The 60,887-nt window shown below is 34.2% G+C and overlaps 3 protein-coding genes across 3 annotated transcripts; all 3 read left to right on the top strand.

The window, feature by feature from the left end:
- The first annotated feature begins 11,438 nt into the window (after positions 1–11,438).
- On the top strand, positions 11,439–15,823 carry LOC133313686 (GCN5-related N-acetyltransferase 9). The gene is made up of 6 exons (XM_061515088.1): positions 11,439–11,706; positions 11,859–11,930; positions 13,216–13,303; positions 14,291–14,423; positions 14,897–14,935; positions 15,567–15,823. The coding sequence occupies exons 1-6, from the start codon at positions 11,514–11,516 to the stop codon at positions 15,645–15,647; spliced, it is 606 nt and encodes a 201-aa protein (XP_061371072.1). The 5' UTR covers positions 11,439–11,513; the 3' UTR covers positions 15,648–15,823.
- Positions 15,824–30,020: 14,197 nt separating this feature from the next.
- LOC133313618 (threonine--tRNA ligase, chloroplastic/mitochondrial 2) lies at positions 30,021–37,639 on the top strand. Its single transcript, XM_061515018.1, has 8 exons — positions 30,021–30,359; positions 31,706–31,852; positions 31,997–32,144; positions 33,913–34,166; positions 34,275–34,652; positions 35,005–35,313; positions 36,309–36,509; positions 37,002–37,639. Exons 1-8 carry the CDS (start codon positions 30,087–30,089, stop codon positions 37,263–37,265), a joined length of 1,974 nt encoding a protein of 657 aa, XP_061371002.1. The 5' UTR covers positions 30,021–30,086; the 3' UTR covers positions 37,266–37,639.
- Positions 37,640–48,532: 10,893 nt separating this feature from the next.
- Positions 48,533–60,422, top strand: LOC133313637 (rho GDP-dissociation inhibitor 1-like). The gene is made up of 8 exons (XM_061515036.1): positions 48,533–48,856; positions 48,926–49,120; positions 49,619–49,759; positions 58,226–58,420; positions 58,522–58,591; positions 59,394–59,621; positions 59,705–59,829; positions 60,351–60,422. Exons 1-8 carry the CDS (start codon positions 48,533–48,535, stop codon positions 60,420–60,422), a joined length of 1,350 nt encoding a protein of 449 aa, XP_061371020.1.
- Positions 60,423–60,887: the final 465 nt, after the last annotated feature.

The following is a 60,887-nucleotide window of genomic DNA, read 5'->3' as shown; positions in this document are numbered from 1 at the left end:
CTGCTCCAAAGTGCAAGCCCTCAACATGTCCTCCAAGGTCTGGATGGTCCGCTCAGTCTGAGGAAGATAAGTTGTACTCAATCTCAACTGAGTACCAAAAGCTCCCTACAGCGCCTCCCAGAATCGAGATGTGAACTTCGGGTCCCTATCACTGATGATACTCTCGGGCACCCCGTGAAGCCTCACGATCTCGCGAACATAAAGCCTGGCCAACTGTTCAGTAGTGAAGCTCACCTTTACTGGAAGAAAATGGGCAGACTTGGTCAATATGTCCACAATGACCCAGATGGAGTCACAACCCGCCTAAGTCTTCGGTAAACCCACCACGAAGTCCATGGAAATGTTATCCCACTTCTATTGCGGAATCTCAAGAGGTTGAAGCTTACCAGACGGCTTCTGGTGTTCTATCTTCACCTTCTGGCAAATCAAGCACTTGGACACATACACAGCTATGTCCTTCTTCATGCCCGGCCACCAAAAATTTCTCTTCAAGTTCTGATACATCTTTGTAGCACCAGGGTGGACAGTAAATTGGCTCTTGTGGGCCTCTATTATCACCTCCTCAATTAAAGGACCTCGAGGAACTACAATCCTCTTTTGAAAAGTCAACAAACCATCCTCATTCCAAGACATGCCGTCCTGGTTCTTCACATAGTCAAGGCACTCTTTTTGCACCTGCACCTCTTTAATCTTCTCCATGAGTTCATTTTCAACTTGTACAGTTTCCATTTCGAGAAGTGCACCCCCAAACAACGAGGTCACCGTCAGATCTCGAAACTGCTCAATAATATCATAGTCTCCCATCGTCAAACTGGATAGACTCATAGATTTCCGACTCAAAGCATCAGCTACCACATTGGCCTTTCCAGGATGGTACTTCAACTCAAAGTCGTAGTCCTTCAGATACTCCATCCATCTCCACTGTCTCTTGTTCAGTTCCTTTTGATCAAACAAATACTTCAGACTCTTGTGGTCACTGAACACGGCAAACTTCATACCAAACAGGTAATGCCTCCAAATCTTGAAAGTAAAAACAATAGCAGCCAACTCCAAATCATGAGTCGGGTAGTTCTCCTCATGAGGCTTCAACTGCCTCGAAGCATAGGCATTCACTTTGCCCAACTGCATCAGCACACAGCCCAGCCCCTTGCCGGAGGCGTCAGTGTAAAGCTCAATCTCCTCAGCAGGATCAGGAAGGACCAACACAGGTGTAGTCGTCAGTCTCTCCTTCAATTCCTGGAAGCACTCCTCACACTCGTGAGTCCATACAAACAGAGTCTCCTTCCGGGTAAGGCGAGTCAATGGTAGAACCATCATGGAGAATCCCTTAATGAACATCCGGTAGTAAGCTGCCAAACTCAAGAAGCTCTTAACTTCAGTAACTGTCTTGGGCCTCTCCCAATCTAGCACGGCCTCAATCTTGTTTGGGTCAACTGCAACTCCCTCTGCAGAAATCACATGCCCAAGGAACTTTATAGACTTGAGCCAGAATTCGTATTTCGAAGGCTTAGCATAAAGCTTTTTCTCCTTCAGCACTTGCAACACAATTCTCAAGTGCTCCGCATGCTCCTCCTCCGTCTTGGAGTAAATCAAGATTTTGTCAATGAAGACGATCACAAACTGATCCAAATATTGCTGAAAAATCTGGTTCATGTAATCCATGAACACTGCGGGTTCATTGGTGAGTCCAAACGGGATCACCAAATACTCATAGTGACCGTATCTCGAACGAAACACAGTCTTGGGGACATCCTCCGGCTTAACCCGAATCTGATGGTATTCGGATCGGAGATCAATCTTCGAGTACACACAAGCACCCTTAAGTTGATCCAACAGATCATCAATACGTGGAAGATACTTTTTCTTGATTGTCACCTTACTCAGCTGTCTGTAGGCGATGCACAATCGCATAGTCCCATCTTTCTTTTTCACAAAGATAATCGGTGCTCCCATGTAGACACACTCGGTCGAATGAAGTCTTTCACCGAAAGATCCTCAATGTGCTTCTTCAGCTCCGCCAACTCAGGTGGCGACATCCGATATGGAGCTAATGAAATAAGCTCCACACCAGGCAACAAATCTACGGAGAACTCTATCTTCCGCTGTGGCGGAAACTCAGGAATCTCCTCAGAAAACACCTCGAGGAATTCCTTCACCACAGGAATGCCCGCGATATCCTTCTGTGTCCCACTCACCAAACCTCCCAACATGGCATATCAGGATGCCCATGCTCTCAAGGCTCTCCTAGCCTACAACACTGAAATATAAGGCGAGGAACTGGCTGTGGAATCACACGGAGACATCACCATGCGCTTGGCGCAACAGTCAATCATCACACAATTCTTAGACAACCAATCCATGCCCAAGATGATCTCCAAGTTAGCCATCAGTAATCCTATCAGATCCACCGAAAACTCACAGCCATCCCACTGAAACACGACATCTCGATGTACAGTGGAGGTATCACACTTTTCTTCGGTGGCGGTAGTCACCCGCAACGGTGGACAAAGCACAGCACTGGGCAACTCAAGCCCCACAGCAATCAGGGTGGCAATGAAAGAATGTGTAGCCCCAGAATCAAACAAGACATCAACATCAGATCCACCAATGGAAACAGTACCTCTGACAAGATTCGGAGCTCGGTCCGACTGTTGCCTATCCAAGGTGTAAACACGACCGGTGGCAGGTGGCACTGCAGATGCCGCTGTAGGTGAAAGGGGAACCATCTGAAGTGAAACTGTCGGAACCGCTGCAGCTCTCGCGGTAGAAGACGGACAATCCCTAGAATAGTGGCCCGCCTGGCCACACTGAAAGCAAATCAACTGACCGGTAGCACACGGCCCCACATGGAATTTCTCACATCCCGAGCATCTAGGAGTAGGAGGTCTAACTGAACTCCCCTGCGTAGAAGTCCTCTTAAACTGACTAGGCGCTTGCTAGCAGCCAACTGTTTTCCCTTTCCCTTACCAGCAAACTTCCTGTCATTCCAGGAAGTGGAACTACCAGTTCCCTTAACCTCCGCAACTTTGGTCCTCTTGGCCTTACTCACAATGCAGACATCCTCGATGTCCCGACACTGCTGTACCAGTGTCCCAAAGTCTCTCGATGCAGCTCCAGCAATGTGATCAGCTATCTCCTCATTAAGTCCTCTACGAAACTTAGCAGCCAAGAACGTCGGAGTAGGCCACCAGCAAGACAAGCCCTCATCTCCTACAACATGACCCTCATCATGGTCATGTTCACCAGACGATTCTCTTCCAACACATCCTCGATGGCTTTCCTGTTCGCCTCTCTGACGGCGTCCAGCATAGCCTGGTTTTCCATTCTCATGGCCTCCTGGTCGGCTAGTCGAGCCACCTGCATCTCAGCCAATGCAGCCAGGACAGGTTCAGGTTGATCCTCGTTCGTCTCTCGGTTTCTCCTTGGCATTACCATGACTCTGCACGAGTTACACAAAGAATGAGTTGATCAGGCCCACGCAATGTGATCATACATGCATCATCATAGCAAAACCCAACAGAGAAAACACACAAGACAAGACACACAGCAAAACATCCTAAGTTATTGCAATACATATAGGCTTTTCCCTAGAAAGTGCTCTGATATCATAAAATGTAACACCCCGCATATACCCGATTTGTTAACATGTCATCGTATTAAGCGTTGCTTAATTAAAATGCGGAATAAACTTTTTCTTTTCAATTATGATGTCATTATCAATTACCAAATTCATTACTTAATCCTTTTTCAAAATAATGCATGTATGTAAATTGCAACAAAGCTAAATACACTGAATAACCTCATTACATAAATAAGTGTGTATCTAAGTCACGAAACTACAACACGTAGTCCGGACCATAATCCTGATACAATTATACAACTTCAATACTAAAGTAGTAAAACATAGACAATCAATGTGGCATGGACAACCCCCATGCTCACCAAATAAGGCAACAAGCTCAACAGAGTCTCAAATTAAATAACATGATAATAATGTAAAGCATGTCAGCATCCAAGCATATCAGTATAAACAGCAATTATCTAACTCAGCTCCGCCCTCTTGTCGCCCGAGGTCTCAACCCTCGAGTTACCTGAACCTGAAAATATGCTCCAAACATGGGGTGAAATCTCTAAACAGAAATCTCAGTAAGACAAGGGGTCCTCAAGAATTTCTCCACCCCAAGCTCATTTACATGTGCAATATAAGTTCAAAAGCAGTAATATACTATAAGTTCCAAAATCAGTGCAATGCAGCAGAATAATCATGTCATGTGTGTCAACTATTCTACTGGCCAGAGAAATACAGATTTTACATACGTCTATTACCTACAATCAGTGCAAGTCACTACTTGCACCCACCCACATAATCACCCTATGGTATGTCTCCTACATACACAAGCTTACTGTCTAGGTGGAACAACACATGCATATTATAAGCACTTGCACATAATAGCTCAACAACATTTCAAATATAAATACATGAAAACACATATGCATATAAACCATCCCTCCATAGGGTATGGTGGAACCAACAATGGCTAAACCGAGAACACGAAAGCTTACCTCGCAAGCTAACTATCCAACCAAGAGTCCAACCAAGTCCAAGGTCCACAAACAGCACTCTCACAGTCTGTTTATCCCAACAATCATATCAACAATCATAATCTACAAGCATATGACATAAAGACAACATTTTCCTTTTACGTTTCATGCCATTTGGCTTCTCACAAAGCCATAAGCCCTTAATCACTTTGATTCTGACTTAGTTAGTTATTACAGAGGTTCAACTTAACCAATCATGGGTCCATAAACCCACAATACAGTTTTGTCTGAACAGAACCGTCATTGTCTCGAAATTCCAAGAATATCCGGATATTTGTCGGGGCCATATCCAGATATCCATATCCAAATATCCATATCCAAATATCATATCCGGATATCTCCAACCCTATATCCGGATATTTCGCGACAGAATGAAGTTTCTGCATTTTGCGTGATATCACTCCCAAGGTTCCATTTTTAGTCCATTTCAACGTCCAAGCATGCATTTTTATAGACATTTACGTTCATATACATGTTGGGTACCTAAATAACTCATTAAACATGCCAAGACTCCACTTTTAACCCAAGAAACTTATGATCAAAGGTGGTGAAGCTTACGCAAAGGTTCAAAACAGAAAAGGAATGCTCTTGGAGCTCTCAATGCAGCTCCCAAGGTTCTGACTTCAATATGCACGAAATTGGCACACCAAGAAGGGTCCTTTCTCTTCAAAGATCACTCCTTGAAGCTCAAAATACCATGACTATGGCTTTCACAAAGAGAACCTACAACTCAGCCCCTACTACCTCACCAAACAGAACCTAAACTCAAAAAACAAATGCTTTTCTCCTACTCATGTCTCAACCACACTCAACCATGGTGATTTGATGAAGAAACAATGGAGAAAGGTGGTCACTTTGGGGTTTTTATTTGGAGGAATGAAGGTGGCAAGGTGGCTGATAGGAGCTTCAGCAAATGGGTCACGTGGGATTAGAGTATGGTTTAGGGTTTTGGGCCAAAATGAGTATATATAGCCCGTTTAAGTTTAAACACACAGTATTAGGACTAATAGCCACGCTTAGCATTTTAATCTCAATCTTAGGATTCTGAACCTAGCCATTTTTCTACGATTTGTCATATTTTTATTTTATTTTTCGCAGTACTTTTCCGGTACGCGCTTTTACATAGCCAATATCAGTTCTGATACCAGTTCTCATTATTTTAACTTGAAACTTGACACATTAGTCCCATATATTATTCTAGTGACATATACATACTTTTCATAATTTTTCGGGATACTTCATCAGTACGCATTTATATCGTGAGGCAGAACCGGTATCTGCAGTTTTCGTTAGAAAAGCGACTCTCCACATTATTAACCACTTACCATAATTATTTAAACCTTCTAATAATTATTAGGGTCAATTATGGAATTATCTCATTAATCTTATAATTAATTACTTAAATTCCTAAATTAACGGTTCGAGTTCTTACATTCATCATCTTACTTACCAATTTAACTTCATATGTCTCATTTACAACAACAAGTCCCCAAATGCCTCAAGGTACCAAATATGGCTATGGACAAGTCCCATGCTCACCAAAATAACAATATAAACAAGAGGCATAAAATATACATTAACTACAAAAGACTTAGAACCTAGTCATGAACACCCAAAAGCATCGCAATATCAACATGCAATATGTTTATAACCTAAGTCCAAAATGCTAAACACTATGTTATGTGCATCAAATGTAATCCTCCAAAATGCTATGTTGTCTATATGCACACCATGATCAACTCCTCCACTAAGCAGGCCTCTTGCCCGAAGATCCTCCATTCTCACTATAACCTGAAATGATATCCCCAAACGCGGGGTGAGATATACAAATATATCTCAGTAAACCAAGGGTACTAGAGGATCACTCCATCCCATGGCTCACTCAATGTGCATACAATGATCATCATATAAAATGCATAACATACAAAATCACATCACACACTGGGCTCACATCCAAGAACATCCCCACAAGGATTTCGTTCAAAGACCCCATCATATAACTCCCGGGAAGCTTCCTGGTGCCTCTCCCATGGATGAGACGACCCCGTGACAAAACCCAACTGGAACTCCTCAAGAGACCTATCCAGCGAAAGTCCCACTTTTGGATCATCCTGGTACCGCTCCCAGAGTCGGCCCCACGGCAAACTCGACCGGAATCCCCCAAAGGGATATCTCTAGCGGAAGTCCAAACCACACACATCTACTGGTTAGAGATCACAGATATGTCACACAACATGCTCCAAGCATGTCACACTATCAAAGCAATAATGCATGAACATACCATTTGACACAATGTCAAAGAGCACACAATCCAACCACCACCTTCCACTAGGTGTGGCGGAACACACAAGGGGATAAACCCCAGTACCAAGAGTTTACCTTAACTCCACATGTAATGCTCTCCCACGTAAGCTCCAAGCTTAATCCGCCTCTATCGAGTCCGTGCGAGGTAACCTATATTGATCAAATAATCATGATCATCAACACTTGCATAAAATCAATCAATTTCACAATAATAATAACAAACATAACCACTTAGGCCTAAAGGCTATTTTTCATTACTTCAACCATCTCAATCATTTTAATCCTTGAACTAACTCACCATTTAACCATTCATGCACTAAGGCATCAACCATTGATTATACCATATTTTCACATCGTTTTCCTCATTTTCTCCTATGGTCTGAATTCCTCATGGAGGTATACTCCAAGATTTTTAATTCAATTCAACACTTACTCTCATCACATAATCCTATAATTACTTCATACCAATGCTCCACAACTCAACCACACCATCATCCAACCTATCAATTCCACAAAGTATTGAAATCTCATCACAAAATTTCCTAAGTTACAAATTTACAAATCACCATAATTTTTATTGACATGTGTTAGGTGTGCCATTGTTTTCTCGAATCCACCTTTCATGCTATCAGAGATTGTGATGGGGCGCTGCAGGTGTGGAAGTTTGTAGTGAAGCAAGAAGCGTGGGCAGACTTCATTTCCCTAGACTTGCATCAGTGGATGATAACAAACATCTCTAATGATCGGTCTTGGTCTGCCTTGTCACATTGGTTATTGTTCTTTGGGATTATCTCCTGGTTCATTTGGCATGCTAGGAATAGGATATTCTTTCAGGGGGACGACAGAGATTGCTTACAACACTTATAGAGCGGCTCTGAGATATGGAGAAGAGGCTATTTGGACAACAAACGTATTGGAAGAAGCTATTCTTGAGCCTAGTCTGAAGAGGGAGAGACTTGTATCTTGAGTTTTCCCTCTGGAACCCTAGGTTAAACTAAATGTGGATGGTTCTTGTATCAACAATGGGGAGGCTTCTGCGTGTAGAGCAGTAATTAGAAACTCATATGGCAGGTGGCTAGTAGGCTTCTGCAAGAATCTTGGCAGTGGTACTATTCTAATGGCTGAGTTGTGGTGTTGTCTTCTCGGGCTTGAGATTGCTTGGAATGAGGGCTCTTGTTTGGCTTGAAGGAGATTCCCTAGTAGCTCAGCAGCTACTTAAAGATGGGTGCAACCCCCGTCACCCGGCTTCTATTTTGGTCCAGCGAATAAAGAAGATGCTGGCATAGGATTAGAGGATAATGATCTCCCACATTCATATGGACGGAAACGAAGTTGCAGATTGGATGACTTCTTTTGCTTACATGTATAAATGGTCCTTGCAGAAGTTTGCCTCACCTCCTTTAGGTTGTTGTGAAAGGCGAAGCAGGGACTCTATTGGAGTAGCTTGGCCGAGACTTTGCAAGTAATTTTTTCTTGTCTTTCTTTTCCTATAGTTTTTCCAAAAAAAAAAAAAAAAGTAAAATAAAATATTGTCACTAGTTGTTGCAACAAGTAAAAACAAATTTTAATGAAATAAAGGAAGAGAGAGAAATTTGAAGAAGTAAAATAAAATATTGTCTTTAATTGTTGCAGCAATATGAGAATAATAAATCCCTTAAAAAAATATCATTTTTTTATACTTTCGGAGGTAAATTGATGTCAACCATACTTGAGACCTAATATGAATCTTATCTTTCAACGACCAAAATATCAGCATTTATGTAAAAGAAAAATATTGACCCAAAAACATCTCTGTTTGCAAATAGATGTTAGAGCTAACACAAAATTTCATCCCTACACAGTTTGATGGTAAACACATTAGTATCTGATAGTGCAAAAAGTATACTTCGGGCTACAATTGTCAGTTATATTAATCCTTAAGCATCAGATACATTAATCTCTGAAAAGGATTAATATGACAAATATTTGTGATTGTTTTAAAGGGAAATTTATTCCCTAGTCCCCTTCTCTCTCTTCCCCCTTCCTCTCTCTCTTCTCTCTCCTCCTTCCCCTCTCTCAAGGGGTGCATTGGTCCCGGATTACATTATATTCACTCGTTTTAAAGATTCGAGTAGAGTTTTTGTACAATGCGTTTGCCACCAAATTTCTTAAAAACGGATTTGAAAATTTAGATCTTATTATATTGTGACAAAATTAAAGTCATGTTATGAATATTAACCTAACATAAAGAAGGGCTAGGGGTGAAAGTGGGCTGGGCTGGGACATGCTTTGCCCCGAAAAGCCCAAGCCTACGTCAAAAAATTTTAATTTGGCCTGACTCAAGCCTAGTATGAGTCTAACTGTTAGCCTGGTTTGACCCGTTTATAAAAAAATAAATGACCTGGCTTGGCCCGTTAGTCTGTTAATTTTTAACTTCCAAGTAGAACGACAAATCAACTTTACAAAGTACTCAAATTATGTTGCTACACCAAAAATCATAATTTCAACGTCCAAACAGAATCATGAATCATAACAAAACTCATACAATATGCATTTAAGTCATTTTCAAAAGCATATCAAAAGCAAAATGCCTAAACTAAATAACATATATTTCATCAGATTTAACAAACAAATCCATACTATGTAAATTAGAATAACTACATGAATCCAACAAACACATCATAATGCTTGTAGTAAGTACAACCTCACCCAAAAATCTTTTAATATATTCATATACACAATCTAACATGTTGAGATGTTGATTCCTCCTATATAAGAAATAAAGTAAGATTTCTATTAAAATATAATCGAATATAATTAAGTTATAAATAATTGCAATTGATTAGATTTATATCTTTTATTTTTTCTTCAAGGCATACTTACTCTATTTTATTTTATTTAAAATAAATAGTACAATATAGGCCGACCTGTAGGTTTATAGGCCCGACCTTTTGAAAGTGGGCCTACGACCTTTTTATTAAACAAACTTTTTTAAAGCCCAAGTCCGACCTATTATACAAAATATACTAGGTCGGTTTGGCCTGATGTAGGTCGAGCCGTAGGCCCTTGTAGACTGGCCCAACCCAGTTTCACGCCTGAGAAAGGCTAATCGACTCTTTTGTTGTAAGGGAGTATTTGTCTGCTATTGAAGAGACAACATATATAAGGGCATGTCACTTGTAAAAAAAAATAGCAGCTCAGTTTTTTATGGCTTTGTAGAAGAAAAAACACTATCCTATAACAACAGAGTCAATTAGCCCCATAAAAAAATATCAATAGTGCGTAAAAAATAAACTCATGTTATTATCATACTATAATTAAAATTAACATTAACATTAAAGGTTTTAGCTGATCTTTGAAAGATTTGGGATTAAATCTTACATCTACCCAAATGTAACGTATGATCCTGTATTGTAAAGTAAGTTATAATCTGTTTTAATGAGTTTTTTTCCCCTCTAAAAATTTATTTTGAAAAAATATATTTCTTACTCTAAATAAATGTTTGGATGTCAATTTTTTTTTAAAATGTCAAAAAAGTTAAAATCCTATATTTTTAAAGTTAAAATTTCAGGCTTATAAAAAAAATTAAAAGTCAAATTATTTTTTCGAAATTTAAATTTGACCTAATTTGGCCACACCCTCCATTACCACTATCGCCACCATATCTTGCTTTAATAAAGACTATTATTATTTCACCAAAAAAAAAGACTATTATTATTATTAGCCACGTTATATTTAAATTTTTTGTTTACAAACTCTTACAAACTACATTATTTTCTCCCGGGAGAACACTATTCACACTATCTTCTCCCGGAAAAATATAGTGTAATTTGCATAAATTTGAAAAAAAATTTGTAAACGAATCTTTCCCCTATTATTATTATTATTATTATTATAATCACAACCCCAAAATTTATTTTCATGGTTTGCTTTCAGATATTTTTTTAATAACTTTATAAAGATTTACTTTTTTTAATTAAAAGCGTTATTCAATATAACATTCAAATGCAAAATCATTTTAGCTTTTAAAAAAATTATAATAAAATATAGTGCATTAAAATTATTTTTAAATAAATAAATAAAACTAAGAAATATGATATTTTATCTTTTATTTTCAGGCCTACTCTATTTATTTATATTTAATATCATTATATCATAAATTCAATTAACATTCATCTTTTCTCTTTCCTCTTACGATTCTGATCTTTGAAATAAAAAGAGGTAGAATAGACATAAAAAAATAAGAAAAAGTATTTCTTCGATCAATGGAGATAAAGTTATCTTCAGAGTCCAAAACGATGTCGTTTTGATATTGTAAGATTAAAAAATTATAATAATAAAGATTAATATAGCCCTGCAATAAATTAAAATTACAAAAACACCTTGATAACTTTATCTCCGTTGACTGAAAAAATATTTTACCCAAAAAAATATAGGCATAATATCCTATCTATAAAACAAAAAAAATTTATTTTAAAAGTATTTTCCGTTCAAATTAATAAATAAATAAAACAAAAACATTGCGTAACCATTTCCTTTTTCCGGTATCTTTTTTAAATTTTGCCTCGGCCATGGCGATCCAGGTGCTTCCCTTTTGATTTGGAACTTCTCTGCAGTTGGAGTGAGAGATGGCGGAGAGAAGCAAAGGGAGTGTGAGTTTAGAAGGAGAGAGTGTGATATTGGTCCCATACATGGAATCCCATGTTCCCAAATATCATAGTTGGATGCAAAACCCTTCACTCCTTGAAGCCACTGGCTCTGAACCCCTCACCGTTGAACAAGAGTACCACATGCAACTCTCTTGGTCCCAAGATCCTAACAGTTCTCTACTTAACTTTCTCTATATTTCAAAGATTCACACTTTATTATTTTATTTCATTTTATATTTGAAAATTGAATATGGTTATCTATCTTTATAAGCATTTTCACTAATTCTAGTGTGTGTACTGAGGAGTTATGTGTGATTTTTTCAGAGGAGACGTTTATTGTATTGGATAAGGACTTAGTTGTTGGAGATTTCTTACATGGGCAACCCCATGTTGAAGGTCAGTGGCCTTTTCTACCTCACAAGACAGAATTTTCTGTTTCTGACTTTTGTGCACTCTTTATTTATTTATTTATTATTATTATTATTTTTTTAAATTCTCATAAGGAAAAGAATAAGGTCTTACCTTTATAGCTTTTTGGGATAATGATGTTTCTCACAATTAAATTTCCAAAGTTTATATTCTAATTTTTATCGCTCAATTGGATGATACTTTATTCTGTCATTTCTTTTTTGTGTAGTTCAGATTTTGTAAACTAGATTTTGCTTTGCATATATAGAGCAGAGGTAACAGAGGATTCACTGTTTGTGGTCATTTGTATGTTTATAAATGGCTATTCTGTTGGTTTTGTTAAAATATGATTAACGGATGAAACTGGCTGTTCAGGTCTATTTTACTTTCATTAATGGATATGAGTCTTAATAGCAGTGGTTGGACATTCCCCCCCTTTATTTTTGGTTTCAACTTTTATATTCTTTTTCATAAAAATGTATCCAGTGAATGTATTATTTGTGCAAGATTTCAGTGATATGACCATACGGTGAACATTTTTTAGAAAAGTTAGAATCACTTGTCTTCTGTAGGAAGCCCTTCAAAATTTTGTTTTGAAGTTCATTGTGTGTATGATTGGTGGCCTTTAACTTGTCTCTTGGAATTCTTCTAGAACTTACTGAGTTACCTTTACTATTCAATCATATTTCATTTTGTTGTCAAACCATAATGATTCCCATTGAATATTATCTATTGTGGATTTGTGGTATATATTTGGGAGAGGTAGAATTGTTTCTGATTATTCTACTTGTTCTGATTCTTGTACACTCTTGATGGTTGGTGACGATTGTAAGTGATAGGATTTAACTCACCTATCTGGAAAATATGAGCAACAATGCTCCCTACTTTGGAGAAACACTCCTCAGCCCGTTTCTACCCCGGTAGAAATAAAAATGTAAGTTCTGCCTAAAAACCTCAAGTGACACTACCACTACTCATATAAAGCAACATAGTAACTGATTATGCCATACTCTTTCTCCTTAACCAAAATCAAGCACTACAATGCCAAAACTAACTCATTCCAGCTCAGCACCCTCCTTTCTCTCTCTTGCCTTAGCTCTTTGTTGATACACTAAAATTGGGCCAGACCATTTATCTGTTTTGGGCTTCAAGCCTTCTGAAGTTGCTTTCCTATCAGGAAGCTATTTATTTAAGTAGGCTTATGCGAATGTGGGTTATTTTCAAGCTGTCAAATGATTTGGTAAGATTGGAGACTAATATATGCTATTTGCAGCAATGGTTGGTGATGTAAATATATTCATGAATGAGTTGGATAATCCTCACATGGCAGAGATTGAAATAATGATAGCTGAACCAATGAGGTACCTACTTTGACTTTCATGTCATAAACTAGTTGTTGAATGGTTCATGTATTGCCATTGTCATAACTTGTTTACCTGTTGTGTTTTTTTATAGATCATTTATCTTATAGCAACTGAATTTCCTTCATGTTGAATAACGAGGAAACATGAGACATATGATGAAATCTAGGTCTCTATTATATACACTGAATGTAATAATTTACCTATGTGGGACCTCAGCTGAGTATCCTAATTACAAGATATTATTAGCATATTTACAATATTTACTTATTTTCCAACACTTTCTTTGTTAAAAAGAAAATTGAATGGATGAGGTTGCAGCTGTGCAGTTGTTGGGGAGAGAATTAGAAATTAGGACCAGAGCCAATTAAAGTAAGTTGAGATTGTATAGGAGCACTATCTATTTATAATCTTTGGTCAATGACTTAATAGATACCCAAACAAAAGTCTGAGGTGGAAAGAACAGGAAAATATAGATGAAAATTATTTGAGTACAGTCCTTTTTGAATCAGGTAGAGTACAACATTTAGTTCCTTGATCTCTCTGTTCATGTGAACCTTGTGTTCTGTTTGTAAATTTGAATCTCCAAAACATCTAAAGAAATGCTTAAAATTTGCATTTGTTCTCAATTAGATGTAAGCTTTTCTCTCTTTTTCTTGCTTACGTCTACCCTTTTTTTTACTGGTGCAATTAGGTGTTACCATTGCAATTTTAAATGACACTTCAATTCTTTCATTTTCCCTGTGATGAATTGAGTATATAAAACATTTCAGACCGTGAACAAACTTTTCAAATGTTTGTATTGTTTTGTGTACTCTAGCATCCTTGCTCTAACTTTTAGTTCACATGATTATGCAAGCGCCATGGATAAAAGCCTTTCCTGGGTCTGCATCTAAATGTCAAAGGTTTTGGATTGATTTGGTCCTTGATAGCAAGTACTAAATATCCTCATTCTCACTTTTTATCACTTCGTCTTTGCTAGCATAGCCGGGGAAAAGGACTTGGAAAGGAGTCTGTTCTGATGATGATTGCCTTTGCTATTGAGAAGTTAAGGATCAATATATTTCGCGTTAAAATTGGAGAGTCAAATGGAGCATCCCTTAATCTGTTCAAAAAATTGGTTTGTCTGCTGCTTCTCTAGCTTTCCTTTCATATTAAAGGCATGATGTGTCTTACCACTCTGCATTCAACTTATTCTGAGTTATTGTCACACCATGTTGTGCTTTTGTCGACAAAATTTTGTTATTGGATACCGTTCAAGGGACATATGCGTTGCATTTGAGTCTGCATGTCAAAGATAATATGATAATCTTCCTCTTAAGTATTACCTATCTCACGCTTTCGTTTCAAAGGCTTTGACCTAAAATCATTGAATTAATCACATTATTGTATGTTATTGTAAAAAAATAAATAAATTATACTCACCTTACTTTTCTATGAAACATTTTGTTATAAGAACATTCATTTTAGAAACATGCCCATTTCATAGATTGATTTCATGTACTCTAGTATTAAGAATGTCTCTCTCTCTCTCTCTAGCTTCAAATGGTTATTCATTCTCTAAAATTGACTTAGCTAATGGATTTGGTGTAGGGGTTTGTGCAAACTTCATATAGCAACATCTTCAAAGAGGTGAGCATATTTAATTTCAAGGGACGCCCTAACGTTGGCTAAAGTACATATGCTTTGTTCTCATTTTGTAGGAAGTACAAGCAAGTTATTATTATAAATTGAACCAAGGAATCTAACTTTCCTTTTCCCAAATCAATCCTAGTCTCAGTTATTTTGGCTAAACTACATATGCTTTGTATTCATTTAGTAGGATGTACAAGCTAAGTGATTAGTGGACATTGATCTCAGGGATGTACGTTATTTCCTTTTATCAAATTTTTTAGCTCAAATTTTTTAGCTCATCTTATGTACTCTGGAACATTGATCTGTTGTAACTTTAGAATTTATTCATTTATAAATGATCAAATTAAGTCAAAATAGACAATGCAGTGGTTGAAGAAAGTTCTCAGAAGCAAGATGCTGCTTATATGTTCACTAATTTGTTTTAACCATTATTCAGAACATCATAAACGAATGGAAACCTTTAGTTCATGTATGTTATGAGCTGTAAATCAGATTTTTCTTCCTTCTACGTTCATACAAAGGAGTTGAAAAAATTTCACACGTTTCTGATCATGGTTTTGAGCCACTGTATTTTTTTCTCTTCTCTAGACACTGTTATTTAATTCCTCGTTCCTCATTTCTTTAATAGGTGACTTTGGAGTTGCAAATAACACCGCCCAAGAATGAGGAGATGCTTGGTGTGATGGGTACTGTAATCAAACATACATAAACCTAAGCAACATCTCACTTCATGTTATTTATTGGTAATAGAATGATCTCTTTTTGTTGGTGTTCGTTGTTTTATGATGTAAGGTTTCGAGTTGTCTTAACCATACAAGATTCTGACATTGTTCATCTAACATCTATTGCCTCTTTTTAGTGTAAGAACTTGAAATTAAACTTAATGGATGATATCTGTAATACTTCTTTCTCCATTTCCCATTTTACCTTTTTTAATCTTTATTAATGAGACAAACTATTAGGGAGGTTCTTGAAACAAAGCAAATAGGAGGTTGTAGGGACAACCGAGGAACATGCCTTTGTAGGAGAAATAGTAGAGCACTTAAAGCATGCTATTGGGAAACCAAGACTATGGAGGGTTTTTATCCTTTGGAGTATGGAGTGTTTACTTAGGCTTTGTTTGGGAGTTTGGAGGAGAAGAGAAAGAAAGGAATTCAATGGAGAGGGAGGGGAAAGAAGGGAAGGAAAATGAAGGGTATTTCCTTCCCTTATTTGAGAGTTAAAACCCCTCAAGTTGAGGAACTTTAATTTTAAGAACAAGAAGGGTTTGGGTGTGTTTTGTGAAAATTTTCAAATCTTTCCCCTCATTTTTTTTAAACTCACCAACAAGGGAAAGAATTAATAAAATTCTTCTCTTCCTTTCCTTTTTCTCTTAAAACTAACTCCAAAACAAGCTTTTAGGGTCACGGTTTTGCTAGGGTTCTAAAATGTGACTTTTGATTCCATGGGAATCCCAAGTCTCTGGGAAGAGTGTGAGATAAATAGCAATTATCAAGGATTTAAATGATTGTGGTTAATAAATAGGTATCATTGTAAACGTGCCTTGGAAATGTTTTCCTATGATAACTTCACAAAAAAAAGTTTACGTGTTTTTAGTAATAATTGGCCATTTTCTAATTATTTTCTATTGATAATTTAGGAATGAAGGTCTTTTTATTAGTAAATTTGTATAATCACTCAGAAATAAAATTCTTGGCACCTAGAATTTTTCTCCTTTACAATGTTTATTAGAAAAAAAACTTACTTAAAAGTATGAAAAGAGAACTTTGTAAATATGTATGTCAAATTTATTAAAAGACATAGCACATATTATTTTATATTTGGGCTTTATTTTTCTCATATGGAACAAAAATCATTATATATACTAAGGGAATAAACAACATTGGAAAGTTTGATGATGTGTCACTTCCTCTTTCAATTTCACCAATGTGTTCACACTTGAGAGATGTTTGAAAAGTTTCTTCTTTTTGTAATTTTTTTTAATCAAAAATTAATATTAAATAAACAATAATAAAATAAATCAAAATTCGAAATTAAAGAATTAGTGGGAGACATGTAATTAATGCCCCACTATCATTTCTACATTAGAATTGTAAGGTTTTTAATTGAAAATTATTGGAAGATAAAAAGTCTATTAATGATATTGAAAATTATACTAACTAAACAAAATTTTTTAGTTCCTCCCCTCTCTCAATTATTCTTATAAATACCAGATTTTCAAAATGGCATCTTTATTTTTCCCTCACAACACCTTTCTCAACTCTGATTCTTCACCCAAACCCATCATTTCCTTTCCCCTCATCCACTCTCATTCTATTTCTCATTTTCTTGAACATTAGTCACGGATCCCCGTTACCTCTTTACAGTCAAAGAGGAAGCAAGATGAGATCTTTAGCGAAAAAGGGATCAGACTGAAAAATTACTTGAAACAACTCCAGCAATACCCTTTGAGAACAAAGGTCTCTCTTCTTCATTTATTACTCCATCTATCTCATTTTTAATTTCCCTTTACATGGCTTGCTTTCCTTGCTTCTTTTTTTCATCCATTTTCATTGACCTATTATTTTGTTAGTCCTAAAGAGCTACCTTTAATGGTTCACGTAATAGATTGGTTGTAGGTGGCTAGCTATTAGCATTAGGGATTTTTTTTTATATAGTTCTTTCTCTATTGATGCTTATGTTTCAGGGGTATCAGTGAGGAAAATGCAAAAAATGCATAATGGTGGAAAAGAAAAAAGATCAAGGCTTTATAACGGTGAAAGCAAGCAATCTACCATGAAACCAATATCATCAATGAAATTAGGGTTAAAAAGAAGAAGAACAGTTTGTGCGTATATTAGGTGGAGGAAGAAGATATGGGTTACCCTCTTTTGGCTTTTCGATTTTGCAGCTTCCCATTTTTTTTTTCTTTTATTTGTATGTGCACCATGCAATTGTGACTTTATAATAATCAAAAGGATATATTATTATATATCCTTTCATTTATTTATTTATCTATTTTTCTCTTCACCGAACATAATTACTAATATCTTTTGTATATCCAAAAAAAAATGAATTTCCTTTATTTTTTGTATGACTTTTATGATGTATCCTTTGTTTATCCTTTTTATTTTCTTTTTTTTCTTTCGCAAAATTAAATAATATTAAAAACTTATTTCGATAAATTTTTCCAAAAATTAATATGCTTTAAATGTAAATAAAATATTAAAATTCAAAAAACATCTCATAATAAAAGAAAATAACTTTTGAAATTGTGCAAACCTGAATGTCTTGAAAATTACAAGGAATTCCTATTATAATTCTGATTGCGTGGAAAATTTAAAAGGTCACCGTAGACATTTTCAGAACACAAAGTAATTATATTACGAGGAGTCTTTTAACAGTTAAAGAAAATAATAGTAATTAATATACCTATTAGGAATAAGTCATTTACTGTGTAATTGTTGTAATTGCTGATGCTAATAATGAGTTGCCAATTCGATGAATAAAAATGAGAAATCATTAATCCTAAGATGAATGATATGTGAATGGAATCCTCATAAAGATGGGAGTTGCCAATGTTCATAATGATAAAATGGAAAACGTTTAACATTTGAAATGAAAAACATTTTATTTTAATTTGAAATTTAAAATATTTAAACTAAATAGTTAGTGCGAAAAAAGCTTAGCATTAATTAGTGGCAAACAAGTGTATTAATATCCTACTTCTTTTTTAAAATCCAAATTTGAAGTTGATATAGGTGGGAAAAAGGGTTTAATATCTCTCATGCAATTTCAACTTTGTGTTCACACTTGAATGTCAATTTTAAAAAAATTACATAATAAATTTTTAATTAAATCGAAAATCGAAAATAAGAAATTAGTGGGAGACATCTAATTAATGACACACTATCATTTTTACATTGGAACCTGTAAGGTATTTAATTGTTGTATTGGAAGATGGAAGGTTCTTTACTAATGTTACTTGAAAATGGAAAACTCATCATTTCATATTTTCTTATAACCTTCAAATCATTCAGACGCTTAATCTTCTATCTCCTGTGTGTTCTCACTTGCTTGCTAATTTTGAAAATAAATAAATAACTAAAAATTAAGTTTTAAGTAAATTAAATTTTGAAATTAAAGTGTTAGTGGCAGACATCAAATTAATGTCCCACTATCATTTCTATATTGGAATTGTAAGGTTTTTAATTATTCTATTGAAAGGTGGAAGGTGCATTATCAATGTTACTTGAAAATGAAAAACCAATCATTTCATGGAGAATATACACAACCTTCTATGCATGTTTCCCACTACTCTTAGTATGGGAAATTGTTAAATCTATTAATAATATTTGTTATTATGTCTATTGGGTGGGAAAATATTTAATATTTCAAAATTTAAACTTTTTAAATTTGAATTTTTAACTTGATAGATGGGAAAAGAATTCTGCATTAATATTTCTGTAGTGGAAAAAATATATATAATAAAATTAAATTTAATATAATAAATTATAGATTAAACAAAAAATTATTTAAAATTTATAAAAAAATATGTATAGTTGATAAAAAATAATTTAAATTTGAAATTTAAATGAAAAAAATTAGAAATGATATATTTATACCTTAAATAAATTAAAATTTTAACTTTATAAAGTAATATAAAAAGAGAAAAACATTTCCATACAAGTATTTTTTTAACATAAACGTTTTAAACATATACGTATAACCAATATTAAAAAATATAAAAAATATAAATTAAAAGAGAAAAAAATTAAATCTTTCATAAATATGTCTAATTAATACAAAAATATTCGATTATATTAAATGCAATTCAATTCAATTCACCAAACATTTAATTTAGCAAAATACTTTTTGCTTCAACTCATATTTGTTCATTATAAATGTGTTACAAATATAAAAAAATATGTACAATGAAAATAAAAGAATTTAAATAAAAAAATAAAAGAATTTAATTATATATATATATATTGATTTATTTCGTGTGTGTGATGATGGTTAGGCCATTCCCTCCCAATATATATGTACACTTTTTTATTAATTTGGTGAAAATAACATAATTTATTTTATTAATGCATTTAATAATAGTAGGTTTATCTTATTGGAATGAGGTCAGTCTATCAAGCTCAATCCATAAGATTGGAGTATTTACATTTTGAAGAATGGGTATATTTCAAATCGAAAATTGTAGCTTCCGCTCCCAACTCTGGCTCCGTTTTTTCCAAAACAACAATGTAGAATTTCATTAATTGCATCATCAAGACACATTTGGCAAGCATAACTAGAAAGATCTCTGGTGCATTGAATCATCTCACCTATCAAGTTAAAAATTTAAATTTAAAAAGTTTGAATTTTGAAATATTAAATATTTTTCCACCCAATAGACATAATAACAAATATTATTAATAGATTTGACAATTTTTCATACTAAAAGTAGTGAGAAACATGCATAGAAGGTTGTGTATATTCTCCATGAAATGAAATGATGGATTTTCCAATTTCAAGTAACATTGGTAATAACATTCTTAAGCCTATTAATAATATTTATTATTATATAATTAAACTAATGAATGATCTTTTGATATTATCCTATTCAACTTCAACTATAAAGTGTTTGATAGAATATTAAACGTACGAAGTCAAATATTTTCCAACTCTTTCTCTCTTATATATGTCACAAATGCACAGACCACAAAGAGTCGATTGAAAGACAACTGTAAAAAATATAGATGTATTGTAATCAAGATGTAACTATAAGAACAATTTTGTGTGGATAAATATAAAAACATATTATATGCTGATATAAAATGCTGACAGTTAAATGTGACAAACTAGGCTCGGCCCGGAGGGCGAGCCCACCAACTAATTTTTATAATTAAATTAAAATTTCATCATTCTTCTTCTATAAATAAATTCCTAAATCTGATTTCAATTTTGTAAAATCAAAATACTAATGACACAAATCCTTGCAAAAAAAATAATTATTTACCTAAAATATTGATAGTTAAAGGAAAAACTGGGCTTGGCCCAGAAGGCCTGCCCGCCCCATCCCGTCCTGTCCGCCAACAATTTTTTATAATTAAATTAAAATTTCACTATTCTTCTTTTATAATTAAATTCCTAATTCAGATTTCAATTTTTGTAAATACAAATTTATAAAATTTCAAATACTAACGACAAAAGTCATTGCAGAAAAATAATTATTTATTATTATTTTGCAAATCTAATTGTAATAAATGAAAGTTTATCTCTGAGATAAAATATAAAAACATAGACGCAACTATAAGGGTGTGCATGACAACCTTCCCGGAATCAATTCTTTTTTAATTTCTGTTCCCAGGAACAAAAATGGATAGGAAACTCGTTTGGTAAAATCGGTTTATTTTTTTGTTCCCAGGATGAACCGGTTTAATTTTTGTGTTGGGGAACAGAAAAAAGAATCAAAGAATTTCTGCTTGTTTGTTCCCTGGCACAAAATGAGAAACACTTATCTCTCTCAATTACTCTCCACCACCACCATCATCTCGACATGACCACCACTACCATTGTCGTCGTTGTCGTCGTACCACCAGTGTCGTTGTCACCACCACCACGATTCCACCGCCAGCATCACCACCACCTTCACCCATCGCCACGTCACCACCACCATATCACCACAACCACCTCCATGCCACCATAACCACCGCCACCGCCACTATTGCTGCAGCAACTGCCGTTACCATCACCACCATGTCACTGTCGTCAACCACCACCACCGCCACCACCACCATCACTATCACCACAGCCATTGTCATCACCACCACCACAACGCCACTGTCACTGCCACTATTGCTCCAGCCACTGCCGTCACCACCACCACCACCACCATCGTCGTAGTCACTGCCATCACCACCACCGCCACCACCACCAACTACCACCATCTTCATTACAACCACCGCCACCATCGCCACCATCATCACCACAGCCACTGTCGTCACCACCACACCACGCCACCACCATCGCCGCCTCCGCCACTATTACTCCAGCCACTGCCGTCACTATCACCACCATGCCACCGCAACAAACCACCACCACCATCGTTGCAGCCACTGCCATCACCACCATCGCCACTATTACCACCGCCACTGCCACCAACTACCACCACCATCGTCGCAACCACGGTTGTCTCCACCAACTACCACCATCGCCACCACCACCATGTCAGTACCACCACCGTCGTCGCCACCATCATCACCACAACCACTTTCGTCACCACCACCACCACTACCACCACCGTCGCCACCGCCACTATTGCTCAAGCAACTGCCATCACCACCATTACCACCGCCATCAACTACCACACCGTCGTCGCAACCACTGTTGTCTTCACCACCACCATGTCATTACCACCGCCGCTGCCGCCATTGTTGCCGCCACCACCACACCATATGGAAAAGAAAGTGTAATTTGAAAAAAAAATTATGCTTAACAGGAGTTATATTTTATTATATTATTTATTATGTTATCAAACACAATTCTCATTCTCGGAGTAAAAATAGAACATGTTATCAAACATATTTTTTTTCTCAGAAACTGTTCCAAGGCACAGAAATAGAAAAGAATTGTTTCTTTTCAGAAACAGTGCCAGGGAACAGAATGGTTGTCATGCACTCCCTAAGAGTCTTTTTGTATGGATAAATATAAAAACTTATTAAATGCTAATAGTTAGAGGTGGCAAACTGGGCCACCTCTAGCAACTCATTTTTATAATTAAATTAAAATTTCATCGTTCTTCTTTTATAATTAAATTCCAAAATCTGATTTTAAGTTTTGTAAATAAAAATTTGTAAAATTTCAAATACAAACGACGCAAATCCTTGCAAAAAATAATTATTTATTATTATTTTTTAAATCTAATTGTAATAAACGAAAATCCATCTCTGAGATAAAATATAAAAACCTAAATGTGACTATAAGAACATTTTTTGTGGATAAATATAAAAATTTATTGCATGCTGATAGTTAGATGTGGCAAACTGGGCTCGGCCCGGAGGGCCGGCCCACCAACACCATTTTATAATTAAATCAAAATTTCATCCTTCTTTTTTTTATAATAAAATTTCTAAATCTGATTTTAATTTTTGTAAATACAAATTTGTAAAATTCAAAATACTAAAGACACAAATCCTTGCAAATAAATAATTATTTACATAAAATGCTGATAGTTAAAGGAAAAACTGGGCTTGGCCCAGAGGGCCTGCCCGCCCCGCCTGCCAACATGTTTTTATAATTAAATTAAAATTTCACTATTCTTCTTTTATAATTAAATTCATAATTCAGATTTCAATTTTTGTAAATATAAATTTATAAAATTCCAAATACTGACGACAGAAGTCATTGCAGAAAAATAATTATTTATTATTATTTTGTAAATCTAATTGTAATAAATGAAAGTTTATCTCTAAGATAAAATAAAAAAACTAGACGCAACTATAAGAGCCTTTTTGTGAGGATAAATATAAAAACCTATTAAATGCTAATAGTTAAATGTGGCAAATTGGGCTCGGCCCGGAGGGCCTGCCTGCCAACACATTTTTATAATTAAATTAAAATTTCATCCTTCTTCTTTTATAATTAAATTACTAAATCTGATTTTAATTTTTGTAAATACAAATTTGTAAAATTTCAAATACAAACGACGCAAATCCTTGCAAAAAATAATTATTTATTATTATTTTTTAAATCTGATTGTAATAAACAAAAGTCCATCTCTAAGATAAAATATAAAAATCTAAATGTGACTATAAGAATATTTTTTGTGGAAAAATATAAAAACCTATTGCATGCTGATAGTTAGATGGACAAACTGGGCTCGGCCCAAAGGGCCGACCCCCCAACACATTTTTGAAATTGAATTAAAATTTCATCCTTCTTCTTTTAGAATTAAATTCCTAAATCTGATTTTAATTTTTGTAAATACAAATTTATAAAATTCCAAATACTAACGACACAAATTCTTGGAAAAAATAATTATTTATTATTATTGTATAAATCTGATTGTAATTATTTATTATTATTTTTTCTTCATGTATATTAATTGATTTTATTTATTATACGGTTGAATTAATAAGACGGGATCATATTGAATAATAATACTGAACAAAAGGTTCATTGGTAGTTAGATTTGAAGACTGAATTATTGAGTAAATAACTATATTTGATTTGCATAATAATCAATGCCTCTGAGTTGCAAAATTTTAGTTGTGGTTGATATTTACAAAATTCCGTGTAAAGTTGTAGGCTTTTAAAGTTCAAAAATAACAAGACAATTCTTTTTTATTTCAGATAATTCTAAAATAATAGGTTTATTTTTTTATTTTTTGTTCCTTTATGTTTATACCTCTACCATAGTACTGTTCAGAGCTTGATAACAAGATGAAAGTGTTAGATTTACCGGTGCGATGATTAACTAACGACGGCGGCAACAATTTTATTTTTTTTCCCGGACATCGCACGAGTAATTTACTAGTTGTCTTCTATGACAATTAACGATATTATTTTATCATTTTCATTAAAACTCCTTTCACTTTCTTTATTATTATTTTCTGTCATTAATTTTTGTTCCTGCAATAGGAGAGAAAAATAAAGCCCTTTGTAATTTGGGGCATAATGATATGCAGACATCGTTATTAACCAAACATAGGATTTTATTAGTACTAGCTCCGTGTATTTCGTGAAACTTTATGGGATAGTCAATTTTCTATTAATTTTGATTTGTATATATATATATATATATATATATATATATATATTCATATGTAGGAAATTTTTGTTATTTTAATATGGGAAATGATCCGTTTACAAACTTTTTTTGAATTTTTTTACAAATTGCACTATGTTCTCCTGGGAGAACATAGTGTAACCAGTGTTCTCCTGGGAGAAGATAGTGTAGTTTGTAAATAAAAAATTTTGTAAATATAACCTGTCCCTTTTAATATATATAGAAGATTGTATTATTTGATTCAGGTGCTTAAGAAACAATTAAGACAATTGAAAAACTTGTTTTATGTATGTAGAGCGCCTAACCAAACACTTAGCGATTAACCTCAATGAAAATAATCTTGAAACTTATGCTTGGAGTATGGACTTGATACTATAAGTAACTTGGAGTATAAACTTTAAACTGCAATTACCTATATCTTTAATCACCCATGTTTAGAGTTTTACTTGAACTACAATAAACTTATGCTTGGAAACGGATTTGGAGACTTGAAACCATGATACCCTAGGCATAGGGAAGAGTGCTGGTACGCGTTATTCTTCAAAATTTTCGGAAAACTAAATTTTTTTAAATTTTAAATTTTTAGATATTATCGTAAACTGAATATAAAAATTATATTTTTAAAAATCGAGATTTTCGGATAAAAAAAAATTTCCTCTACCAAATGCCCGAAAATACATACGGGGCATGTAATAATTGTAAAAAGAATGAAAGAAGGGCATGATGTATAACCCATAAACTTTTTTCCCCCCCAAAAAGGGGAGAACGTCTTTTAGATCTATTAAGAATAAAAAAAACTAGAACAAAGTAATTTTATTTTGTAAAATTATTTAAATAATAATTTTACTTTATTTTGTGTGAAATAAATAATACGTATTGCCTACTTTTAAAATAAATGTTTTAAACCTACCCATATTTTATTTTATTAAATATATTATGCCAAATGACATAAAGGTCCTTGATATATCGTCCCATCTATTTACATTTCTACCTAAAACTATAATAAAAAATAGGAAAAGTTTACAAATGCTCATGTGGTTTGCTTCAGAATCATTTATGCCTCTGTGGTTTTTTTTCTATCACATATGCCCCTGTGCTTTGTAAAAAATAAGAAACCACAGGGGTATATGTGATAAAAACATACCCTTTTACAAACCACATAGACATATGTGATAAGGAAAAAACCACAGGGACATAAGTGATTCTGAAGTAAACCACAGGGGCATTGGTGAACTTTTCCTTAAAAAAAAGAGTAAACAACCTTTTTAGTCCCTGTCAATATCTACGAAGTCCTTTTTAGCCCCTGACAATAAAAAAGGACCAAATTGGTCCCTGAAATTACAAAAAAAGGGCCATGTTAGTCCTTATGTCAACTCCCAAATATGTAGAGTGGCCCTTTTCTTGTACTTTTAGGGACCAATTTGGTCCTTTTTTATTGCCAGGGACTAAAAAGGACTTCGTAGATATTGCCAGGGACTAAAAAGGGTGTTTACTCTAAAAAAAATACATTGGTGTGGTGCGGTCCTTTGCTTAGATTATTATTTTTGTAAGTGTTTTAAAATCTGGATCGGACTGGCCATATTGACCCTAGATTATCTATTTACATGTCTCACATATTTTGGTAATTTGGTGCCCTCACCGGTTCGAGATGGTCATAAGATCGATTATGTACTCGAATCGGTATTAAATCGATGAACCAGGTTCAACCGATGTTATGTTAAACAAAAACCCGCTTCTCCAACTACGGGAGTGGTGAACAGTTCTCTTGCATATAGATCAAAAGTTGCATTTTTTTTAAGGTGGGATCCATGCATTTTGTGTATGCAGGAAAACTGATGATCCATGCAGCAACATAAAAAAAGACAACCCCTATGTTAAATAGGGATAGTTATACTTACGTAAGTTTACCACCGTTACAACCAATTTCATCTTTATTATATTAAAATTAAATTCAATGGTTCATAATTATCTCTTATAACCCTAATTTTACTCTCTCATCCTCCTCTCTTTAGGTTTGGGATTTGCACATCTCTTTTTTTCTCTAGGATTGAAAATCACCTCTCTCATCCTCTCTTTATCTTTACAGCGCTTTGATCTTCAGTTCCAGCAAAAAATATCTCACCAAGACGAATAATCGGACACATGAATTAATTCTTTCCATTGTCGCTGAATAGGTTTGGAAAATCGCAATTCTTTGAAACAATTCATTATATAATTAATGCTTTCATCCACATGTACGCTTTCATTCCGTAAGCATATATGACAAATTGTTATATGTACGCTGAATAGGAATTCTTCCATTACTTTATAGCAATTCATTCGGTAAACATATATGACGAATTGCTATATGTACACTGAATAGGAATCCTTCCATTACTTTAATAATTCATTCGTCATTAAAAATTCATTCCTTTATTGCAATTCATTATATATAAACAATTCAATATCTTATGTACGTTAAAGAGAGGATGAGAGAGGTGATTCCCAAATTTAGAGAGAGAGAAAGGTGTGCAAATCCCAAACCTAGAGAGAGACAGAGAAAGGATGTGAGGATTATAAGAATAATTATAAACTGTTAGATTTAATTTTAATCTAACGGTGATAAGATTAGCTGTAAGGGTGATAAATTTACTTGGTGGTAAGTAGGGGTGTTCGCGGTCTGGATTGGATCGGTTTTGGAAGCAAAAGTCATCTGATCCAATCTCTTCGGTTTAATCATGTAATCGTCCATTCGGTTTGGAGTTTTTTTCAAATCCGAGCCGATCCAATCCAATTTTTTTCGGTTTGGATTGGATCGGTTTTCGGTTTTTTGAAAATCCTAAAATTTGTTTCATACTTATGCAAATAACATCTTTTGTATAATAGGCTTTGTGAATTTTTTTTTTAAATACAAGTACATCAATGAACGATAATATAGTTTTTTTTTGGGCGATAATATAGTTTTTTTTTTGGGCAATGAGATATGAAGCTCTACACAGATAAAATTTTGTTGATGAGATGTGACTATATTTTTTCTTGGGTTTAGTTGATAGATTAATAGGTTTTGGGTTTATAAATTTTTGGACTATGATTGGGGAAAGACCCAAGTAGGTAGAGGGGAATTAATATATTGGATTGGTTTGGATTGGATCGGTTTTCATCAACCCATCCGAAAACCGATCCTATCTAATTAAAGTTTGCGGTTTTTTTTTCGGTTTTCGGTTTATTCGGTTATCGATTTTTCGGTTCGGTTACCGCGGTTTGAATCGGTTTGGATCGGCTGATGAACACCCCTAGTGGTAAGTATAATTGTCCCCATGTTAAATTATGTAAAATATATACATTTTGCAAGTAATGAATTTCGAACTTGAGTCCCCATGTTTGAAGATCAGAAGATTTATCACTCTATCACTTTTTTTTTGGTAAACACCGTACCATTTTTATTTGTTGGACATAATGTTTATAATTTGATATTTATTGTATATTATTTTATAAATTTAATTTATGCGATTGAACAAGTGATCCACGGGTTGAATCACTGACCCAATAATCCAGTACCTTGACCGAGTGGACGAGGGCCGAGTTTTAAAATACTTATTAATATAATTTGATCCTTAGGTGGTGTCTGGTTGGGTGGTATTTGAAATAAACCCATGCAAATGAAGTTGGTATTCCTCGATGCATGCGTTTGGTTGGGAGTGATTTGGGTGAATACCCAGGCAAGGTCAATGCCTATCTTTCTCATTTTTGTGCCGTTTGTCCATGCTTCCGCACTGTTCAGAATCCTGATTGCTCGGTGGTTTGTTACAGAAACCCGGCTAATGCACGTGGGGCCCACAACATTTGAGACCATTATGCCCTCTGATATTATCCTGATTGTGCGGTCAGCAGCGAATGGACTGAAGAGTAGATACAAAAAGTCTCAGCTTAGCTTCGTTGGGTGCGTTGAAGACCAGTTTGGTGACCGGAAGAAGTGGCTGTGCATGGTGGGGGAAGTTGACGTTTGTCTCTTCCTAATCCTGGTTCAGTTTTCTTCATGAGCTCAGTGTTCTCCGCAAACAAAAAAAACAAAAGCAAATAGCGAGATTCGATCCGCACAGGCACCAAATCCTTACCAAAAAATTTTCGAAAGAGAAAAAACATCAAAAACAAAGAAAAAGAGCTGAACAAAAACACAGAGAGAATCGCAGAAAAGAAAGGAAAGAGGAGCAGTTGGCAGTGAGAGAAGAAGGCTTAGAAGCACGCACCTAAGGAAGCAAGTTTTGGTATACGCATTGGCCACTTGTACTCGTAATGAGAAATTTGTTTTTTGGGGTTAAATTTGTAATTTCATACAATTTACCCATCTTTATTTTACCCCAAACCAAACATAGATTTCATAAAAGTTACTTAATTTTTTCAGTAAAATTTTTCCCAATCAAACAATTTTTTTTTACATTTTCCTACCTATCTCACTTTTCAACCATTTTCCTATCTATAACATTTCCCTATCATTCATAAAATTTCTCCTCAACCAAACGCCCCCTTAGAGTTAAAATCAGTTCATAGCTTTGGACTTCATTTATGCCCTGGTTGGTTGCTCATAAGTAGGATGAAAACGGAGATTCAATGTTATGGCAGTAGGAAAAAAAGTGATTTAGGTTATGGGTTCACTTTTAAAAATCTGTATAGCCATATCTGAAATTATTGAGCTTAATTGGCATAGGTTTCTTGCGCTAAATTGATTTATTTGTTCTTTTTTTTTAATCTTTGCGACATTTATTGAGTTTGTTTGGTATAATTTTGACATTGCGAGTTAATTTGGTATATCTTTAAGGGTAGGGATATATATATGAATTTTTAACTTCAATCTTTAAGGGTATGAAAAAATTTGACTATAAAGAACATATAATTTTATCATTAGAAACCACTTGATAAATACTTAAAATTGAGTGTAAAAATACACACACAAAAAAAAAATGGATAGATCTACTAAGGAGAAGAAAAAAAAATTGAATTTCTCCTAATTTTTTTTATGTGTTACGTGAAAAACATCAAAACAATTAATTATACATATAAAAGTCATTTACAAATTTTTGACTCATATTTTGGACATTTAATTGTTTTGTATAGGATATATTATTTTCCTATTTTTTTATGCATATTTAATTTATTATTCTTAAATATCGTTAGATGATAATCTTAAATAATTTTTACTATTTTTTTTTACTCAAAATTCTAATGCAACTATGTTAAAGAATAATAAACAAGGTAGATATAAAAAAAATAGTAAAATAATATAATCCATTTTAATATCCTTTCAACCAAATTTTGAAAACCAAACATTTTCTGTGGATGCAAATTGGATTAGAGTGGCGAATTCTGAGAGGGTTCTCTCAAGCACACTACTCATCTTCTTCTTCACCCAAAATGGCTACCTTTACCGTTCCCATACCCACAACTTTTTCTTCACTTTCATCATCTTCTTTTCCTTTCCTTAAACCTCAAACACGTTTTGGTTCCGTTCACACCCCACTCTCTCCAACCACCTTCAACAGAAAACGCTCCTCAACCACCATCCTCGCCGTCGCCACCACCCAATCCTCCGAGGCTGCGGTCTCCGGCGACCAGAAGCAGAAGCAGAATCAGATTGTTCTTCCAACTAACCAATCGTCTGAGAGGCTTCTCAGAATCCGCCACACGGTAATGTGAATAGCTTTGGCTTCAATTTCGCGTTAGTTTCGGCTTTCTGTGATATCCTTTTGCGTTTAGCTGCGGTTTCTGTTGTCTTGCATTGGATTATGTTCTTATTGTTAAGGAAAAGGGTATCTGGTTCAGTGTATCTGTTGTTCTGACTAAGGTGGTTCTGTTTCGTTTACTAGAACAGTAGAATACAAGTGATGATATACTCGACTTGAAACACAGAAATATTTGATGGAGAGGAACTTAAATTAGTCTAATTTGTCATTCTAAGGTTAATATATATATATATATATATATATATATATATATATATATTATTTAGAATTAATAATTAATTAATAAATGTGACCCAATAAATTATAACAGTTACATTGACGGACTGAAATCAACTCTTAGGATTTGGTGTCAAACTTTTTTGTTTTACATCGATGTTTAAGGATCCTATCCTAGTAGGATATTCTTATATCAGTGTAAGAATAAGAAGCCTTACACCCCTTACACCATATCTTGATCATTGATTTGTTTGTATTTAACGGCTCAAAATATTTAATAAATCAGAACCATTAGATATGAATAGGATCAATGATCAATATTGAGAGTGTAGCTTACACTGGTGTAAAATTATCCTTAATTTTATATATATATATATATATATATTCTTTTTTTTTTTTGTTGATAAATATATATATATATATATATATATATATATATATTCTAATTCATCATTTCTTTTTCCTTAATCTTATTAATTTTATTTAGGTTTACTAATTTGGGTTATGGGTTAAAGGTGATGTCAATTGTGTGATTATACAGTTAATACACTTTTATGTTGTTTCATATGTTATTGTAAGAAAACATATTTAGGAGTTCTCTTGGAGAAAGGAAGAATAAGATATTTTGGGCAACTTGAAAATCTAGTTATAACTCTTGCTAACTATAGATGCCAAAATGTTATTGCGATATAATGCTTTACTTTTGTTTTTTATCTATTTATTTTGTCTTTTTCTTTTTCTTTTGATGTTTAATTCAATTATTTTTAGTGTAAAAGTTGAAGGAAACCTGTATATTATTAGCATTAGAAATTGCTATCATAACACTGTTTTTAATTATTATGCATAAATATTGATGCGTTACTGACTAAGGAAAGAAAACTAACAGTTACTACGGATACTACTGACATTAAAAAACAAGTATCTTTGTATTTTCTATTCCATAAAATACTGAAAGGTAATTCCGTGGAGGGGATTTTTCATTTTTTATTTTGGTTAGAATATTTGATATATGTACTAGTATTGGTTAGTGAATGCTTTTGTATCTTTAGTTTCTCTAACAAGTTGGACATGCAGTGTGCGCATGTGATGGCAATGGCCGTTCAAAAGCTTTACCCTGATGCAAAAGTCACAATTGGGCCTTGGATAGAAAATGGCTTTTATTATGACTTCGATATGGAGCCTCTGACTGATACAGATTTAAAGAAAATCAAGAAAGAGATGGTAAGCTGAGTCAGTGCATCAGATCTAAATTCCATTAAATCTTTATATTTAGGAGTTATGTACTTTTGTTTACATGCTCCTCAAATTATCCATTTGGCTATGTATGCAGGGAATATAATTATTTATTTCTTACGTTGTCTGTAGGAACGAATTATTAGCAGAAATTTACCCCTTGTAAGAGAAGAAGTTTCGAGAGATGAAGCTCATAGAAGGATAACGACTTTGAATGAACCATACAAGATCGAGATTTTGGAAAGCATTAAGGAAGATCCCATCACAATTTATCATATTGGTAGCCATCTAGCTCTTTTTAGTTTTCACCAATTTAATTCCCACATGTTGAAACTTGAAAGTTAGAGAGAGGGAGAGAGACTATAGAGAGAAAATGAATGTGTAAAGAACCTTGGGATACACCACCCCAAAAGCTAGCTCAAAGGGTGGGAGTGCCAAGGCCTTATAAACTCCACATTAGTTGCTCTTCAACCAATGTGGGACTATATATCTCAACACGCCCCCTCACGCAAGAGCCCTCTTGGCTTGAAGCGTGGATTATGCAACAGGCCCAATCTTTGGTTTACCTTTTGTGCTTCCACTTTAAAGTGAGGGGCGGTGAGAATCGAACCTCAAGCTCTGATACCATGTAAAGAACCTTGGGATACACCACCCCAAAAGCTAGCTCAAAGGGTGGGAGTGCCAAGGCCTTATAAACTCCACATTAGTTGCTCTTCAACCAATGTGGGACTATATATCTCAACAGAATGCTATTTGTGTGCCCTAAGTTCATGAATGTTGCACTCCATTTATGTTATACTTATCTATTTTGAAGGTAGAGAGATTAGGGATGCTATGTGAATGCACTAACTTTATAATAGTTAGGCACTGTGTGTGTATTTATACCAGTCATTCGGGAGCAGTAAGCTAGTACAAGCCCAGCATGTAAATTATTATTTTCTTAAACTATCCCTCAAGTTAGGGCTTAGATTTTAATCTTGCCCAGCTTGTTACAGATATAATCTACCTTGCTCTAACAAAGCACTAAGGTAAAAAAATATCTGCTAACTTGTCCCCATTTCACATATGGTTAGTAGAATTTAGTCTGTGCTGAGGTTTCTCTTGGATAAAGTAAGAATCTGCCTCAATGTGTTCACAACAAAATTTGCGTAGACTTAATACTCCTGAAGCCAATCTCATCATCATCCTCACAAGTTCACCAGTAGTTTGAACCATAGCATAATACTTTGTTTCTCTATTTGACCATGCCACTACATTTTGCTTCTTACCCTTATTTCAATATGGCAAGAATATGTTTCCTGTTGCCATATATTTAAAATCATTAAAGATGATATGTGGTTTCTGTTTGATTACTTTCATTCATGTAGAAGAGTTATATTTCTTAGTTGTCTCTAAACTATGAGGCCACTAAGCCTACATATTTACAGTGCTGAACTTCTTTTGCATCTTTCACTTGATTGATTAACTACCTTCAACAGAATGAAAATGGACAATATAGTGTCTGACATTGGAACTATGAAGATGGAAGTGTAAAGTAGAATAACAATGAGCAGACAAAGATGTGCTCAGAAAAAGTGCTTTGCGGGTTTCACATTGCATTAAAAAAGAAGTTATTGCCTGAGGAGTTGGATCCTTTTTTTTTTTTTTTTAAATTCACCTAATATTCTTATCCTCTAAATCATGGGTCTCCAATTCGGGTTGAACAGAGAGAGGAGACAGGGAAAAAAGGGCAGGATTGGGAATATTTTATGAGGGAAAGGGAGGAGTTTAGCAGAATGAACAGGTGGCAGCAGGACATTGGAGGAGGCATGGGAAGCATGGGGAGAAGGGGAATATGATTGAGGGGGGCATCAAATCTGTGAAGGGAATTTTTGGGGTTTTAGGCCTTGGGGCGGAGTAGCAATCTATGCTTCTCTGAGTCTATATTTTCCTTTCTCATCTGATATTTCCTCCTGTTTTTTGTTACTGTAATTAGATTATTGCTCTATACTTTTCCCTATAATTCCAGTGTGAATACCAGGATCTATCATATTCCTTTTTCCTTAAAGGCGAGGAGTGGTGGGACCTCTGTGCTGGACCTCATGTTGAATCTACTGGAAATATTAACAAGAAAGCGGTTGAACTTGAATCAATTGCTGGTGCTTACTGGAGAGGAGATGAAAAGAAACCGATGTTGCAAAGGATATATGGTACCGCATGGGAGAATGAAGACCAGTTGAAAGCTTACCTTCACTTTAAAGAGGAAGCTAAGCGTCGGGACCATAGGCGCCTAGGGCAAGATCTTGATTTGTTTTCAATACAGGTAAAATTAAAAGTGCTGTTTATATTGTTCTGCAGAATTGATTTTTCTTTCTATTTTGATTGTATTGATGAATCAAATGAGTTGGAATTTTTTATTAAATTTATTCAGGATGATGCTGGTGGGGGTTTAGTTTTCTGGCACCCTAAGGGTGCTATTGTGAGACACATAATTGAAGATTTCTGGAAAAAGATTCACATTGAACGTGGTTATGATCTACTGTACACGCCGCATGTGGCAAAAGCTGATCTTTGGAAGATCAGTGGTCATTTGGACTTCTACAAAGAGAATATGTATGATCAGATGAACATTGAAGATGAGCTTTATCAGCTTCGACCAATGAATTGTCCTTATCATATTTTGGTATACAAAAGGAAGCTTCATTCCTATCGGGATTTTCCTATTAGGGTGGCAGAATTGGGGACTGTTTATAGATATGAACTATCTGGAAGTTTACATGGCCTTTTCCGTGTCAGAGGTTTCACCCAGGTTTGCTATTATACCTAGCTCATTGTCTTGTGAACTACTAAGATTATTGAAAAGGTTGATCCAGCTGATCTTAAAGTTAATTCTCAATGTTGATTTTCACTTAGTAGATGGTGAGCCTCAGCACACTGTTAAGGTTGCGTACATTTGACTATCTTGGAGTCCTGTCCACAACTGTGGAAAGCCTCATGCACTGGGCTACCCTTTTAAAACTTTTTTAAGGCTATGGCATGTGATACATTAATGTGAAATATTGGATAGTCTTATAGAAGTTGCTGCATTTGGTTTCTAATTCATTTCTGCAAATTCATGCTGGTAGATTGGTTCCTGTTTGATTTCAGTATCTTTTTTACAGGATGATGCACACATATTTTGTTTAGATGACCAGATTAAGGATGAGATCAGGGGTGTCCTAGATCTTACAGAAGAATTATTATTGCAATTTGGTTTTGACAAGTATGAAGTAAATTTATCTACAAGGCCTGAAAAAGCGGTTGGAGACGATGGTATATGGGAGAAAGCTACCTCTGCTTTAAAAGATGCTTTGGATGACAAAGGTTGGACCTATCAAATTGACGATGGAGGAGGTGCATTTTATGGGCCAAAGATTGATGTCAAGATTGAGGATGCTCTTGGAAGGAAGTGGCAATGTTCAACCATACAGGCAATTTCTGACTTCATATTTTTTTGAAATATAAAAGGATTCATATGCCTTCACCTAATATCTTAAGATTTTAGGAGAGTTGGTTCTTGATATGGCCTCATTTAATAGAGCTTATTTGGGCGTATCTATTGTAACAAGCGTTTATGAAATATTTTTGTCCTGTTTGGATAAGCTTGTTAAACCAGTTTAAAAATCTGTTGAAGTAGGACAATCCAAGAGTATTCCTCTTGACCAGGTACTCTTCTAATAAACAAACGTAGACTGTTCCTATAGGGCGCAATGCTCCAGACTCAAGTTTCAAATCCTATCCTAAATCAAGAAAATATCAATAATCAATTATACAAAAATCTTCATAGCATAAGGCACGTAAAGGTTATATATAACCCTAAAATCATAAAATCCTAGAAATATCATAGTTCTAATCAAATATAAAATCCTAGATAAATCTTAATTAAATATAAATCTTAATAAAATATAAATCTTAGATCACTCCTAATTAAATATAAAACCCCTAAAAAATTAATGAATGGTCTCTTAAATAAGAGGAAATTCTAAAATTGTAATAATAACATAATAATTTCCAAATATCACAGTAACCTTTCAATATGCTTTCCCATTCTATATCACTCATATATGCTGTTTTGGGCTTCTAAGCTCTTGCAAAATGTAGAAACAGCTTAGGTGAATAATTTTTTTTATTAAAATAATCTTCTAGTTATCAAAATTAGCTGTTTATCCAAACTGGGGCCATGTCCATGCTTCAAGCCCAAAGAATCTTGCATGAGGAGGAGTGATAGATATAAAATTATTCATGTGCCTCCATCTAATGGCCTAGGCTTTAAGGAAAGTTGGTCGTTGACTGTATTAAGCTTTGTCTTAAATCTATGGGTGGCCATGCTGTTTATTGCTTGTATATTGGTTACATAATTTTGAATAACAATTTGCATGGAACTATTTCCCCATTTGCTTGACTTAATTCTTTTTAATTTAAACAGGTTGATTTTAATCTACCACAGCGTTTTGACATCACATATGTTGACTCAAACACTGAAAAAAAGAAACCTATAATGATCCATAGAGCAGTGCTCGGATCCTTGGAAAGATTTTTTGGCGTTCTCATAGAGCATTATGCTGGTGATTTTCCACTATGGCTTTCTCCAATACAAGCTCGTGTCTTACCTGTTACCGATGCTCAGGTAATGCAACTTTTGTCTACTAATTAGAAATCTTTGGTTGATTTGTCTATTCTGATCCTATTTTGTACTTGTATCTTCTGACTATAGTAGGCCCTGTCATTTTAATAGAGAAAAACTGAGCTCTATGGCAAGTTAACTGGTTTTGGGGGAAATTGCCTCATGGGAAGAAAGTGAAAACAGCTAATTTGATTTACTGTGGGAAGCATTTATCAGTTAAATTTAACACTTTTTGCAGATTTGTTTAGATTCTCAACTGTATTTTCGGGGTTGCCAAGTTCCTAACCAGACAGAACAAATGTTAGGTAGTGAATTAAACCACTCCCCATAAACCCCAACTAGCAAGAATAGGGGGAGAGCAATCCTTAAAAATGTTGTTTTTCGAATTTGAATCCATATTCTTTCAGTCACAAAAGAGTAGTTTTACCATTGCTCTAGGGTTATCCTCTTCTTCGGTAGTGAATTAATGGAAAATATTTTCTGCATTTCACATAGCTCGGATACTGCCATGATGTGACCAAAAAACTGAAAATGAATGGCATCCGAGCTGAAGTTTGCCATGGCGAGCGGCTGCCAAAACTCATAAGAAATGCAGAGAAGCAGAAAATTCCATTGATGGCTGTTGTGGGCTCAAAGGAAGTTGAAACAGAAACAGTTACAGTTAGATCTAGGTTTGGTGGGGAGCTTGGAACCATGTCACTTGATGATTTTATTAGCAGAATAAAATTGGGAACAGAAAACCCAACATCGTCATTATGATATTATTTCAATTGGAGAATGATGGCCATCCTATTCGCTTATATATTAGATTGGAAAAGAATGAAGGGGGCATACATTTGAAACAGCATACTTTGTATATTACACAACATTAAATCACAATGTCCATGTACTCCTGGTGGTGATAGTTATGGTGAATTCAATTGGGAACTGTACATTGAATAACAAAGGCAGAATGGATTTTGAGGCAGGGGCAGACACAAGTATAACATTTGGCATGAGAAATTATATTTGTATCCAAAGCATTTTTTTTGTTGTAGTTATTTGCAGCGTATTGTTATATGCCACATTTGTTGTCTTTTGTCCACTTCTTTTTCTTTTACCGTGAACTTCATTTTGTATTATCCTTAAATAAATTTTAGTAAGTTAAAATTAGTGTGCCTTTAAATTAAAATGATGGTGAATATACCCGTAATTAGTACAAATTATTTTAAAAGGGTTTTATACAAATCTGTTGGCTTATATTTTCCTTCTTATTTGATTTATGTACCTTAAAAAAAGAATAATCGTTATTGTTTTTCTGCTACCCATTACCCGAAAAATTCTCATTTATTTCACCTTTGCCTTTTTCGTATACCAAGTCATTTCATAATTTTTTATTTCAAAATTTGATTTTTGTATTGAATATAGTAAGGTCAACAAATTAATGTCAAAAGGGATGAAAATATTGTGATAACATGATGAGCAAAAGCCATTAGTCCTTAATACTCTTCAGACGGGGACAAGTATGTTTTCGGGGTAATTTTATCGCTTAAAAATTTGATAGTCTTACATAGCCACTCGAGGGACTTACAAAAAAATAAAAAATAAAAAAAATAAAACATTAGGGGCTGCTAGATAAGCGACAAAGTCTAGATAACATGATTATATGGATGTTGATGTGTCTAGACTTTTGTTGTTTAGAGCAATAACAAGGAGGTGATGAAGCTAAACTTGCATATATTTGATTAGCCATTGAATGAAGTTGATTACCAAAAAATACATGAAAATCCATCAAAAGAAGCTAATCAATGGACCAACCAAGCCTCTTCTTATAATCCATGGGATGATGAATGAATAGCCCCCTAAATCTGAATAAGCCAGTGTCATCATCTGTTGATGCTTGATATAGCTTGAGATATAATATGGTAAAAAAATGTTTTAAATGCAAATGCGGTGGTTAAAAGTGACAGTTTGAATTTTCAGATCGAAAGTACAATTCTTGGAGAAACACGGATGGTAATTATCAAAATTTCAATTTTAAATCGACCAAGTCCCCTTACTCTTTTTTTTTTTTTGGTAAAAGTCCCCTTACTCTTTTTACATATGTTCGGTTATGTAATATGAGTGGCATGTGAGTAGTTTAGTTGAATAGTTAGATGCCTCATTGTGCACTTTCAATATTAGCTAACTATTCCATTAAACTACTTACATAGCACTCATTCTGCATAACCTTCTAACATAATAGAATTTCTCTTCACCTAACATCTTCATTGTACACTTTGTACATCAGCTAACTATTTCACTAAACTATTCATGTGCCACTCATATTACATAATCTTCTAACATAGTAGAGCTTCTCTTCACCTAACAACATATCAACTATAATGCACCGACACATCAAAAAATTTGGTGTCATTTTCGATACTTTCCGACACTCCAACACACATAGAGAACTCAAAAAAGAATTCAAAGATTGCATTGGGTTGCATTTTTAGTTCCAATTATTAGATTTGTTGGATTACGATTACCATTTTATTGAGTTTAATATAAATATTATAAGTTTAGTTTTATTTTTTTAAATTATTTAATATTAAATATAATATACACTATATAAATTAAAAATATTATTTAATATTAAAACATGCCATAACTTGTCGAAATTTAATATTTTTTAAAATTTATGAGTTGGTATACCGTATCCCATGTCAGTGTCAGTACTATAATATCTCAAGAACTTATAAAATTTCAAATCTCACCAATTACAGGTAATCAATGTTCAAGTAAAATCAGACAAATGAATTTTCTTTCTTTTTTATCTACTTGAAAAAAAATGGAAGACCCCCGTGCAGTTTTTACTTTTTAGTATGAGTATACGTTGCTCCGATCACCTTTTCCCATGATTTTCCAGCTGAAATAATCATCACGTTTTATAAAACAATGACAATACAAAATGTAGTGTCGTATTATAGTGGTTGCATTAGGAGATGATGTCAATTATGAAATTTCACTTTCCGATGAAAAATAATTTGATCCATCTACTCACCTCTTAGAATTTTTTAATAAACCATATAATAGGTGATCATTAACGGGAGCCGGCTAATTTAAATTCCATCCTCTTAAATCATTTATTATTTATTGCTTGCCGTTTACCCTCCTTTCACATATCAACATATATCTTCAGTTTTATGGATACAAAATTTATGGAAAAATTATCTGTACTTTTAAATGACATAACTTGTATCATTTTACTCTCACGAGATGAGACTCACATTTTATTTTCTTCTGTCCACTCTCCCCCATGATTTATCTCTTTTTATCACTTAAAATGACATAACTTTATATCCTTTAAAATGACACACACTTTTATCAAAAATTATAGATTGAGTTGTCAATTTTCGAAAGAATATTTTTTTAAAGAGATAGGATAGTTTGACACTGATGTCAAACTTTAAAATTTGACACTAAATCCTAACTGTTGATTTCTGTCAATTAACGGTTATCATTTATTGAGAATTAATAATTAATTAATAAGTTTGATTCTCAATAAATGATAATCGTTGATTGACGAAAATCAATGGTTAAGATTTGATGTCAAATTTTTAAGTTTGACACTGGTGTTAAAGGATCATGTCCCTTTTTTAAATATAGAGTTTCATTTATAAAATATTTTTCAACTAAAAAAGAAATGTTTGCTTGGTGATGCAATAGAGATAAACTTTGAGTATATGGAACAAAAGTGATTAACGATAATAGTGATACCCGTTAATGTAAAATGCAAGAATGCAAATGATTGTGAGCTGTTTGGTAGTAAAATGAGATCCGATTCTCTTCATAGAGTGAAGTATTTCAAAGTATCAATACTCAAAGAAACAGTGGCATGGACCAAAGCTCAGTGTGAGAGTCACCAAGAATATCTCAAGTGAAGGCTGAAAGAGGGGGATAATGTTAAGGGCACTGTATGTATTTTGATAGAGTAACAACTTATAAAACAATCAATTCAAGATTCTCTTTCAATGGCTAAAGACGGGGTATTTAAAATAGAGATGGGTTAGGCGCGTAGATCTACGCACGTGATTTTTTTCTGCTCTACTAGGTTTCGAGTGTTCTTTCTGGAGAGTTTTTCTTTGATTTTCTGTTATTTCTGGTTTAGTGCTATGAAGGATGAAGTGATGTTGAATCAAGCTTCACTAGAGGGAGATGGAGGGAAGGGAAGTAGGGAGAGATTGCCGGTAGAAGAAGAGGTGGACCATCGATGTGGAAAAAAATCGAAGGGAGAGACGGTAGAGGTTCTGAATACGGATGATCAGATGATAGAGAAAGGTGAGGGAGGGGGGAAGATCCACCTTCTGTTCACTCCATGCATGCAGAGAAGAAAGTTGTGGGAGTAACCAGCAGCTCACGCAGTAAGATGGTGTCTTATAGAGACAAATTACCGAAGTTAAATGGTGGAGAGATCTGAGATAGTGAGGAGGAAGACTGGCTGTCTAGGAAAAAGAGGGAGGAAGAAGAGGACGACCTCATGGATGAGTGCCCTCAAGATCCTTCGGAGGATCCTCTTTGTTTGATGTATCACATCTCAAAGGCCCAGCACAAAGAAGACTGTAAACAATGGCGAAAAGCACTGATTATCAAGTTGCTAGGGAAAATAATTGCCACTAGATTCTTGATGGCTAGGCTTCAGAGGCTGTGGAATCTAGCCAACTCTTTTGAACTAATTGATCTAGATAATGGATACCTGTTGCCGAGATTTTAGGATGATAACGATTATCGCCATGTGCTAGAAGAAGGACTATGGATTGTGAATGGCCACTATGTTGTGGTTCAGAGATGGAGACCATTTTTCGATCCATATGATGATCAAGTCAAGAAGTTGGCAGTGTGGATCAGAATTCCTGGGCTACCCAGTGAGCTCTACACAACCCACCACCTCTAGAAGATTGGGAACATTTTTGGGAGGACTCTCAAAGTGGATAGAAACTCTCTACGTAAAAGTGATTCTGGTATGGAAGTCATCACTGAGAGAGCTTGATTTGCTCGAATATGTGTGGAAGTGGACCTAAGGAAAAGTTTTTTTGTCAAAATTTAAAATAGGAGACAGAACATTCCAGGTGGGATACGTAGGTCTCCACTTGATTTGTTTCAAATGTGGAGTTTATGGACACAAAAAAGATCTATGCTCTGACAGTGCTCTTAAGGAGGGACAGAAGGTAGAGGAAAGATAGTGTGTTGTGAATACAGGGCACAATAATCAAGAACAAACCAAAGTAGAAGGGAAGCAGATGGAATCTTTTGGTGACTGGATGGTGGTTCAAAGGCAAACTAGAGGGAGGAAAATGAAGGTTGTTCCAGTGAAGATTAAAAATGAAGGTATAGGAGAGGGTATACCAGGAGATAAGAAGGTAGCTCTTCCTGAGGTGAATAAGGTCAAAGTGGGTGATGAGAATATTGAAGTTCGTATGGAGGTTGAGTAGGTTAGTAATCATGATCAGGAGCCAGAGGCTATGGAGATAGGTGACCTACCTAAGGTGAGTAGTAAAATTCAAAGCCCTTTGGTGGATAGGGTTGTCTCGGGTAACCTTGGCAATCTGAGGAAAACTAGAGTAGCTGATAGCAAGGTTAGGAGAATCCCAGCTAAGGAAGGAAAGGAAAAAAGCAGGGGTCGCACTAGTCCTATGCAGAAGAAAGGTGGTATTGAAAACAAATCCCCAAATACTGTTTTGGAGGGCCCCTACAAAGCAGCTAGCAGTTTGAGAGATAAAGGAAAACCTAACTCTGAGTCTAGGGATAAAGCAGATGAAGTGCTTAATCAGGAGGGAAAAAAGGGAAAGAAGGGGAAAAAAGGCAAAGGAGGTATGGATTGTGATCCTTCTAGTTCAACTCCTCAGGTTCAGAATGAACAAGGTGTGGATATGTCCAGTCCTCATATAAGGGGCCCAATTCCAACTCATCTTTGATTAAGATCTCTCATGGGTTTTGACCTTGGTCCTCTTTTTTTATTATGTTTGTTTTTATGCCTGTTTGTGTTTGGAATTGTAGAGGGGTAGGTAAAAAGGGTTTTACCACCCTTATTAAAGATTTAAAATTCAAATTTAGAATTGATATTATGGTCTGTTGGAAACTAGAATAAATGGTCCAAAGGGTGATGATATTATTAAGTAGTTTGGATTTCCTAACTACTTCAAACTTGAATCTATAGGCTACTCAGGAGGAATTTGGATCATTTGGGATGCCAATGTGGTTAAGTTGGAGATTATCTCAGCTCATCACCAATTTGTGCATACTCAAGTGCATCACCTGAAGTCTTTGAAGGTTGAGCTCATTACTTTTGTCTATGGTAGTCCTAGGCGGTTAGAAAAGGAAACCCTTTGGTCAGAGTTGGAGCTCATTAGCCAGTCCATTCAGGAACCTTGGATCCTGATGGGGGATTTCAACTCTATCCTTCATGCTTCAGAGAAGATAAGAGGTGGTGAGGTTTGTTGGGAAAGTGTGGCTGATATGCAACAAAGTTTATTGAACTGCAAAGTTAGTGACATGGGCTACAAGGGTCTTGAGTTCACTTGGAAGAGGGGGAAGCTTCATGAGAGAACTGATAGGGCCTACTCTAATGAGTCATGGAATCTTTCTTGGCCTGACTGTTTCATTTCCCACTTGCCTTTCTTTAACTCTGATCTTAGGCCTCTGCTTCTGGCTCAGAGTGGTCCATCTAGACTAGTTGAGCATTCCAGAACCTTCAAATTTATGGCAGCATGGCTTGCTGATCAATGTTTTGACAACTTGGTAAAGAATAGTTGGAAGAATAATACTGATTGGATTCAAGCCAGAAACTAGTTTGAAATAGAAGCTAAAGACTGGCACCAGAATGTTTTTAGGAGGAATATTCAACAGAAAAATAAGATATATGCTAGATTGAGAGGTCTTGATAGCTACATGCATGGGAGATATGACCATAATATAGAGCTGCTCCAGAAAAACCTGTAGAAAGATCTTCAATCCATTCTTATTAAAGAGGAGCTGACTTGGTATCAAAGATCTAGATGCCACTGGCTAAAGTTTGGGGACAAAAATACAAAATTTTTCCATTCCTCTACAGTGGCTAGATGAAGACACAACATAATCATTACTCTAAAAGATGATAATGGATGCTGGATAGCTAATCCTGAAGAGTTGGTTGTTATGACTGTTGATTACTACCAGAAGCTGTTTAAGGCTGAGGAATTAGATGATGGTTTCTTTCCTATCTGGGGTGCTTATCCTAATCTGTCCAACAATGAGTTGTTCATGCTTGCTCAGAGACCTAGTAAGGAGGAGATTAGGAAGACAATTTTTAAAATGGGGAAGTTTATAGCCTCTGGTCCGGATGGCTTGCATGCTGTCTTCTTTCAAAGTCAATGGGGAACTGTAAGAGATTCAGTTTGTAAGCTGGTTCAGGAAGCCTTTAATGATCCAGATAAAGCGTGGGAAATAAATAAAAAATTTATTGTTTGGTCCCCAAAAAGGATACCCTGAGAGTATGAAGGATTTTCGTCCTATTAGCCTTTGTAATACAAAGTCATTACAAAGATTGTGTCAGAAAGATTAAGGGAGCTGCTGCCCAGGTTAATCTCTCCTAACCAGAGTAGTTTTATTAAGGGAAGACAAAGTGCTGACAATATAATAATAGCTCAAGAAGTCATTCACTCAATGAGGAGCAGGAAAGGGAGGAAGGGTTGGATGATGATAAAAGTTGACTTAGAAAAATCCTATGATAGGCTGAGCTGGAGTTTTGTGAGGGAAACAATCAGAGACATTGGCTTCCCAAGTTCCTTATGTAACTTAATCTCCAGCTGCATATCCTCAACATCTTTTAAGCTTTTGTAGAATGGGGTTGCTTCTAGAGAGATTATTCCAGAAAGAGAAATTATACAGAGGGACCCCATCTCCCCCTATATGTTTTTCCTTTGTATGGAGAGGCTAGCTTATCTCATTCAAATGGCTATGGATGTGAAAGCTTGGAAGCCAGTTGTGATAAATAAAAATGCTCCCCCTTTATCTCATTTGTTTTTTTGCAGATGACATAATTTTGTGTGTTGAAGCTAGTATGGATCAAGCTTATGTGAACAATCAAGTCCTGAAAGTCTTCTCTGATGCTTCTGGGCAGAAGGTGAGTAATGAGAAAACTAGAATCTTCTTCTCAAAGAATGTCAGCTTTGGCAAAGCTAATGAGATCAGTGATTGTTTGGGGTTTAACATCACAGCTGACTTGGGCAAATACCTGGGGGTTCCTTTGCACCATAGAAGGGTATCGAAGAGTTCATTTAGTCATGTTATGGACAGAATGCAGAAGAGACTTTCCTTCTGGAATCAAAACTCTCTCTCTTTGGCTGGTCGTACTACTTTAGCCAAAACTGTCCTTAAAGCTTTACCTACTTATACAATGAAATCTGCTACCATCCCTGTTGGTGTTTGTAAGGAAGTGGAGAAGCTTACAAGAAGCTTTATTTGGGGTTCTAGCCAAAACCAGAAGAAAGCTCATCTAGTCAGCTGGTCTAAAATTTGTAAACGTAAGATGGAAGGGGGCCTGGGTCTTAGGGACCAGATTAAAATTAACAAAGCTTTCTCTATGAAGCTAGGCTTTGGTCTTCTTAATAATGCTGATAATATCTGGGTGAAAGTGCTCAAGTCCAAGTATAAGGTTGGGAATGATAAGATTCCTAACATCACTGTTTCTAAAAATGTATCTAATACTTGGAGAGGAATTCAGCAAGTGTGGGAGCTTGTTCAAGTGGGTTCCTTAATTCTTCTTGGGGGTGGCAGAAGCACAGAATTTTGGAAGGACAATTGGATCCCTGGTGTTGGCAAGTTGATTGATAAGGCTCTGACAGAAATTCCTGAGGAAGCCATCAATTGGAAAGTGGCTGATTTCATCTCAGCTGAGGGAGATTGGAACTGGAGTATATTGGATCAATGTTTGACTGAAGAGATTTTAGCTGTTATAGCAGGTATCCTTCCTCCCAATGTAGGTGGTGGCAATGACAAAGTGATTTGGAGACACTCTCCATTGGGTTTGTTTTCTATTAGTTCAGCTTATTCTTCTTTAATCCCCCCTCAAGATAATCCTCAACCCAAAGACTGGATCTTAGTGTGGAGATGGGAGGGCCCCAGAGGATTAAATTCTTCTCATGGCTCTTATATAGTAACAAGCTTCTTACCAATCCTGAAAGAGCTAGAAGGCACACATGTCTGAGAATTCTAGATGTCAAGATCCTATAGAAGATAGGGACCATATCTTCAGGAAGTACAGGTGGACGAGAGAAGTTTAGGACCACTGGATTGATAGCAAAGGGAATAACAATTTTTTCAGAAATGATGTTGACAGTTGGTTTAAGTTGAACCTCAAGTCTAGGGATTACAATTGTAAATGGTATCTGAGATTTGGAGTTATCTGTTGGTATATGTGGAAGGACAGAAATAATCTCATTTTCAATGGTAGAGGTCTTAATCCCCAGGATTTTTTCCATCAGGTTTCTATTAGCATTTTAAATATTGAAAATACTAATGAGATTTTGATGACTGCTGGTCTAGCTGAGGAAACTATGAGGGAAGTTTGGATTAATTGGAAAGCCCCCACTGTGGGTTGGATCAAGATCAATATTGATGGATCTTATAGAAATAATGGTTCAAATTTAGCTTGTGGTGGAGTTATTATATATGCTTTTGGGAATTGGGTGCAGGGTTTCAATAAAAATCTAGGATATGGAACTGTGCTTATGGCAGAATTGTGGGGTTGTTTTATTGGATTGGAGTGGGCTTGGCAACAGAATTATAGAAATATAATCTTGGAAGGAGACTTAATGATGGCTAAACAGTTGCTTGTGGAGGGGTGTGTTAATACTCATCCCTGTTTTACAAATGTGAATAGAGTTAAGGAGTTACTTAATCTCCATTGGTAGGTACATATTTTACATACATATAGAGAAGGCAATCGAGTTGCTGATTGGATGGCTAAACTCAGGGTTGATGATGACTGAGATACTCACTGGTTTAACTCTCCTCCGGATGGTTGTAGGGACCTTTTGTTAGAGGATTATAGGGCACCTTGTTGCCCAGGACTGTTTCTTTGTAGTTTGTTTTTGTTGCTTTCCTTTGTTATCCAAAAAAAAAAGACGGGGTATTTATTCCTTGTTCACACTATAAATAAACTAAACTCTTAAAATCTTACCTTAGCCTTATCTGTCTTAAATTTTTCTTCCCTTTTTCTAATTCATAAACTTCAATGGATAAATTTGGTACTTTAAAAAAATGGAACAAGAGGTAAGAAAAAGGAAGAGCTTTAGTTATTAGTTTGGAATGAGTATGGTATCTGACAAGGAATTGAGAGAATGTAGGGAAGGAAAAATGCTTGTATGTCCAACGCCCGAAAAGGATTTTGGCACTGCGAGGGAAAGTGAAAATTTCAGGTGGAGATTAGGTGTTTGCATGTATTCTATTAGGCCAAGAGTAGTATGTCATTGGTGAGGAGGGAAAATATCTATATGTCTCGGGAAGGTTTATTCTTATTGATAAGACTCAAGCTAAAAAATCTTCCATTTGTTAGTATTATATTTGACCATTGGCTTACAAGGTTTTAATTTCCACATATAGGAATAAAATTTAATGTTTCTCCATTTTTCCCTTTTGTATAAAATTTTGACGTATTAATTTACTAGGAAAGAAAGTCTTCTAAAAAAAGTACCCAAAAAAAAGTCTTCTAAATTTTTTTCCTAATTATCCTCATTTTTTCCTTCATTATATAATCAAAATCTATTTTATTGAAATTGATTGAAAGGAAAATTTTCCAGAATGTTTCACTATATACTATTTAATTGGGAAAACTTCTAGAATTTTTAATTCTAATTAAATTTCTTAATGTAAAATTTTAAAAGGAATGAGGTGCTATAGTTGTGTCGGGGTTTCAATCTTCAAAGAGGTTTCTGAAATTGGACTTTTTGGAACGCCTTTTTGAATGCTCGAGACATACTATTTTTACAGCAATGGCAGGCCACATGACACTTTTTGATTGCTTAGGGAACATATTAGGGATCGTGTGCAATGATGCATGCAAGATAGCTTTCCCTATTCATTCATGTTGTTTGTGAAATAACTATTTTGACCCTCTTTTTTTATTGGGGTTTTACACATTTTTGCTTCTCTCTTTCAAATTTCTTTACGAGCGGTTTCATATCTATTACTTTAGCTTTCTGTTTCCTTTCTTATTTTCATGTTCTCCTAGCTTTCTTTCCTATAAATTCTCTTACTCTCACCATTACTTAGCATTATCAAGTTGTTTTCTTCATTATTCAGGTAATCCATCCCTTCTTAAACTTTATTTCTCCTATTTTTTGGCAATGTTTTGGGGGTATAAGAGTACGTTGTCAAAATAGTTGTTGCAGGGGGTCTTAGGGGGTTCCATCTTCATTTTCTTGAGAGGGGATGGAAAGTTTCATTTGGTTCTACCCCACCATCTTCTTTTGTGTTGTGCCCCCCGAGGGTTATTTATCCTTTTGGAAGAGGATACGGTGATTAAGCATTGTCTTCCTCTATATACCGTCGTCACTTTGTTAGGGTAGATGCTCAATACGCCCTTCCTCCTCATTCTACTAGTTGGTTACGCTTTAAGATGCAAAGCATAATAGTTTCATCTTATTCTGATTTTGATTCTTCTAAAACTTCATCGCCTTTTGAGAGAATGGAGAAACATCTTCATGAATCTTTCTCTTCTCTCAATTGCTAGCCTCAGTGTCTCTTAAAGGGAGTGGCCTATATTTGTGATAGTAAAGACAAGCCCATTGAACTTGATAGGGGAGGAAGGGAAAGATTCCAGAATTTCAGATTATATAGATACCATGACTATTCCTAATCTTATTATAACCTCCCCATATGATGTTCCTTGCTCTACTTCTAGGTACACCATCCGTGGCAAGACTTCTATCCCGCCTTAGCAAGTGGAATCCGATGAGCAGTGATTCCCAGAGCTCAACCAATTACAAATTCTCCATAGATGCTAGCCTTCCTTTGTTAGAGAATTACTCATGGGTCCCATAAAAGGATTTTGGACCTACCATCTTATGGAAAAAGCTGCTCTTCAAGGCCTAGTGATTGGAGGGAATAAAAATGAAAAGATTTCCTCTAAGAGGATTTTTGTTATTGGGCGAGGTAAATGCAAGATAAGTTGCATATTTTCCTCTTATATTGAAAGCGACTCTAATGCTAATTTTCCCGTTTATAAGCCATCATGCCTTGCAATTTCATTTCCAAGAGAAACTTCTAATCCTCCTGAAGCATTTGCTAGGGTGGCACCCCAAGATGCGGAAGAGGTTAAGTTCTACAAAGTTGTCCTTTGTCCAGAGGATAAGGTATGCTTCTGATGAGAAAGTGAAAAGGAGCCCTATTTTGTTCATTTTTGCTAAAGCTTATTTATTAAGGTTGACATCCATCTTCTTTTTACCGAATTCCAACTTGTCTGCTTGAATCATTTGGAGGTAGCTCCTAGGCAACTATACCCCAACACATGGGCCTTCGTCCGCTCTTTCGAGTTGCTATCTGAAGTTCTTCTTATGAGGCCCGCACTAGGTTCACTCTTCAATCTTTTTGAAGTGTCCAAGTATGATACATGTTGGGTAACAATACGGGCAATGAAAACGAAGAGGATTTTCAATGTTTTTGAAAGCTCGATGAAAAATTGACGGGACAAATTTTTTAAGATTATTATCACTGAGGAGAATTACCATGAGTTCTTCCATTTTGATTCAGATGTTCCCCTGTTTTCAAGAGCTTTTATTCAAGGAAGAAAGGGATATTGTATATTATCTTAAACGACTTGCAAAAAATCTAGGGGCTCCATTCAACTGCAAAGAGTTGTTGACCGTCCCCTTGACATTGCTGAGAAACTCATTGGCATATGTTTTGGTCAATTTATTTTTCGTTGTTTATTACTTATTCTAACTTGTTTTATTTCTTATAGAGACAGAGATTCTTGTTGGAGAGTAAGATAAAGTTATGTTGAAGCACTTGAAGTATCTGTGGAAGAATCTCGTGATCAAGCCTCGTAGTAAGCCTCCAGTGAAGAAGGGTGCTAGTTTCTCTAGCCTTCTATTCTTAAAGCATTTGAGGTCCAGTCAAATCCTAATGTTAATAATTCTGGATCCGTTGCTACTAAGGAAAAATTTGGGAAGAAAACCGTAGTGGATGGGATTTCAAACCTTGAATCCCAAAGGATTCAAACTGATGATATCTTGGGCTTCGATGGCTCTAATGGGGTAGTCACAAAAGCGACAGGATAATTCAACCCAGCTGTCCATAGGTCCATTTGGCAAGTTGCACCACCAACGCATGGTATTTTTCCTCAAGAAGAGCAAAAAAGTTCTACACAAAAGTTTGTCACCAACCCCTGCAAAGGACATGGCATGCAAATATATGTTTAGGTGATCTTGAGGATTTGTGAGTCCTTCATATGAGCTAACATTTGAATTTGAACTAAGATGATATAAGATCACAATTTGTTAGAAGTTAAAAATTAAAGACATTGTATATCCATATCATATTTTCAAAAATTGAGAGGGAAAAAAGGATTTCTATGATTGAATCATGGGTGTTAAGATTTGAAAGGATTTTCCTTTAAAACCCTAAGTATGGTTGTGCCCGAGATAGACCTATTAGGAATATGTCTTCCATACTCAAGTGGGGAGATGAATTGTGTATTACAAAATTTTAACAAATGCCCGCTTCTTGTTTCTAAATAATCATTTCAACTAAACTATGATATATAAAATGCTTATCAATACATTCAAATAACCCATTATATATATATATATATATATATATATATATATATATATATATATATATATTCTATCACAATTGTACAACCTATACTAGCATATACAAGATATCAAGGAGTAAGTAAAGTGCTAGAAAATAAATGGTTAGGATGAATGCATACTCGGTTATCCTGTTTCATCCACCACCACTTGTGACCTATGTCTAGATTGCAACCACTCAATAGTTTTTCACCATATACCAAGCTTCAATGGATGCTTGATAAATCGCTACAACCACCAAATTTTTGGGTACTTGGTAACCTTACAACTTCCACCAAATTTATGGGTATTTGGTAATCTTCACAATTCTTCCCAAACTTTTCTAGGTGATGGGCTACCTCTCAATCACTAAGGGTCTCACTATCCTTTAACTTAATAATATAATATGGATTGTGTTTGGAATTGAATAAACACTTCTAAAGTGTAGATAATACAAATTAAAGCTCTATGGGTATATGATCTTCTATAAATGAGCTCAGAAACTTTAAATAATCAAGAATGAGTTATGCAAGTGTTTGATTAATGAAATCTATAAATAAAGGCTAAAATAATGATTCAATAGTGTCTGTGATTATTTATAGCTGTTGGAGGTGAGTATTTATAAGTTTCTAACAAAATATAATCGTTGGAACACGTTCTAGAAAGCTCATATCGAGACATATTCGGATATATCAGCCCCTATATTTGAATATATGACATGGTTGTATCCCGACATGCATATCCTGATATGTCATTTCTCATATCTGGATATATAATGACAACATGTCTATTTTACTTAAAAAATGCATTCCTTTCAATTTAAAAACCTTTCTAACATTGTAAGCACATGTAAGTGACCATTGAAAAGATGTTTATAAGTTCAAAACATGTTAAACCACTTTCCATCCATTTTTTTGAATGATTTTTCCAAGAATTTCAAACACTTTGAGAATATGTCATTTGAAAAATACTTTGAGCTCATGCAATGCAAATCAACATGTACCCTTACAATTAGATCTAAGTCCTAAAACTATAATCAAATAGAAGCAAGGACTTAGCTTTATGCATTAATATTTGGATCTTGAATCTAGTTTTGGACTTAATGTTTGACTTGTTGAATTTAACAATTCTTTGATACTTTGTAGAACTTGATATATACATTATTTTACTATGACTTGACAACTCTTCTCTTTTGTTGCCTCTTTGTTATCATCAAAACATATCTTGTATCTAAGAGACCAATTAAGCTCCTTACAAACCTAGCTACCCATGGTCACTCTTTTTCTCTCCCTTGATCATTCTTGTGTCCAAAACACACCAAAAATGTTAGTATATATGTGTCCTAGAGAAAATCTGTTTTAACAAATAAACACCTTGTATTGTTTGGTACTTCATGATTTATATATTTGACCACACTTTATCTTTACCATATTTATGTCTCGCCTATATTTTATGGCTAATAATTGTAATAATTCCAAAAAAAAAAGATAAGTACCCTAGGGATAGAACGAGTGTTCACGGGAGGATCTATGATAGGGATCATGATCATGAGAACTCGAGGACACTACATGTCTATTGCCTAAATCTTGTTCCAATTCTTGAATCACCAAGATAGGGCATTGGTGACCTTGATCCAAGTGTATTTATGTTTGTGGCTAATTGGGCCTAATGGGTCACATACTAAGATTTTTCTTGATTGCTTTATCTAGCAAGTTTGGGCCAATAAATGTTATTAGGCTTTTTCAAGACTCTAGGTGTAATTGGATTGGAGTTGGACTCCAAGCCCAATCATGTCATGAACCCCATTTGGGATATTGGTGAGAAATTAGTTTCTCCACTAGGATGAGATTGAATTCTAATTTGAGTTTAAATTTTAATTTGAGTTTAAATTTTAAGTTTGAAATTTAAATTCGAATTTTAAATTCAAGAGATTAGTTTGTTATAGATAATTTTGAATTGGCCAAATCTATATCTAATAGAGATTGGATAGAGATTTTTCTAACAACTCTTTTATTTGAATTATGAATTTAAATAATTATTGAAGCAACAATCAAGGGATAAGATGATGGTGATAGGCAATTTGATATGGGAATCTTCTAGATCCCATGTTCAAATTCAAGCTACATGGATATGATCCACTGGAGTTGAATTTTGAATTCAAGCTCCTCTTTGATTGCATTACAATTTAAGATGATTCTAGAATCATGCTTGAATTTCTAATTTCATGAAGTGTCAGTAGTGACCATTTGAATTTTGAATTCAAATGAAGAGATTCTCTCTCTAACTTCATGATAACACAATATCCTAAAAGATAAATAAAATCTTTATGCATATGGGCTGAACTAGCGTGACTCTATTATGATTCTAACCCTAATATGATCACAAGATAAGTGGCGCCTGGTGTATGTGTTGTTCATCAATCAAGTATTTTCGCCTTCTCTCTTTGAACAAGAACCTTAGTTCTTGACTCTTATCATCATTCTCTTGTTCCTATTGTTGCAACCTACATCATTATAATCTTGAGAAAATTTGTAATACCCCATATTTTTATTAATAAAATAGTAATAATAATAATATAATAATAATAATATAATAAACTATAAATTAGTAGTAATAATATATATGTATATATATATATATATATATATATATTATGGTGATAGATAACAAACTATAATATTAATTTTACCTTTAATAAAATTATTTTGTGCGATATGAGTGCTATTGAAAAATAATTTTAATACTTTGTAATACTCTAGATTATTTATAATAAAATAATATTAATATGTGTGTGTGTATATATATATATATATATATATATATATATATATATATATATATATATATAAGATGATAAATTATGATTAATTGATTATTAATTGATTGATGATTTATGCATTAATGTTTGATTGGTAATGTTTGATTAGTAATTTGATTAGATATAATGAGTCAATCATGAGTCAGCTTTGAGTTAGCAAATAAGTTAATTATATTATAAGAAATTAAGAATAAAAAGAAAATAGTGTATAAAGCCAATATCTGAGCCAGATACATCAGTGAGGAATAAGGAAATAATTGCACGAGAACCATATCAGAGCCCAAAACTTTAACTATAAATAGAGGCCTAACCTAACCAAACCAATTCACTCTGAATCCTCAATAATTCTCCACTACTCTTTTTCTCCTTTACACACTCTCTCTCTCCTCACTTCAAATTTTTATTTTTATTATTATCTTTCTTTGGTTACCAACCGCTTCTCTTTCCCAAATTGTAGAAGTCACCAAACAAGGAGACCAGGTAATCCTAATCTCTAGAGAGTCATAGGTTATATTGATATGAATTTTGATATATGTAATCATAATCTCTAGGTGTTCTTAGGTTAGTTTTATATGATATTATTTATATCACAATTCTTAAATTCGAATTATTACATGTGATATTTAGGAAATTTTTATTGGAAAAATAATAGAATTTTTATTTTGAGAATAAATGGATATGATTAAATTTTCATATTTTTATGATTGAATAATTATGATAATTGATGTGATGTGATTGTATGAATGACGATGATTAGATTTGGGTTTTACTATGATAAATGTTGAAGATTTGAATTGTTATATCCTTGAATAAATATGGAAGTTATAATGACCTTGAGTAATAGATATATTGAAAGAAGAAATTTTCAAATGTGATATGATGATTGAGTGTTAAATAGTGGGAGGATAGCTTTGGGATGGTACATCCCAAGGTGATGAACACAACTTTTGGGCTTTATGCCTCCGATGTGAAACTGATGTGAAAAAGATTATTTTCGTTCTTCCCAAAGTGGTGTCTGGCAGGGTTTTTTCCCTGGGTACTAGTAGCAACTTTGGGAAGAGGTGTGCACACTAGGAAGATGTGAATTGATTATGGCCAATTTTGATTATACGTGGCTGGTAACAGTGGTTATTTCTCGGGTCACGGGGTAGACTGACAGGGTTTCCCGGGTCTACCATGGTTCTCTTCCCACTAAGTACAATGAACTTAAACATGATTAACAATGAAATGTTATTTGATTTGATTATGATGAATGTCATTGAATTGTGAATATTACCATTTATGTAATATTATGATTAATGTTGTGCTGAATATGTTAGTTGATAATTGCCCTTTCTAAATACACTTAATGGATTAAATAAAGATTAATATAATTAATAACAAGTTGATATTTGATTTGAATTTTTGAGTTATATTACTTTATTGGATTATTATGAGTAGATATATATATATATATATATATATATATATATATATATATATTATGGTGATAGATAACAAACTATAATATTAATTTTACCTTTGGTAAAATTAATATTATAGTTTGTTATCTATTGGTAAAATTAATATTATAGTTTGTTATCTATCACCATAATATATACATATATATATACATATATATTATTACTACTAATTTATAGTTTATTATATTATTATTATTATATTATTATTATTACTATTTTATTAATAAAAATATAGGGTATTACATTATACCCTCCTTAAAAGAAGTTTCGTCCTCGAAACTTAAAAGTTTGAGCTCCTCAAATTAACTAAAAGGCATAAGATTAAAGTTAATAAAAATATGGGGTATTACAAAATTAACCCAAACACTTGAAGCCTCCACCTTGGCATTGCCTAGCAAGCATCCATGGAGAAGGAGAACTCAACGAGAGAGAGTTCTCATAAGCGATAAAAGGATAATCGTGTGGAATAGCATTAGAGGACATCATACACTTTGGTATCATTGAGTGAAGGTAATCCTAAACCCCATTTGTGTTTTAACGGGTAGATCCTAAGGCATAACTCATTAGGACCGTAAACAAGTTACGGGTTCTGCAATGATTAACAAAGATTGAAATTTTTTGTTTTTCACCCTCATGAGCATGTTGCTTGAACGTCAAGCAACACACTTTTTAACTTTCAAAAACCAATTTGATACTTTCCTCCTACCTTGTTTAGCCTAGGAAGATCTTACGTGAGGACGATTCATATAGAAAGGTTCTCCCATGCCATTCAATTGATAGTGTGGACTTACATTGGAGGGTGTTGTCTTCTTAACACCTACAAATGATTCAACATTAGAAGGTTATTATAAAGTGAAAAAGTTATAATCTTTCACTATCCTTTAAATTTATTGAGTATATCCTAAGATAAAACATGATGCATATAAAAGGTTTTCATCTTTCACATAAAAGAGTTTTTGCTTTTACATCATGCTAGGCATACTTTATGTGATATAAAGGTTGCATCTTTTTAATTTTTGATATGGAGATTTGGGCCACAACAAATTCCATCAACCAGTGTTATCAAACTCGAATGATCATTGACTTATTCGAGGTACTAGGTTAATGGGTCATCGGTTCAACCAGTGGATCATTGGTTCAAACACATGAATTAAATATGGGAAAAATGTTTATCTTTTTAAAGAATATAACTTTGCGTTATTTTAGATTCTAACCGTTGATTTTTGTCAATCAACGATTATAATTAATATGTTTGACCCAATAAATTATAATCATTGATTGACAAAAATCAACAATTAGGATCTAAAATGACACAAAGTTATATCCTTTAAAAGGTTAAACGTTTTCCCCATTAAATATATATAATAAGGGAAATAGTTTTCTCATTTTACATAAGAAAATTTTCTCATGTTATACACACAATTAAAAGGTGGATCCCATATTATTTTTCGTCTTCTCATTTTTTTATGGATCCCACTCATATATTGTGTGTGTAGCATGAGAAAATTTTCTCATATAAAATGAGAAAATTAATCCCCATGTAATAAATATAAAACTAGAAGCATTTTAGCTAATCGTTAGATTTGGTTTAATGTTGAGTGCTAAAGTTAGAATTTACATGGTCTCGGTTTGAATATCATTAATGGTATTTTTAAAATATTTTGTCCAAAATTTCACAAAATTAGCTTCTTTTTTTTTAAAAAAAGGGTGCCGGTTTAATACTAGTTGAACCTGGTTTAGGACCGGTCTACGAATTCATACCGGGTCAAATGCATGACTGGTTCAATACATAAACTAGACCGGTTGAGAATCCGATTTACATTCCAAGAAAAGATGTTGACTTCCTCTCAAAGGATCCCATCAATTTTCATTCAAGAGAAATATTACCAATAGTTTATAATATATTAGGAAATTTTAATATATCAATTTTTTATGATAATACATTTTGAATTTGCTTTAAATAATATTTTTAATTTTTAAGGTAATGTTTAGACAATTTTAAATTTAATATTTAACATTGAATTGTTTATGATTTTACTTTATAAAATCATAATAATATAGGATAAAAATTAGGGAAAATAAAAAAAGTATATGTATAAGGTTATTGGGATCTAAGCAATACATTTTTGTCAAAGGGTGTAAATGGGTAATGTGGCTTGTTATGGCCTATAGCTTGACCTTTTGACCTGACTTGGCTTAACTTATTTTAAAATTAATACAGGCTTGAGCTCATTAAAATATCTCTTTAAAAATAAGACCACAAGCCTATTTTAGCCAGCTGACTCTATTTTTTAATAAATAATACTTTTTTTTTAATAAAATATTGTCTTGTTGTTTTTCAAAAAAATAATATCTTGTTATTTTTTGATAAAATAATATCTTGTTATTTTTTTTAAAAAAAATATCTTACTATTTTTTTAATTTTTTTTTTTACTTTTTCACAACCTTCCCTCTCTCATTTGACAAACATATTTTTTCATAACCCTAAATTCCTTCGTTATAAACTTGTAATTATTCTTCTCTTCTCCGCCAAATTTCACTACTCTATTAAACCCTTCTCAAATTTTCATCCCTTCCAAATCATCCATCGCTCATTATCAACTCCAAAACTTTTGCATATGATAGTAAGTCCTTATTTTTTATAAATTTTGCTCTTTTTTTGTCCCATTGACAAAATTCTCTCTTTTCAAAATTTGTATTAAAAAAAATATTATTTGACTTATAGGTGTCATATGTATCTACATTTTTTTTTGTGTTTGTTGGACATGTGTTTATGTGTGACTTTTTTTATTTAATTAGTTTTTTGCTGAGAAATTCTCATATAAATTGGTTGGTATCTATCTTTAGAGCTGATAGTAAGTTCTTATTCTCCATACTTGTTGCTTTTTTTTTTGTATGAATCACAAGTTTTGCCTCTTTCAAAAAATTTCATTAAAAAATAACAAATTATTTAACTTATGATTGTTGTATATGCATTTATATATTTTGTTTTTATTTGTTGGGCACGTGTTTTTTTTCCCATTCTCTTTGCCTGGACCGAATTTCAACGAAACCAAACATGCCCTTAAAACTCTTCAATTGCCTACAAAACAATGTTTCTCTCTCCATCTCCATGTCACTGTTTCAATGTTGCTGTTGTGTGCTTCACGTTCTCTTAACTCAAACATTCCGGATCACCACAAGAACTTTTCTCCAAATCATGCATTTTTTTTCTCTCCTCCTCACATTTCGAACAATCACCACCAAAAAAGTAAAAAAGAAAATGAAAAAAAATAAAGAAGACTTGTAAACAGAAAAACAATAATTTTTTTATTTGCCTTTTTTTTTTTATTATGTGACATTCTTCTTCTTTCATTCTTGTTGGGTTTTCTGAGACACAAACTGTCATTTCTTTCTGTTTTTATTTCTTTTTGTTTTTTTCCCCCATCTTTGTGGTTTCACTATTCCTTCCCATAATAACCTTTTTTTAACTTTTGCCTTAAACTACTATCATTCTTGAACTAAATTTCTTTATCTTTGAAATTTGCTTTGTGGGGTGTCCCATTTTTGTTGCTTTTCTCTTTTGTCACAATTATATTCTCTTGCGACTATTGATGAGTTAACCACCTTGGCTATTGGAGCTGTAGAAGTTCCAAGAAAAACTAGATGGGGTTTGATGAAAACAAAGAAACTGGACAGACAAGTGAGGCTGCAAAGGAACAAGAAGAGCACCATGAGCCATTGAGCAGGCAACCCAGTGAATCTTCAATCTATGCAACTGAGGAGGAAGAAGATGAAGATGGAACCAAAATAGAGTTGGGTCCACAGTGCACACTTAAAGAACAACTTGAGAAAGATAAGGTTTTGTTGTTACCTTCTTCAACTAAACGTTTCTCTCTGTTTCTTGCTTTCTTCCTTATTTATTCCTTTCTTTCGTGTTTGGATGTATGCTTGGAATATAGGATGATGAGAGTCTAAGGAAATGGAAAGAACAGCTTCTTGGGAGTGTGGATGTGAGCAACATTGGAGGTATCTCTTTTTCCCACCTTATAAGCTTATTCTATTATTTAAATGCTACTCGATCAACGATTAATATTTGGTATGAGAATATTTATTCTTATATCGATATAAATTAATCCTGCCCATATATATTATTGCAACAGTTGTAATTTGTGCATGTAAGGATTCAAGATACTTATGCACAGCCATGCAAATTGAAATATTTTCTGCAACAGTTTTAGGTATAATAATAATTTAAATTCTCTCTGTGAGAACTTAAAATAAACTGTTGTTATAAATTTACAATTTGATATTGCTCCAGTTTCTTCCTATTTGAAATGTCAAATATTCCAATTAATATAGGAATTAGAATGCTTATGGTCAAGAATGTAGCTAGATATTTCTTGTTAGGAAGGAAAGATACTATTTTTTTTAGGGGCCAAACAAAAAAATATTAAATTTTTAAAAAAATTGTAGAGTATTAAAAGGTTTTGGACATGCATGACAAAACATTCTTTGACAAAGAAATTCTTCAGGACAGCTTTGGAGCAGCGGTATGATTGGTTCTTGTAATCTGGATTCGAGTATGGATAAGAGCCTTATCTTTGCAAAAAAAATAAAAATGCAAGTGTGTAAGGCTGGATGGTTATTTCTATTGCCTTTTACTATGGACTAGCTGATATATTCCTGAACTTATAATGCTTGGTTATAGCTTGTCTGTTGTTCTATTTTCTACTAATAATTTAGTTATCTATAATTAAACTATCCATTTGTCTTGTATTTATAGTATGTTCTCTTTTCTGTCCCCTGTATAAATGAAGTTAATGAAAATGTTTCTTTCCAGAAATTCTTGAACCTGAAGTGAAAATTACAAGTCTGTCTATCATCTCTGCTGGTAGAGATGACATTGTTCTTCCCATTCCTGAAAATGGAAAACCAAAGGGCTTATGGTTTACTCTTAAAGAAGGTAGTCTTTACCGTCTGAAATTCACCTTTGAAGTGGGGAATAATATTGTGTCTGGCTTGAAATACACCAATACTGTCTGGAAGACTGGTGTCAAGGGTATGTTCATTTAGTCTAATTTCTTTCCAGTCTTCTAATTTGTTAACCTTGAAGCATTCTATTACAATTAAGTTTCATTTCAGTGGACAGCTCAAAAGAGATGCTTGGAACTTTCAGCCCTCAACCCGAGCCTTATACACACGAGATGCCAGAAGAAACCACACCCTCTGGCATGTTTGCAAGAGGACAATATTCTGCAAGATCAAAGGTGAGGTTACCATTACATGAATTGAATTTGATTGCACAATTATATGCAGTTCCATAATTACATGAAATGTTCCTATTTAGATAACTGTTACAGAGGACTTTATGTTTTTGCAATTCAAATTTCTTTTCTTATTTATCCGAAGGAATCCGAGAAACGGTCTATTTGCAATTATGCAAAAATAACATTGTGTACAAAAATTGCCCTCACCCAATCCTTGCTAGTTGGGGTTTAATGAAGAGTGGTTTATAAAAGGATTATGGTCTTTATTGAATCTTAAGTTTTTCTCTTTCTTTTATAGTAAATTGAGATACGTTGTAGGTATCTATTTGTACTCTAATTTTCATTTTATTTATAAAATAGGAGAAGGATCCGTTTATAAACTTTTTTTACAAATTACACTAAGTATGACGGGTCAGACATAGTGTAGTTTGTAAAAGTTTGTAAACAAAAAGTTTGTAAATATAACTTTCCCCTATAAAACAATGATACAATTATAAACTGCTGCAATTTTCCTTTTGCAGTTTCTTGATGATGACAACAGATGTTACTTGGAGATCAACTATACTTTTGATATTAGGAAGGACTGGGCTTGATCATACGTGGAAAGCTTCCCAATCTGCAATAGTAATTCTCCCTCGTTTAGTCAATACATTTTTTAATCTCTTTATGATTTATTCAAGAAATTCAGATATCTTAGGTAACAAAATTTTGGCTTGTACTGAATTCCATCCATTTTAGTATTGACTAAAGAAAACAAAGAGAAAGAAGATTATTTGGTAATTTTTCTGATAAAGTTGCCCTGCTTGTTTAACTTACGACTCTCCTACCTCCACTGTCTTTACCAATCTAAATATGGAGACATAACAATCTTTTTGGGGGAACCGATTTCTTTAGAATGCAACTTGTAAAGGATGGCCTTGGCATATGAGTTTTCAAGCAATTAGAAATGAAATGGAAAGTGTACTCTTTGTTTGAATGAGAATCTTTCTCTTTTCTTGCTGCTGCAGTTAGAAATTTAAATAGGAGATGATTTAGAATGGTAAAATTATATAGTAGAT

The sequence above is a fragment of the Gastrolobium bilobum genome, unplaced genomic scaffold (assembly GCF_033153095.1).
Source record: "Gastrolobium bilobum isolate Gb01-03AN ecotype WA unplaced genomic scaffold, APGP_CSIRO_Gbil_v1 utg716, whole genome shotgun sequence".
NCBI classification, from domain to species: domain Eukaryota; kingdom Viridiplantae; phylum Streptophyta; class Magnoliopsida; order Fabales; family Fabaceae; genus Gastrolobium; species Gastrolobium bilobum.
Note: the sequence above shows the minus strand (reverse complement) of the source record. Positions and strands in the feature narration are given on the sequence as shown.

Bases quoted from the DNA above. Each gene is read 5' to 3' on its own strand.
- LOC133313686 (XM_061515088.1), top strand. From the start codon at position 11,514: ATGGCGGAGAGAAGCAAAGGGAGTGTGAGTTTAGAAGGAGAGAGTGTG. The intron at 11,707-11,858 runs GTTCTCTACTTA...TGATTTTTTCAG, and splicing joins TTGGTCCCAAGATCCTAACA to AGGAGACGTTTATTGTATTG. The intron at 13,304-14,290 runs GTACCTACTTTG...TTGCTAGCATAG, and splicing joins ATGATAGCTGAACCAATGAG to CCGGGGAAAAGGACTTGGAA.
- LOC133313618 (XM_061515018.1), top strand. From the start codon at position 30,087: ATGGCTACCTTTACCGTTCCCATACCCACAACTTTTTCTTCACTTTCA. The intron at 34,653-35,004 runs GTTTGCTATTAT...TCTTTTTTACAG, and splicing joins GTGTCAGAGGTTTCACCCAG to GATGATGCACACATATTTTG. The intron at 36,510-37,001 runs GTAATGCAACTT...CATTTCACATAG, and splicing joins TACCTGTTACCGATGCTCAG to CTCGGATACTGCCATGATGT.
- LOC133313637 (XM_061515036.1), top strand. From the start codon at position 48,533: ATGGGTCCCATAAAAGGATTTTGGACCTACCATCTTATGGAAAAAGCT. The intron at 59,622-59,704 runs GTATGTTCATTT...GTTTCATTTCAG, and splicing joins CTGGAAGACTGGTGTCAAGG to TGGACAGCTCAAAAGAGATG. The intron at 59,830-60,350 runs GTGAGGTTACCA...TTCCTTTTGCAG, and splicing joins AATATTCTGCAAGATCAAAG to TTTCTTGATGATGACAACAG.